At 35.6% G+C, this 72,089-nt stretch overlaps 1 protein-coding gene across 3 annotated transcripts; it reads right to left on the bottom strand.

The window, feature by feature from the left end:
* Nucleotides 1-22,104: 22,104 nt before the first annotated feature.
* Nucleotides 22,105-69,575, bottom strand: LOC149542344 (uncharacterized). Of its 3 annotated transcripts, none has more exons than XM_089797313.1 (3): nt 69,340-69,575; nt 63,965-64,276; nt 22,105-22,443 (listed from the first exon to the last, which is right to left on the bottom strand). In XM_089797313.1, the coding sequence occupies exons 1-3, from the start codon at nt 69,435-69,437 to the stop codon at nt 22,353-22,355; spliced, it is 501 nt and encodes a 166-aa protein (XP_089653439.1). In that variant the 5' UTR covers nt 69,438-69,575; the 3' UTR covers nt 22,105-22,352. The 3 variants fall into 3 exon arrangements, with proteins under 3 accessions (XP_089653439.1, XP_089653441.1, XP_089653440.1); XM_089797315.1 differs by having other exon boundaries at nt 63,969-64,276; XM_089797314.1 differs by lacking the exon at nt 22,105-22,443 and adding an exon at nt 63,076-63,413.
* Between the last annotated feature and the right edge of the window lie 2,514 nt (nt 69,576-72,089).

Raw genomic sequence — 72,089 nt, 5'->3', positions numbered from 1 at the left:
CTAATTGCCATAAATTTATTTTGTTCATAAAGTTTCCCATGTCAGAGTTACTAAGTTTGGTTTCCTAAAGAACTATCTCAGAGTCTATATTTTTAAGACTTCTTTTGAGAAGTCTTCCATTGATAGGGACATTAATGCCCCTACATTCCATGAAGTTATTCTCATTGGCCCGTGGGAGGGAACTTCTCGCTCTCTAAATGTAAAATGTCAATTAATTTGGTTTGGTTTTATGTTGATCCATCTATATTCCTAAGTTTACTAATAGATATTCTTCCTTTTTTCTTTTTATGTCTTTTTGATATTATTGGATTTTCCAAAACATTTACATTTTTGCTATTCCAAATTTTCCTATTGTTGATTTAAGAATACCATTATCAAGTGAATTGTTAATATTATCAAATTCTTGTTCTATTTCTTTGTCTAAAATTGAGTAAACTATGTTTAAAAATATTTTTTAATCTTGTTTTTCTCTTAATGGTTCATTTGTTCTACTATTTGTTTTCCTATCAAGGAGCAAATTTTGAATGCTTGTCCATCCATGTTTTCATAAATAATATTGCCTAAAAGTTATATTTTATTAGAGGATTGATTTGGGATATTATCAATTTCTAGAATGGGGTAAAATACTCTTTCTCCAAAGTCTTCTATTATTTCTTTTATATTTTTAGGTCTAGAGACTTCAATTGTGTTATATACTTCAATTTAGTTGTGATGTTATTTTCTTTATCATCTCTTCCAAATGTTGATAGATTTTTTTTGAATTCATGCCAAATTAGTAATTGATTGCATACTTTATTGTGGACTGGTGTTAAATCAATCATTAAGAATCTTAGCAATTCCTTGTTATATTCAACTTTTCCCATAAATTTAGTATGTTTTTTTTAAATTCATAGAATTTGTGTTGTCTTCTATTGTCTTATTTAGGATGTTTATATCTTCTTTTCTGAGATTTTGATATGGTTATTTTGATTTAGTTTTTTCATTGATAAGAGTGTTCCTTTCTATAGCTTTATCCTTTAATTGAACGAGAATTTGGGGGGAGTTGTAGATATTTTAATTGTTGCTAAGATCTATAATTTCACCATCCTCAATTCTTCGCTATAATTTTCCTTATGATTTTTGTTTGATTGTTTGGGGGAATTTTTTAAACTAATCTAGATTTCCAGTTTCTGAGTTTTTAATATTTATGGTTGTCTTGTAAATAAGATTATATGTTCTCAAGATTGATGAGAAAGGTTCAACATCTGAATCCCATATAGAATCAGGGTCAAAATTTGCAATATCATGAATGTAATCATTGTAGATTTCTATTTTTAAATTATATAGAAAGTTGTTAGCAATAATCTTTAAAGGTTTAGGGTTACTTGATTTTTACCTATAATTAATAAGGATTTTAACTAAATTAGTTTTGAAAGAACTCATTTCGAACCCTATTATTTTCCCTTATAAATTACCTGTGCTCTTAAGTATACTGCTATGCATTAATTCTAATGGGTGGTCTTTTATGGACATCCATATGGACAAGGAATCATGTTCAAAAATTTCAGAGCTAAAATGTGGAGGCATTTATAGAATTTGACACAAAAACCTTCCCAAAAAAAAAAACATGGAGTGTTTAAAATTGCCTCCTTAATTTCCTTATTAACACATTCAAGAGAGAAAATAATGTGGACAGGTTAGTGATACTTGTTGGTTCAAAGTCTTGTAAAGTTCTTTGACAAATTTGTGATGGGTCATTGGCGAACCACACTATATTGCATATGGTCCCAAGTTGTGACATTGATGTCATTTATCTTCTATAAAGAATCGCTAATGATATATCGGATAAAGGCATCTTGCAAGTTGCTAGGATTTTGGTTTCCCTTGTTTTTATCCTACTCTATTGGGGTTTTCTCTTCTTCTTTTTTTTGAAATTTTGTTATTCTGATTATGTGGATTTCATGTTTGCGATTTCAAACTACTAGTTTCACTTTTGTTTCTTTTTTACACTTTCTTCCAACTCTTGCCCATCCTTCATCATATGAATGTTGATTGAATATATTTCCTAAATGATGTTGATGTAAGAAGGGTTTTCCCTTCAATCTTAGAAATTGTTGTTGAAGAAGTTTGTATTTTTCTTCATGAAGAAAAACCATAATTTTAAAATTGTTCAAATATCTAGTCATGGTATGAATTCCCTATGAGCGAGTTCCAGAGGTAATAGGATTTCATGAAGTTATCTAAGTCTTTCCAAAGCAATAAAAATAATTTTCTTCTATCTTATTTATGTTGATACTAAGTGAATTATGCTTTTCATTTCGAGTCATAGTTGTGCCCACAATCTTTAAATCCCTTGTATATTATAATTATTAAATATATATTATATTAAACATAATATAAATTCAATCACTAGATTAATTTATACATGACACAATTAATTACATGATTAGATGTCATATAACATGATTACAGATATTGGATGCGGCTATAACCACACATGAGGTTATTCATTCTATGGAGAAAAATAGAAAACCGAGGATGGCATTTAAATTGGATATATCCAAAGCTTATGACAAGGTCAATTGGGACTTCCTTCAGGATGTGCTTGAAAGAATGGGATTTAACAATAAGATTATAAACTTGATCATGATGATGGTTGGTTCAGTGCAATATGTTGTTCTACTTAATGGTTCCCCCTGGGGCAACTTTGCTACGGAGAAAGGTCTAAGATAGGGTGATCCACTTTCCCCCTAACCCTTTATAATGGTCGCTGAAGTCTTGGGGAGGTCATTCTATAAACTAGTCAGTACGGGCCGTATCAAAGGGGTTAAACCCGCTACTACTGCTGAAACTGAGGTCATTCAACAATTTGTTGATGACACTTTCCTATTTGGAGAATCTTCAGTTAGGGAGGCAAAAGCTTGGAAGATGATTTTACATAATTATGAAGAAAGTTCAAGGCAAAGAGTGAATTACCACAAGAGTAAGATCTATTTCTTTAATACTGAAGCCTCACTACAAAGGAGGATAAGGAACATTTTGGAATGCCAATCTGCTAGCCTCCCAGATACTTATCTCAGATTACCACTTACTACTAAGGAAGTGAGTAATGATTTCTGGATTACGATAGTGGAGAGAATTCAGAGGAAGCTTGCAGGGTGGAAAGGGAGGATATTAAGTAATGCTGGAAAATTACAATTGCTCTTTGCTGCTCTTCAGGGTATCCCTATTTACTTCTTATCCATTTTCAAAATCAATCAAACCATGGCAGAGAAAATTATTACAAGGTAATTGGTAAATACTTGCTTATTAATAACAGAGACCGAAAGGTCAATTTATACAAAAGGAAGAGACGATGTTTCCTTAGGAAACGATCGTAAAGAATAGAAACATTCTATTCCAGAGAAAGAAAAAAACGAAAGCAAACTAAAGCTAAAGATATTTACAAGATAACAATTAACTAATAATAGACGTCTTATCTATTATTGTAATACCCTCCCTTAATGGTTAATCTATCTAACACACCAAGCTGTCCTCTGAATTTGACAAACTTATCAGGACCAAGAGGCTTGGTGAGAATGTCTGCAGTCTGATCTGAGGTAGGAACATACTGCAGATCTATAGTCCTGTCTTCAACCAGCTGTCGTATGTAATGACAATGAACATCCACATGCTTGGTTCGTTCATGGAAGACTGGATTCCCTGCTAACTTGATAACGCCTTCGTTATCAACAAACAGAGTAGTCGGTCCTGCTGGTGACATTTGCATATCCCCAAGCATCCGACGAAGCCAGACAACTTCACATCCTGCCTTAACAGTCCCTCTATATTCAGCCTCTGTAGAAGAGAGAGAAACTGCCTGCTGCTTCTTGCTGGTCCATGTGACTGCACCGGATCCCAAACTGAACACATATCCAGATGTTGACTTTTTATCATCAACAGAGCCTGCCCAATCTGAATCTGTGAACCCACTGAGTTTAGGATTAGAACTCCGAGAATACAGAAGTCCATAATCAGAAGTGCCCTTCACATAACGAAGCACACGCTTTGCTGCCATCCAATGATCAGCCTTAGGAGCTGTCATAAAGCGTGAAATATAGCTGACTGCGAAGCTGATATCAGGCCTAGTAGCAGATAGGTAGATGAGGCTGCCTACTAGTTGCCTATACGTAGTATCATCAATAGAAGGAGAATCAGACTTGGCTGATAACTTGAGACCTTTCTCCATAGGTGTAGATGCAGGTTTGCAATCCTGCATTCGGAATTTGTCTAACAAGGCTCTGGCATATCTGGACTGAGAGATGAATATACCAGAAGACTGTTGCCAAACTTCAACACCTAAGCAATAATGCATGAGCCCAAGGTCAGTCATATCAAAAGACTGGCATAAGTGTTGTTTGATTCCCTGAATCAAAGATGCCGAACTGCTAGTGATGATCAGATCATCCACATAGATAACCAGAAGGATGATGTCACTGTCAGTAGTCTTGATGTACAGATTTGAGTCTGAAGAACTCCTCTTGAAGCCTTGATCACTGAGGTACGTATCAATCTTGATGTACCATGCCCGAGGGGCCTGCTTCAAACCATAGAGAGCTTTTACCAATCTGAGAACCAGCAACCTTGAAACCAGGAGGTTGCATCATGTAGACCTCTTCATGGAGATCACCATTCAGGAAAGCACTCTTTACGTCCATCTGATGGACCTTCCAGCCAAACTGTGCTACCATGGCTAAGACTAATCTGATGGTGCTCATCTTTGCAGTAGGAGCAAAGGTCTCCTCATAATCAATGCCCTGACGCTGAGAAAAGCCCTTTGCCACTAAACGAGCTTTGCACTTATCCAAAGTACCATCTGATTTGTATTTGATTTTGTAGACCCATTTGTAGCTAATGGGTTTCTTCCCTGGGGGAAGATCAGAAAGGACCCAAGTGTTGTTCTTCAGCAGGCTCTGGTGTTCAGATTGCATGGCCTGTTCCCACTCTGGAATTCCTTTAGCCTCGGAATATGTTTGAGGTTCAAACACACTGTGAATGTTGGCCATAAGAGCAAAGTTAACAGAACCTATAGTTTTGCTCTTTTTTCGAGTAGTTCTCCCATCAATGAGCTCATCATCATGAAGATCAGCAAGTGTCTTAGCCCACCACTTAGGCCGGAGAGGAGAATGACCAATAGTAGTACTAGGAGATGCTTGATCAGCAAGATCCTGATCAGAAGAATCTGGATCAAACTCAAGTGAAGCATCTTCAAAACGAGGTGATCCTGCAGGAGAAGCCGGAGGTGGCTGTACAGGTATCACTGGCAGGACTGGAGCTGTAGGAGCTACTGGAACCCTCCCATCAGGTGGACCTAATGGAAGCCGAACTCCCAAATCATGAACCTGCATAGGCTGGTCTGCTGGATTAGGAACAGGAGAAACAGGCATGAATGGTCCTCGCTGCTCATCAAAGACTACATCGCGGTTGTATATGAGACGAGATGTCTCAACATCAATAAGGCGGTAGGCTTTGTGAAGACTGCTATATCCAGCAAGCATCAGTTTCTGACTCTTGGCATCCAACTTGGTGCGTGAAGCATCAGGGATCCAAACAAAAGCAAGAGAGCCAAAAACCTTCAGGTGACTGATTTTGGGCTTGTGACCTGACCAGGCCTCTTCCGGAGTTTTTCTTTTGACCGCCACTGTGGGTGACCGGTTCAACAGATAAACTGCAGTGTTAACTGCTTCTGCCCAAAAATGCTTCAGAACATGTGTGTGTTTGAGCATGGAACAAGCCATCTCGGTGATTGTCCTGTTTCGACGTTCAACTACACTGTTCTGTTGTGGCGTGTGGGGTGTGGTGAACTGGCATTGGATGCCATGTGTATCCAAGAAGCTGGAGAAAACATTAGAACAAAATTCCCCCCCATTGTCTGATCTAAGAGTAATAATAGATTTCCCAGACTCTTTTTCAACTAAGGGTTTAAACTTCTGAAATACAATAAATGCATCGGATTTCTTTTTAAGGAAATACACCCACATTTTTCTACTGAAATCATCTACAAACAACAGAAAATACCTGTACCCAAGAACAAAAGGAGTGGCCATAGGGCCGCAGATATCAGCATGAACAAGCTGAAGTACTTGAGAAGTTCACCAAGAATCGCCATTGGGGAAAGGTGTGCGATGTTGCTTCCCAGCCTGACATGCGTCACAAACTCCAAGGTGTTGGGTTTGAATCTCTGGCAAACCAAGAACAAGCTCATCCCGAGCAAGTTGTGAGAGATAATGCACATTTAAGTGCCCATATCGCTGATGCCAAAGTGAGCTGATGGAAGATCGCCGAGCAGCCATAGCTAAGTCCTGAGAATCACCAGAATCAGTAAGTCTGAAAAGACCATGATCCTCAAGACCAACTGCAATAGTAGACTTAGTCGCCCGATCAGTGATGGTGCACTGATGTGAACTGAAGGTGACTGCCAATTGTGGAGAATGTCGCGGCAACTGACTGACCGAGAGTAGATTTAGTTCCATCCCTGGAACGTAGTACACATCAAGGAATATGAGCTTCCTCCCAACAGATTGAATTTGAATGTTGCCTTTACCAACAACCGTGTACTCTTCTCCACCACCAAAGATAACAGAATCTGAATAAGGCTGGTAGTCAGTAAACCAGTCTCTGCGGTGAGTGAAATGTCGAGAGGCACCTGAATCAATGTACCAGGCAGATGACTGTACATGATCTGCGGGTCTTTTAGCCATGAAGGCATAAAAGGCAGATTCCACCTGCTCAGTGTGCTCTGCACTATTCGCTTTGGGTTGCGAACCTGATTGCTTAGACTGGGCAGCTAAGCGTTTCCGACATGCAACCTTCATGTGACCATACTTGTGGAAATAGTTGCATTGAATGTTCTTCTTTTTGGTACCATCGGATGCTGGAGCAGAAGACTTCTGCTGAGATGGTTGCTGAAACTTGCCCTTATCCTTCTGAAAGGATTTCGCAGCAAAGGCTTGCTCAGTGGAGGTGGAACTGGAGCTGCTACCGAACTGTTGTTTCCACCGATCTTGCTAAAGTAGCAGGGTGCAGAGATCAGTGAACTTTAGATCAACACCAGTAGATGTGATGTTGAGAGTCTCGATAAAATGCTCATAGGAATTTGGTAAACTCCGAAGAGTGATTACCACAATATCCTCTTCCTCCATCTTGCGACCGATGGCAAGTAATTGATCACGAATTTCCTGAATCCGATTCAGGTGTGCCTGGAGCGAGGTGCGCTCATCCATGACAATAGAAAACAGAGTGTTTTTCAGAAAGAAGGCTCTGCTCTTGTCGGAAGTCTCATGAAGACCTTTTAAATGTGCCCAGATTTCGGCCGCTGTCTTGCCGGATGGAATCTGAGAAACCTGGTCATCAGCTACGGATAGTTTGAGAAGCATTACTGCCTCTCGATTATTTAGATCCCATGTATCTTGATCAGGACCCGGAGAAGTCGGACACTGCGTAACACCCATAACAAGTTGATCAGTGTTTCGATATTCGAAGATTGCAATGATGCGTTGCTTCCAGGTTCCATAATTGTGACCATTGAATTTGGAATTATGCTCGAGCAGAATATTTGTCAGAGATGCCATGGCACGTTTTTCAATGAAAACTGTGAAAATTTGTGAAGGCACATTCTTCGAGGCAAAAATACGGAAGACCCAGAAGAATCAGAGAATGACCCAGAAGAGAGCTCGAAAAACCCAGAAGGAATCTTCTATCATTTTTTGAATCTGTTGGCTCAAAAATTGAGGCACAAAAATCGAAGCACCCAAAAAAATGAACAACAACCCAATTAAGCTCTCGAAAAACCCACCAAGAATCTGCAAACAAAATTTTTTTTCGACCCCAAAAATTAGGGTTTCGAAAAAAAACGGCCCTAGCTGAAAAAAACTTGAAAAAACTTCAGATTTCTTGATGAAAAATGGTCGAATCTGCTTCCCAGAGCACGATGACAGACTGAGACGGCTAAGAGCATGAAGATTTGATACAGAAACATGTAGATTTTCACCCCAAAAATGCGAGTCTTCAAAAAATGGCCACGATTTCCACGCGATTTGCAGACCCGTAATTCGGGAATTTCTCCAAGCAGAAAAACCCTAGGTGGGTTTTGGAGAAATTAGCTGAAATAATTTTGGAAAAATTTAAACAAATAATTTCAAGAAGAAATTATAAATTTTTTCGAAAAAATTTAAGTATTTAGCTCTGATACCATATTACAAGGTAATTGGTAAATACTTGCTTATTAATAACAGAGACCGAAAGGTCAATTTATACAAAAGGAAGAGACGATGTTTCCTTAGGAAACGATTGTAAAGAATAGAAACATTCTATTCCAGAGAAAGCAAAAAACGAAAGCAAACTAAAGCTAAAGATATTTACAAGATAACCATTAACTAATAATAGACGTCTTATCTATTATTGTAATAAAAATTGAGAGAATACAAAGGAATTTCCTTGGTCAGGGACAGAGGAGAAAAATAAATTGAATTTAGTAAATTGGGAGGAGGTGTGCAAGCCAAAGATTAAGAGGGGGGGTTGGGTGTAAGAAGGCTTCGAGACCTTAACAAAGCTCTCCTTACGAAAATTGGATGGAGACTGGCTGAAGAGAATATGGATTGGGGCAATATCATGAAAGCTAAGTATTTGTCTAATACCTCCTTTGAGTGGAATCTATTTAGTAACGACCTCCCAAGAGGTTCAAAAATATGGCAGAATGTTATTAGGAATAGGGGTTTATTAAAGAAGGTTTAAGGTGGATTGTGGGGAATGGTTTCAATATCAAATTTTGGGAAGATAAGTGGATGGGTGGGAAACCGCTGGTCTTCAGTAAATTCAGAAGATTGATGGAATTACTTAAAGAAGATGTGGGGGGAAAAGTCAAAGACTATATTGATCAGGGGAGGAGGTGGAAGAAGCTTTACAAGGAAGACTACTCCCAGGAGGATATTCTTCTCATCAAGGAGCTAGAAGAGTTGATAAAGGAACAGAGACTCCCCTTACTACCTTAGGAGGACACTATGGCTTGGGACTTAACTCCAACTGGTAACTCCACAATCAAATCTGCATACACACTCATGTTTATTAAGGACCCCTGCCCAAAATTGTGGCAAAAGGTATGGATTATTGACCTTATTCCTAAAATTAATTTCTTTTGGTGGATGGTTCAGCATGGTAAAATCTTGACTTTGGACAACTTGAAAAGAAGGGGTTTTTATATTACAAATTGTTGTTGCCTTTGTAAAGAAAAGGAAGAAAGTATCTCCCACCTTTTCTTAGAATGCCAATATGCTTTAGGGATTTGGGCTAAGGTCTGGGAAAGATTTGGCTTGGAATGGTTTATGAAAGATAATCTGGGGCAGTTTGTGGAGAATTGGTGCTACCCCTTTTATCACCCTAGATTAGTTTTTCTATGGAAAATTGTTCCTCCATATGTTTGCTGGCACATATGGAAAGAAAGAAATAATAGATTATTTAGGGAGGAGAACCGAAGGAAGTGGTTTTTGGAATTATGGACAAATTGTTGAAGGAAAATTTAAGAGTGGCTAAATGTAAAATGTCAAAGGAAGAACCAGTTAGACATGAAGGCCTAGTTGCTGAAAAATGGGGTTGTCATGAGGATTTCTACCTGTTTGATAACTCAAATATGATGATGAGATAGTAGACGAGATGGAGACCCCCCACCCTAATGCAGTATAAACAAAACTTTGATGGTGCTGCTAGTGGAGGATTAGGAGCGGCGGGAGGTGTGCTGCGGGATAAGAATGGTGATGTGCTACTGGTATATACTAGAAAGGTGGGAATTGGAAGCAATAACTTGGTTGAGGCCATGACATTGTTATGGGGACTTCAGTCGGCTAGGGAAATGCAAATTAAGGAGCTAACAATTGAGGGGAACTCCAAATTAATCATTGACTTGGTTAAGGGAGTGGCTAGACCAGGCAGGGAGTGGCTAGACCAGGCTGGAATATTCGAAATACCATTATGGATATCAAGCAAGTCTTGAATGAAATTGGGTTGATCTCAACGAAGATATTAAGTCGTTGATAATCAAGGAAAGAGGCAGGAATAGTATATGATGTCGACTATAAATTCTAAAAGTAGGGCCAAATTTGGCAACATGGTAATTATGTTTGCTACAATGGCTTTTTGGAAATAATGGAAAGACGTAGCCGTACAAACGGTAATAGGAGTGATTACGAATCAAGAAAGATGTCATTTCATAATTATGGTAACCCAAGGCGAGTTTTAGATTACTTCCCAATTGGAAGTACCAAAGATATCATTAATCAAGTTATTAGAAAAAGTCGGGGGGGGGGGGTGAAAATTATGATTTTATACATTCACGAATCCCATCATAATCTCGCATGGGATTTGACAGCACATCAAGCACGAGTTTGCAAATTATATTTTGTTGTTAAAGGGTTTAAGGCAGCGAGTAGTTGCAGAAAAATTGCAATTGAGAAAGTTCAGATGCGTATTACTGAAGAAGGGGAACCGAAAACTGGTGAAATTGAGATGGGGGGGACTTGAATACGCTGGAACCCACGAAAATTGAGAATTTTAAAGATAGGATGGCCACCTAGTTTCTTCTGAAGGAAGGGGGTTTTTTCCCTACATGCAGTCGATCGTGGGGTACGAAAAGAACTATGTGCTCCAGTTTGTTAATGGTTGGAATGATAAAAAGGTCACCATTAATGGAATCACATTCCAAGTCACTGAGGAAGTGATTGCCATGGTGATTGGCCTCTCAATGAAGGGGAAAAAATGGAGAAAGGTAACCAAAGTCACTGATGAGGCCAGTATGAAAAGCTTCTTTGCGAATGATGAGGAGCCAATTCGTTACAAAGGAGGGTTTAAAAGAGACAAGCTGCCCGCCCCATGGGATGATGTGTGCCTGGTCCTTATGAGGTATCTGATGCTGGAGGGCAAGTTCGGTGTCTGCTATTACTATCATTTCCCTTTGTTAAATCATTTTAGGAATAAGGATTTCATTTCTATCCCTTTTTACCTCCTACATTCTCTTGAGGATATGGTAGCTGATGTTAGGGAAAAAAGGAGTAAAGGTTTAAATTTTACCATAATTCATCAAGGTTTAATTTTCCGCCTCTATCAGTTTCACCTTACCCTGTGCCCCCTGAGGATGATGGTGGTTGATAACCAGCGCCATTGCTAGAATCACCCCCAAGCTCCAATATGTGTACCAAAATCCACACCCCCCGACCCTCCCCTGGTAGGGAAATCAATAAAAAGAAAAAACCTGATATAACAGTGGAAAAAAAGGAAACAAGAAGTTAAAATTTGAAAAACCAGTTGAGGTTGATGGAGAGGTTTCGGAGGAGGAGACAGGGCGTAAGGCTAGGAGGAGATCTGGTAGGCTTCCACAATCTTAGGCTAGGTGCAAACAGAAATTCATCAGAGTCCCAGTTGAGGAGGTTGAGGAAGATAGTTCAAAAAATAATAATGAAGGGAGGGAGGAGGAAGATATTTCCAACTCCAAGAAGGAGGATGGCAAGGATGAGGGGGAGAAAAGTTTTAACTCGGGGGACAACTCGGTGGATAATGCCTAGACCCAGGTGTTTGATGGTAATGCTGTGAATATGGAGATCACCCATGTGACTGCTAGCTTCTCCCTTAAACCAATTACCTTTTGTGAAGAGAGTAGCAGAATGGACACCTCCCCCATAACTATTTCCTCCCCCGTTAAAGATAATTATAAGGTTTCCTCTAACCTAAGGGTTTTGCAGGAGGATTTCCAGGAGCAAAATGCTAAGGTGGAAGCTGTAAAGGTGGAAGCAAAGAGTAAAGAAGGGATTGAGAGGCTGCAGGAACGATATACCAAACTGGAAAGGAGAGTTAAAACTTTGGAGGAAGGGTTTTTTACCTTCTCCAAATTCGGCCTCAAAGTTACACATGTTGCTGCCACCATCCTCCAGTTGCTGGCATAGGAAAAGGAGGACACAAGTATGGACATGGAAGACCACAAGTTGCTCTTCAAGTTCCTTGTGGATGACTGGGCACGAATCCTACTGGATGCGAAGGGGAAGGGGAAAAAAGAAAATTAAGTTGTTTAAGTTTATTGGGATCCTTGGATCCAAGACTTTTTATGTTTTACTGTTGGCTAAGGTTTTGCTGGTTTACAGTTGTTATTAGGACTCAGGTTGGCCGATGTTGCCAATTTTGGTTATGATAAACTTTCGTAGTTTTCTAGTTTTCTCTGGTTGGTGTTAGATTAGTTGTTCTATTTCATTGTTGGTTCTTGCAGACTACTGGTTCTTGATGTTTAGTTAGTCTTTTGTCTACTGGTGGTTTTGCTGGTAATGCACTGGTTACCAGCGTTTTGCTTGTATGGGCCGACCCCCTTGTTTTGGTCACTTTTAATTTCAAAAACATGATTACATACCGTATTTTATTTTTGGAACACTTAAATGACAATATTAATTTTATAAAAAATAAATAACAATTCTAAATAATATATAAATACATTTAGAGTTTTATACAAAATCTATAAATATTAAATAATATAATGCTAAAACATATATTTAATATAAGCATATAAAATAATTTCAAGAAATTATTTTATATGGTTAAACAAATCAAAAGAAAGTAATGAAATACTCAAGAAATTTCAAACATGTATCGTCTATGGTTAAATAATATTCAAATTGTTTAATTATTTGAATAATTTCAAATTATTCTTGTCCATAGTTAAATATTTAAATCTTTAGTTAAATCAATTGCAAAACACTAGTTACAAAATGACTTGAAAAGGTGTTGCCATTAGCAAATATGCCTCGGAATGAGACTTGCCATAGTTCTCGCACCACCTTCCAAATGCTATGTAAAGTTATTCAATTGACAAAAAGAGATGAGGATTTGAAAGACACCAGATTTTCCTTGGGATTTCCATCGAAAACCTAAATTTCTCTGTGTGGATGGTCATATTTCCCCTATTCACATCTACCCTTCTTCTCGACCGTAAGCCTCAAATCTCAAGGCTCTAAATTTACAAATATTTAATACTAGACACTGTCAATTTCCTCATTAACCCACCATGATCATCAAAGTAGAAAAGATAAGCACTACAATATGTAAGTACTTTCGAAGATGATCAATAATTTTGTTGTTCTATAAGGCTTAATCATTAAGGACATTTGTAGTCATATATATGTCAAAGATGACAGTGCAAAAAAAAAAAAGAATGTGACAAAAAAGACCAAAAGTAGTGAATGTAGCCTATCTAACCAAAATATGAACAAATAAATGTGATGACTGCAAAATCAAATAGTGTGTGGGGTTTCAATTGTCTTGCTTGTCCCTTCTACTTTGTGAACTGTTGATTTGAAAGATCAAGTTGGCCTTTTCAAACTTAGTGTGAATGACTTCACATGGAAATAGGTAGATAATTATTTCTTTAGAATTTAATTATTATATGCTCATAAACATATTTTGAAAATTTATATACCATAAGATAAGATAATATTATTAATGTCCAACAAAAGACCACAATGAGGGTCTATGGAACTGGAAGGTTACATCAAGAAAATAGCAGACAAACGGAGCACCAAACGGTGACCACAAAAGAACAAGTACAACAAAAGAAGAAGAAGAAGAATAAAGCAAGAGACAACACATAAAAGATTAAGTATTCGTCCTCACAGGGAAAAAAATCCAACAGTGACTGACAGTGTGGTTACCAAAGGCCCTGTGATGAAGCTAAGTGCAACGAGAGGAGTGTCACTAGCGAAGAGGTCCCCTGCAGGGTCTCATAGATCTGGAATGGCCCGTATTAGGGAAACTGTACTAACGCTTCACACCCTGAACTAAAGTTAAGGGCGAGAAGAAGGTTGTAATAAGTTGTGTCTAGGCTTGACTCCTGGGAAATGAAAGATGCAAAGTATGATCATGAAGTTGTAAGGACTCGCAGAGATATAGTGTAATGCAATGCTAATTGATGTACCTAAAAAAATCTGAGAGGGATCTACAATCTCTAAACAAATAGTTAAATCTCCCTCTAATCTCGTAGTATATGGGACATATGAAAAGAAAATGAGTCTCAAATTTTGCCTCAACTAAGGTACATAGTGTGCACACCCGATCCTCTCTAGCAATATGGTGATCGACCTAGATCTGGAGTCTGTGTGAGCCCACCCTAAAGGAGCCAAGGGAGATACACAGGGCATGTGTCCAATATTTGTGTAAGTACTTAGGGCGAACAATAATCCCATCTCGAATATCTAAGAAGTGCTCGGCGTAGAAAGCCATCCTCAGACGTAGTCCCCCTGGAGGATCCACCCAAGTCCGTATGATATACTACCTGTAGATGTCAAGTCTGACATGCCTGTTCAACTCCTACCGAGAGGGGAGTAGATGAAAAGTAGCGTCTAATGAGAACTAGTATGGAGGGAGATGGTCAATGTCAATCCCAACTGAACTCAGCAGGATAGTAGCCTGAGCATACCAACAACAAGCTCTAGTAGTTGGATCGGAGTCAACAATAGAAATTGAGGAGTAGTAGGCTAAGTAAGGGTATCTGTGTTGGCCTTCCACCAAGTCTACGAAACCACGAAGACGGTGGAGAAACTAGATCAGGTCAAAAATGGTTGGAAGCCTGAATGGGTGAGCTCCAACCTCAGCCAAAATAATACTATGGGGGGTAGATCTGTGACATCTGATAATCCAACAGAGGAGCAGAGTTTGGGTATGCTCGATCATGGCCCAATCCGAGTCTAAAAGGGAAGGACCCCAAACCACTGCATCATAGAACACTGTGGGTCTTACTAAGGAATCCAAGAGGGATAGCTTAGATGATGTGTCCTGAAAGTGGTGTTTGAAGCACTGTCTCTCGAGCATGGCAAGGGAACCCAACCCTTTACTGATCCGAGCCTAAATGGCTAATCTCAAGCTGAAATGAGATCCGAAAAACTTAACCCCAAGGTATGTGTAAGATGATGTAATCTCAACTTCTCGACCCTGGAAGTGAAAATAGAGATGTGAGGTCTTCAAACCATTGAAGACCATAACACGAGTCTTCTCAAAGTTTACGACCAACTATCTCAAGTCATAAAAAGATGCAAGTCTATCCAAAATCCTCTAAAAACCCTCAGGAGAAGAAGCAAGAAGAACCACATCATCAACAAAGAGAAGGATGGAGATCAATACCTAGTGTAGATGACAACCATCACTTGGAAGCGAGGAGTCACTAAGAAAAGCCTCAAGCTCATCAATGTAGATCCCGAACAAGGTGGGCGGGAGAGGGCAGCCCTGCATCACCCCAATGGTGCTCTGGATAGGGTCGGAGAGGCCCTCTGTGGTCCTGAGTCTACCAATCACTGTCTCATATAACCTCATGATAGCCGTCAATAAGATCTCAGAAATAGCAATATCTCTCAATCTCTGAAAAAGGGTCACTCTAGGGATGGAATCAAAAGCCTTATGAAAATCTACAAAACAACAATAGAGTTTCTTCGAGTGGTGTCAAGCCTCCTCAATAATAGCCCTTAGTGTAAAGATATGATCCATGGTCTGGTAGTTTGCCCTGAATCCTGCTTGACCCTTAGCCCTGCAATTCCTCCTGTCGAGCTCACTAGATAAAATAGTATTCAATGTTGTAGCATAAAGCTTGGCAAATGTATGCCCAATCATGATGGTCCTATAGTTTCCGAGATCAGAGGTCAACCCAGACTTATGGATTGGGTGAATACCGTGTCTCGACCAAGAGTCCGGAAAACCAAAGCAAACCACTCCTTCAAAGAGTGTAGAGAGATAAGGGTCCAGGATCGTAGTGCCGAGACTGAAGAGCTCAGCCTGAAAACCCTCCTCATCAGCCGCCCTACTGCATCTCATAACTCTGATGGCCTTGTAAATGTTGGAGGTGGAGAATAAGTGACAATAGGGGAGTGAGCTAGGAAGGGGAGCAAGCTGACCTGAGATACCATACAATGTGGAGACATGAGAGGTAAGGAGGCAAGGTCGAGGGTGGACTGGGGTTGGCTACGTCAGGGGAACATGATGCACCAAAACAACTCGAGATACTAAATAAGTGTTTCACGGAGGGATCTACCTTGTGAAGCAATAAATAATCGTTTCTTATGGCGAAGACAGTGTTTGTAGGAGAGTTGTAAATTAGTGAAAGCAGGGGAATGAGTATCAAAATCCAAGTGTAAGGAGTGGTGGAAGGTTTTACAGGCCTCATCAAACCACTGGTTCATAGGACAAGTATTCCATCAAACAGATCTGGGAGTGCTGGAAATATTGCGGTGAGTGATAGAGAGGAGAGTCAACTCCCAAATCGCAATAGCTAGTGAGTGAAACATGTTGGACACCTGACTATGATCCTTGAAGCTAGCGGGGTGGAGAAATCTTCTCAAATGGAAAATGAAGAGGTCTTGATCACTATCCTCAAAACCGAAATGAGTAAGGGGGTAGTTATGGGTTCTTGATCACTATCCTTAAAATAGAAGGTATTGCTAGATATGGGTGACATTAATCGTGTAAGAATCTCATTTTTATGTGTATTCATGTTCTTTGTAATGGGTTGGACACTTCTAGACATTAGAGGTTAAATTATTTAATGTTTAAGATACTATTTTAGAATCATAAATGATAAGTACTTTGCTAAGGTGTACAATTTATGCTATTTAACATTCATTTTAGGGTATGTTCATTCATCCATGCATTATATAACTTTTTTATACACTTAATAAATAAAAATTTAAATATAAGCCTTTTCTTAGTTTAATAATGATTTTGCCAAATAAAAACTTTTATCCAAACAATTTCCTCAACAACTTTATATAGTGAAATAAACAATTAAGCACATGAACATCATTTTGCCACAAAGTATAGCATCTTCCCATAAAATATATTCATTCTGCCGCAAGGTATGGACTGGCTTCAATCCTCTTCAATAACCGTTTACATTAGAAACCTTAAACCTTCATCGCTGCACAAAAATACATCATCTCCAATTATTTATATCTGAATGTGTATTATCATTGTTGTATTTTAGAATTTCAAATTTTATCGTTGTTGACTCACATCCTTGACGACATCTTTAGAAATGATCAAACTTTGTTTCAATATTGAAGGGCACTTATCCTATCCAATCTGTCGTTTAATTAACCGTACCTTAGATGTATCGTCCTTTAGGTATCGATTTAATATTGTCTTTGAATCATACTCTGTGTATATATCTGCTGACTTATGTTAGAGTTCTCCATGTTGATATTGTTACTTGTATAAATACATCCTCTGCTTGTTTAGGTATATCTATCAAAAAAAGTGCCCTTTGCTGTGTTAGTGAATATTTTCTTGTTCTCAGTCCAATTAACTCATGATAAATTGCTCCATCACACATAATTTATCTTGCCACATCAAAACTCTTACTCCAATATAACACTGGTCAACCTGCTACTTTCATAGTATTAGTTTATGTGCACTCACAAGTATCTTGCATTCAAAATATTACTACAACCCGACTTGCCATTTACTCATGCTGTGGTCAGTTACGTATTTTCACCTGTGCTGGTCAAATATCATTATATTTAAGTGAAGAATCAAATCAAACACTTATGTCCATAAAACAATAACTATACATTATTGTGATGTGGTCTTATGCTGGCAATTTGTTGACTATTAGTTTCACTTCCTTATTATCTACAATTGCTGGCTGACTTTCAAACTTCATAATATATTGTAACTATACTCACTATTTGTTGAATAGATATCCAATCACTTGCTTATTTAATATCTCTCTTCCATTTTGCAATTTATGTGTTTGAGTTAAAGGAATAATTATACTTTCTATATTGATCTAAGATTCATTCAAATGTGGCTTTATGTTTTCGTCCATTTGACATTGATATCTTTTGACATCAATGACAATAGTTCCACCAAATAATTGAGGGCCCTTAATTGTGAGTGTTCATGTTTAATTATTTCCCCTCATTTATGTCGTCTTGTGTACATATGCCCCATTTTGTAATGGGTGGCCATTGGAATTTATCTTAATTATAAACCTTGACTTCGCTTATATTCCTAGAATCCCAATATACTGATGGAGTCCTGGTTTAAATTTGAGTCTGAATTACCAATACAATATACTAAGTGAAGAGTTGAGAAAAGAGTGTTATTTTTCGTTTTATATTTCTTGTTTAATTGTGTTATAGTCATTTGAATTTCATTTCTAGATTGAAGTAGATTCTTTCTATTTCATTTCTAAATTCTCGTTGCTTAAATTATGACTTAAATTTTTGTTGTTTTTAAAAAAGGGCATCATTTGTTGAAAGACAATGTCAAAATGAGCTATTGAAATGATGAAAGAAGTCACAATATTAATGAGATGAAATTGGAAACTCCTTATCATAATAGTGAAGAAAATGAACCTAAGCATGACGATGGGAGCAATGAGGGGGTCGAGCAAATGAAATCTCAGTCCGCAGTATAATTGGAAACCTGGTCCACCATCTACTGATTGCCTCCACACTTTGGACAAAGTGGACTAGGAGTAAATATGATCCTAAATTGCCTTTAAACAATTTGCAACAAGGATAGGTGCCTCAACATAAATAGGCAATGGCACAAGGAAGTGGAAATGCAACATAAGTGGTACAAAATGACTTGGTAGAATCATTAAAGTGAATGCACACTTCCTCTTTTGGATAGAAAAGAAGTGTGGTAGCATGTGAGTTTTTGAAGCTCATTAAAAATTTGCATTATAAAATTAAATGGAACAAGCTTTAGGGTATTCTAGATGACTTGGAAACTTCCTGCTACCTTATCTGGTAGGCAACATATTCAATGTATTCAACAATCACATGAGCAACAATTATAGGGGAAAACACATATTCATACTCCCCGATCAAAATCGAGAACATCATTGACATAGGCAACCTTGAGACCACCTTCCACTTTTAGTGCTATGGTTGAAGCAAAATCGAGCAAGAGGAAATAAAAGGTGACAACTGAAAGTAACCACATAGAAGATTTATTTAATGTGCGCTTGAAATAGGAAATAAAGAAATCCAAATTGGCAAATTCTTTTTTCGAATGGCATACCACTTCATGTAGGTCGATCTCTTTATTATGAGGAGATAATGTTGATGGTTGGAAAGGGGGGAGGATGGTCATTTGAGCACAAATTGAGGATCACAATCTTGGATAATGAGTATGCCAAAATTGGTAAAACGATGGAGATCACGAGGGAAGTTTAGGAGGATTCAAGATACAAAATTATCATGGATGGTTGAATGGACATTATGAATTGTCCACTCATCAATATCATAGTTACTCGCTCAGATGATCCATTCTTTCTTAGGGTGATTGACTCGTTAGGGCATAAAAATGATGTTGATTTTCAGTTTGACATCCTTCGAGCAATAATAGGGGCGATTGGACCGCAAAATGTGGTCCAAGTGGTGACTAATACAATGCATATATGTAAAGTTGCAGGGAGCCTTATTGGGGCAATAAATAGACATATTTGGCAAAATCCATGTTGTGTGCATGTCATGAACAATACACTCAAGGACATGGGGAGGATTGGCTAGATTAAGGGAGTGATTAGTGGTGCTAGAGATGTGTAGATGTATATTTGCATCAACCACACTTCACATGCTCTCTTTAAGAGCTTCACAAGGAGTTTTGAAATCAGTTGAGACTAGATATGCGTCCTACTTCATTCTTTTGGAGTAAATGATTGAGTTGCAAGAGCCACTACAACTCATGTTTACAAAATGAGTGGAATAGGTTGGGTGGGCCCAAGAAAGAGTCGGGAGGAGGGTGAAGGAGATAGTGAAGAATGATGGATTTTGGTTTGATGCAAAAAACACCTCTCTATCATCACTCTCATTTTTCAAGTCATCACGTGTATGGGAATTTGTCTAGCCTTAGAGAGGTGTACAAGTGCATTGATTTTATGCTTGGCTAGATGAGGGGGGTTGTGCAAGACAAGCCCTAATTTAGCATTCTATAAATGAGCGCATTCAACCTACTATTCAACACAAATGGGACAATCTAAACACTCCCCTACACATGGTTGCATGTGCATTGAATCTGAAGTGGCATATGTCTAGGCCTGATAGAGTTACACTTATTCAAGATAAAGAGATGATTTATATCGTGCTACTTATTTTAATCATCTTTATGTCTTATACATCTTGATTCTTGAATCTTTTCATAACTAGCATCTTCTACTTGCCAATAATTTGAATTTTTTTCTTTTATAGGTGAAGGAAGGGTTCTTCAAATGCATTGATAGGATGGATGACTGAGATTGTTGGGAAGGTTTGCACTGAGTGGACCAAATTTGTTACTCTTAGGGGTTATAGAACTATGATAAAGGCGAACCTAAAAACTAAGGCACGAGAGGATTCAATTTTACTTGTCATGGATCGAAATCAATGACTACCACACTAGCCATTTGTTTGTTGTCTAAGGTATCTAGTGCCTCAACTTTAGAAGCTATTTATTATGTATTCAAGAAATCTTTTAGCTTTTAAAATGTTAACTATAAAAAAAATTAAAAGAACTTAAGAGTTTTCAACTTTACACAAACTCGTCATTTGATTGTTATCTCAAGTATCGAGTTCTTCATCTTGTAAGAGGAACTAGTCTACTTATAGTTTCACGTACTCTCTTAAGAGGAACATGCTTACCTCTCATAGAGAAGAGAAGCTAGTGGTTGTACATAGATTCTTGTGTATCATTGATCACAGAACACGTGTACAAGGAGAGCCTCACAACATGATGGAATGTAGAGCCGAAGGATCCATCACGGATTGATGGTGATGAGGATACTTCAGATGCAAGGTTGGTTGGTGTTCCTTTTGCATCTCTTGACCTTGGAGAGTCTGATAGCTCTGATTATGATGTGTTTGTTGACCTCCCAAAGGATGATTAGAGGCCTCCTTCACTAATTTTGGGCCTCGGCATTTTCATTTTGTACTTTGTACTTGTTTTGATATTTGAACATTGAATATCATATCATGTTGCTCAATGCAATCATCTTTATGATGAGATACTCGTACTTTTTATATATACATGACTATTATTATTTAATATTTTTTATAATAGAAGATCGAACTCTTCCATTTGCTGATTCAAGTATTTAAAATTTTAATCTTTAGTATTCAATGTTCAATGTTCCACTTTCATAATCAATGTTTAAGTATTTAAATTTTAGTATTTTACATCTTAATGTCTTATATTGTTATACATCTTTTTCATTACGAGCATTCTAAGTACCATATGTACAGTATATGGTATATACAGCTCCATCCCCTACCGTTGTCCCCAAATTGAGGGCCCTCTGTCCCCCCCCTGCCCCAAGGTGGTGCAACTATGGTACAAAGCCAAATTCGAGGTTATAGACTACTCCCAAAGAAACAAAGTTTATTTCAGTGAAGATTTCTCTCTTGTTGCTAAATTAGCTTCTAATGGATTTCTAATATATATTGTTGACTACTTTCTTCCATGCGGATTTAGAGGAGGATATTTATGTGACAGCTTGACGTGAAAAAAATATCACTTATTTAAAGATTAAAATGGTCTTTATATTATTTGAAACAATCACCAAGGATGGACTTAAATTGAGCTGATTCAGTTGTACAAAAAAAAAGACTATTTTTGTGGGTGGACAAATTCCACAACTTGATCAAGTCATTGTTTTCCATCTTAAAGCTATAAATATGTCTGTACACAAGGAGACCCTAATTAATATGTAAAACAAAACAACAGTATAACAGTTTTTTTTGAAGAAATATGTCTCATATTATGTCAACACACAAGAAATTACAATAGAAGGGCAATATGGGGCACAATGAAACTCTCTCCTATAAGTGCCAGAAAGATGAGCATCTGGTCTTGGGTCCCAAAAAATAACCATAGCATTTATAGAAATTGCTTTTAAAGAATGGAATTACACTGGAACCAAAGTTATTATAGAGAAAAATCAAAATAGAACATAAGCATTATCTTACTTACCCTAAAACAGAAAGAAAATGTAAAACACAGCTGATTTGCAACAGCCCTTAGTATTTAGGGTCTCACGTAAACAATAATCTCTACAGTCAAGATCTAGATAAAAACACAACAAATGACAATTGCTGCATGGAAAGCAAAAGCTGTTTCTTATTTGGTATACACAGTGTACATACATTAATCTATGCATTGTTAGCACATTAAGTGTGATACCCATTCTATGGCTATCGGGTATTACCTTGGCTCAAGGAACAAAACTAGGAAGAGTTCAACTTCAAATTAAAAGGTAATGTAGTTCAGATCAGAAACTACCAATACAATTTCTTCTTGTTACAAGGAAAACATTCCATGAAAGAAGCTTTTATCTCCATTTACTAAATCACAACTGAGGGAGCACTCCTATCATCCTCGGTTCTTTTTTTCCTCACAAACAGCTTGTCAATGTCTTCTGTTACTACATTGCTCCTGCAGATAGGCAAACTTTCACATTAATAAGTACAGACATGAATCTTCCAACATGGATAAGTTTCAATTTCAAAATCATACAAAACAACAATTGATATTCATCTTATCTATTTATCAACAAAAGTGATAAGCATATTGGATACTATATCTCAATCACTCCAATGGCTGATAAAGAAAATATTTCTTTGGCTCTCAGAAAACCATATTGGATACAAGCATTCATCACAGAATAATAAAAACTATATCCAATTATGTCTACAAACTACTACTAAAATCTTTGTGTATGAGTTCACGATAAACACAAACCCACTGAACAGGGCAAATCCAAACAGAAATAATTAGAATTTACATTAAAATTTAAAAACTTATTTTCCCTGACAAACGAGTTAGATTTTAGAGCCATGATATATTCATATTGCAAACTTTTCATTGAATTTCCCAAAGGTAAAAACTAGGAGAAATCTTTTTGCGCCACCATTTGGTACTTCCACATACTTGAGCATGAAAAAAGTCCATTAAGACCTATGAGTCCTTAAATGTATTCTCCAGTAGAATTGAAAATCAAATCAAGGCTACAGGATTGATTTATCAACAGCTACAAAAAGCAAATAGGTTCACATCCATTAAAACCACTACTAAAAGATAAATCATTGTCACAAAAGGACATAAAGATGAGCACCTGCTTTGTGAAACATTCATCTTTATGTCTGTAGCAAAATGCATAGAAATAGGGAATTGTAGTAAGAAATATACATGGTTTCACATATGGGTCAGCTCATACTCCTGGATCCATATAGAATATTTTGTGAATAGGCAGCAGATCTCACAGGCAAATTAGTGTCTTCATGGTCTATTTTACTGTCAAATCACATACAATATTAAAGCTTGTATTTTCTTCGACAGCGTGTCTTTTCAACATCTTTTCAACCTTCATATCATTCAAAACTTCAAAGTGATTCATTTTCTTTTCAAATCTCAGGCTGTGGGATTTCTTCTAGATGGCAAAGAGTCCTTGTGTTCACTGTTGTCGGTTTCTCTTCACAAGTGATCTTTCCATTTTAGAAGAGCACACTAGTACAAATGGCCTTGCTTATTATATTACCTTAGTAGACCATTCTCTAGCACCCATTTGAAGGACACAAACATGGCTACTGCATTTCTAGACTGTACTATTATTAATTTGCCTCCTCATGTTTCTTAAGACAAGTTATTATTATTAATTGGCCTCTGTATGCTTAGGACTTCCATATTTTAATTAAAATGGAGTTTATTTCATACAGGCAGGGATGCTAAGAAATGGTATGACTTATAGACATTATTCACATATCAAATATTACGTATGCTACATTTATCGTGATATCATATTTTATCAATTGAATTTATTGAATAATTTAATGACTTGTGGTAAGTTAATCTTCCGATGTCTTGAATTTGGGATAAAAATTTATTGTATTATATATAGGATACCATGACGACATCTAGTTTATGTACAGATCATGGGATCCATGCTAAGACTATCTATAGGATTGAATGGGGGTGCATGTCTCCATTTGAATAATGGAGACCAGGGCAAATAGATAGACAAAACTTTTACTGCATTTCATCCTCATCCTAAAATCATAAAATATGGAAGTATGTTGAGAGAGAGACATGGAGGCCACGCAGACATCAACACCAATTTAAAATAAATTTTGCTCTCCGGGGCATGGAAAAGAAAGAGAACTAATACATTTGTTCATTCAAATAGACAGAGCAGATGTGAGAGTTTTATGGGGGCATAAGGCACCACTTTATTAGCAGCTACTACAGAGGAAAGTAATGGACCAGTTTGGAAAATTAAATGAAGAAAAGGCGGCCTGTGGCCCACCCCTCTACTGGTCCCAGCTATTCAGTATCGTACTTGTAATGCAAACTCTGCATTCTTGTATTGGAAATTTTACAAGTTGAACATATAAATTTTGATTCAAGGCCTTGCTGGATGTGGGAGCCGTCTCAAACAATGGATCATTCTTTGAGTAAATATTGTGGTGTTTTAATGTACTAAACTTCTTTTGAACTTACACTGATAAAACTAGTAATGGTTGGAGAAAGTGGAGTTGGTTTAAATTTAATGTCAACTTGTATCAGGATAAAGAAAAGGTGAAAATATCTTATAATCCTTACTTCTTGAATTACTCAACATTCCTAAGTTCAAACATAGTTACACAGCTAATTTGGTTCAGGTATGCTCAAGGTTCTGGTTTTCTGATACAGATTTTATTTCAAAGATTCATTAAGGCTGCTTCAGCCGCACTATATGTACAGTTGCATATATATATACTCATAATTTGCCAAATATATATATAATTGAAAACACAGCTGTTAGCGATAAAGATGATAATTCCATTCAGCATATTTAAACTCATTGCATTATCTGTTTTGAGTCACATGATTTGCTTTTAATAGCCTCCTCTCTGGTTAGGCAAAACAACTCAAATCAAATTGTTTGTGAATTCTGTGATTACAGGCACAATATCGAAAGTCAAGATAGGGCCGGTAGGGCCTCTGTCATTTGTCAAGTCCATCATTCACCATATTTTATTGTAGTCATAACCTATGTCACAAGGTTCGCCGAATTTCTGGCTTGAAGTTCGAAATTCAGTGAACATCTTAAAGCGGTAGAAAATTCGTCAAAAATGCGTATCAAATTCGCATGGCAGTCGGGTAGTTTTTTCATCAAATATTTTTCTGAAGCGTTTCCTTAGGTTTTTCAATCTGCTTGTTCAGTCACTGAAACTAGCAACTAGGGCAAAAAAAAAATTGCAGCGATTGTTCTTTTTTCAAGACGTTTTCCCTTCTGCGTTGTGAAAGGAGCGAGTTCAAGCATCAAATTCATCAACCCGTTGGTAACGTTTCACACAAAATTGACCGTCACTTCATCCCACACAGTAGCATCGATTATGTTCAAGTCTTCTTTAAGAGATTTAATCGAAGTCTATAAAAACTAAGTAATTTTAAGTTTTACGATAGTGAATTAAAAATCAATAAAAAACTCAGTAATTTTAAGTTTAACAATAGTGAATTAAAAATCAAATATTATTAATTTTTAGTTTTACGATAATGAATTAAGAGTATATAAAATTTAAAAATATAAATATTTTATTAGTTTTGTTTGACTCATAAAATTTATGAATATTTTTAAGTTTATTACAAATCATTTAAATTAAATAAATTATTTATAAAGTTTTAAGAGTTATGAATTGTGGTTCTTTATATAGAATGATTTTTTATGGTTTATATTTTATAAATGTTAATCTATTTTGATATTTTTATAGATATATTATTTATATTTTTAAAATATTAAATTTATATAAGGCAAATTTAATGTCGAATTTTTTTCGAATTTTTGTCCTCGTCAAACTTCATCCGAATTTTATAGTTGACAAACTCGAACTCAAACTCGAACCTTGTGACTTAGGTCATAACTCACACCCAATATTTTCTTTCCTCTCACACACAAATTCCATCAGCTTTGATTCTCTCAAATGTTGTTTACATTTTGCCCTTTGATTTCTGAGCCGGAAACTATTCAACACCCTGCCAGTCTCGTATCCAGTCCAAAGATATTTATTTGGAATACATTGTTTCAATGGTTCAGCTGGTGGTCACTCAAGTATAAAAAATGCATCCTTAAAAATCTTTGGCATGCAGGTTTGGGAGTTATGATGTCCACGCTGTTAGATTTGTAAAGCTTCATTTACAGTCCAGTTGGGGAGGATTTTCGGCATATTATTAATAGTTGCAAGACTGCAACCCATCTTACCAAATCCAAGCTGAAAATCAACAGCTGCAGATAAATGTCACAGGGTTAGATCAGCAGGAGGATGGATGGCCAATGGGATGAACGATTAGAATCTCTGATATATTAATAATTGTGTAAACTAGCCATAAAGTGAATTGCACAGGACCCATGGATTCGCCCAGAGCACTGCCTAGATGACCCAGGTACCCCTCGTACCCAAGGTCCTCTGAGATGGACCCATGGTGGATTCTCAGGGACCCTGGACCTGGACCTGAAACTGTTCTGGCAGGTTATGTGGACCGCAAGAGGTGAACCTAGTAACATTGTTATTAGATTGTGAAAGCCTGAAAGGTTTGGGATCTAGACTTACTCAAGTAATCGAGGTTCCTTAGAAATGGTTTCACGCATATGATGGTAGCAGAAAGCATAACTATCATGTGCAACATACTTTGGAGGCCCAGGATCATATGACTCAGCTTGACACAATACACTCAGTAGAATTAGGTTACTTCACCCATAGGAATTTGTCTGACAAGATTCATCATTCTTAAGACATTTAATCTCTTAAAATGGCTGTTTACCAAGCCAAATAAACACAAACATACTCTAAAGAAATACACCCTTTGGTTGCCATCTGATGCACAAATATCTATGGCACAGTAAAAAATTCCCACTTCTCTCATGCATGAAAATAATGGAGCTGCTATTGGATTTTTTCCTCTCTTTGCACCCATTTATCTTTAACTTTAGTTTAGCCATGTGATAGAGAATTAGGGTTGCTCGCGATGGTTTATTCCCCTCTTATGTTGAACAAACATCAAAGCATAGAATGGACTTCCCCATGATGAAAAAATAAAGGAGAAGAAACAATGTTTTATGTCTTTTCAAAAAAAGCTATGGAAATTGGTGTTGATAACCAAGCTAAATGTTTGCCAACGTAAGAAAATGCCCACAATAAGAGGAAAGACAGCAATATGTAAGGAATACAGAAAGGAGGATCTGAGAGAGGCAAACATAAAGCTGTGATTTCTTTTTGAAGCTCAAATACTCTGATAAGTTCCTTTTACCAAAGTACAATTGTGAACATCTATTGACTATACCACAAATTAAATAATGGAAACAATGAAATGGTATTTTGAACCATAGTTTGACTGCTTGGGTATTGCGGTATCAAGAAAGATTCAATCCCCTGTTCCAACAAAATTAAATGACCATGTTTTGGATTTATTTACATTATATATAAGGTTTCTGATTGGGCATCCATTTGAAATGTGAAATACCAATATTCTTGTCTTTGGGATACCTCAATTATGAGGACAATATTCCAACCATATATAGTTAGTGTAGCACTGCAGTTTTGATACTCCAAATTGTCTTTATTTTAGTGTCCATTTGTATAATATGTTTGAAGAACCATTAAGCCCTCTTTCCTAGCCTGGTTTCTAAGCCAAGATGCCAAGTTCTAGTTTTGTCTTTTTTTACCAAGGTCTTTTTTCGCCCATTTGTATAGTATGTTTGAAGAACCATTTAGCCCTCTTTCCTAACCTGGTTTCTATTCCAGATGTCAAGTTCTTGTTTAATGTTGTTTTGCCTGTTTATATTCTTGTTATGATTTTTTGTGTCCAATATGACCATTTTGTAATGTTTCCCATTTGTTTCTTGGGCATTAGCGTAGTCGCACAAACATCTGTGTAGGCATGCTAGTATCCAACAACAGTATTAGCTTTTGTTTGGCATCCAAAATCCATATCTTGTTGACTTCCATTTTGTTCATAATACCCTAACGTTACAAATTTCCAACAATATTTTTCCAATTCCTTCATCAAATATAGTCTCATTATTAATTTGAAATTTAAATTGGGATTCTTCCTCAATGCTTTGAAACTGGTTTTTGGCTTGTAGCCTTCTTCTGTGATGATTCCTTTTTAACTCTTTGACCTAAAATCCAAATTTTAGGCATAAGTTAGGGAATCATCCAATATTTAACAACATATAACCATCATTATTATTAAGGTGTTGAGGAGATGAGTGTTAATCTAATGGACATAATCATTTGGAAGATTTCTTCATATAGGGCATAGGAATCTTTCTCTCTCCTTATTACGATCATCATAAGATGGAAGACTTACAGTGCCAAAGGGCGCGTAAAATAGACTACAAGCGGTTCCCTAGAGGATATCCGTCATGTGCCCGAAATTACTCCGCCTCTCCCTCCACAAACTCCCTACCTGAAGATATCATAATGTGGATGAGAAATAGACCCTTATGTACTATAATTAGAATATGTTCCTAATGTCATCATGATCCTTATGAATGTATCTTTATATATATATTGTACATGTATCTACTTAATTCAATGTTTATTCCTCTATGTAAGAAACTAATATTAATTGCTTTTTATTTAATTTCATTAGTTACCTTTATTTAACTTTATCTATTCCCTTAAATATTGAATTAGATGGATATATATATCTTAATGGGCAATAGTTATACACTATACCTTAAATGTATATGGGCGACGTTCTCTAATGTACTAGTGCAGGGACGGTGGGTACTTGGCTGTACCGTTGGCGCAGTGACAATGGTATATGACTGTACCTCAGGCGCAGATCTTTATGCAATCCAAAAGACTCACTTTTACTTCATTTCTTGTTTTTTCCAGAACTTTATTTTTATCCTTCGAAATTTACCCTAACCCTAATAAATATCGCTTGATCTGGCTGGAACAGTCGTGAGTGAAGAAAAGTGTCCCAATATATGTTTTATCATTGTTTTTAATAAATGTTATGTTGCTTAGTTATGTACATTAATTGGATTCTTGTTCATGATGTGATTCTGGCTGCAGGTGAGAGTGAGCGTATTTGAAACGTATTTCTCTCATTTCAAGTGAGAAGTTGCATTGGGCGGAGGGTTTCAAATAGAGAGGCTACTTCTCAGCTTAGCAAAGAACAATCAACCTATGAAATCATGCAGTCAAGAAGAGATCAGCAATAAGCAGAGATTGGCCCGCATCAGCTATAACAACTTGGCGGGATGATAAAAATCTAAATTTTCTGTTAACCATTAATGCTCGATCAATATATCTCATCTTCTACACAAAAACGTTTGTACAACGTGATCAATCTCATGCTTTATCTATCCGTGACTAAAAAGGAAGAAGATGAATGAAGACACATATGACTCTGCCCAAGGGATTCACATCTCTATAAAAATATTAAAATTCGATATTTTGTTTACTGTTGATCCTGTGGTTAACTTCAATTTCAATGTTTAGAAAATTAATTGACTCTCTCCTTCGTGACTTATTTCTATAATTATAATTTTAGTAGAAAGTACTCTAACAACAAATAATTAATAAATAATTGGAATTGAATTATTGATTGATATATAAACAAATGCTCTCACGACATTCATTTGGCGTTTAAGAAACACTGGGAATCTTATCTAAGAATATGTTGATATGTTTATGTTATCAAACAAATGTCATGTAGTGGCATCTTATAGTCTTTATGTGATGGTAAGGATATTTGTAATATAATTTATAAGAGTGATAGTATATTTAATTGACAATAGTGTTATCACAATAATGTATTTAAGATATTAACTCAAATAATAAAACAAATATCAGCATATGTTTTTTTATAAAGAAATAATACATTAGTCATGGCTCATGACAGTCCACCCTTCCTCAATTTGCTTGTCCTCAAGCAATGTTGAGTGAAAAATGACTTCCTCTCCTACCCAAGTAGCATCTTCTGTGGGTAGATTTTTCCACTTCACTAAGTATTCAGGAATAGTCTTGTTCCTCAGTTTCTTGTCACACCTATCAAGAATAACCTCAGGTTCCAAGATGAGTTTCCCTTCATTGTCTAGTGGCGGCAAATCAACACAAGGGCTTATATGTTTCCCAAGGACTTTCTTTAGTCTAGATACATGAAAGATACTGTGAATCCTGCTGTTCTCGGGTAATTCTATCTTGTAGGCTACTTCACCTACCCTTCTTAAGATCTGATATGGTCCATAGAAACGTGGCTTTAGTTTCTCTGCTCCACTGGCCTTAAGTGAAGATTGTTTGTAGGGCTGTAGTCTTAAGAATACCAAATCTCCAACTTCAAACGTCCTTTCGACTCACTTCCGATCAGCATAGATCTTTTGTTGGTTTTGAGCATGGTGAAGATTATCTTTTAGAGTTTTCATAATATCAATGTTTTGTTGGATGAAATCCTTGGCTCCTAGTACCTTTCTTTCTTGAATGATCAAATCTCCGAATGTGGTGGCCTCATACCCATATAATGCTTTAAACGGACTCATCACAATAGACATGTAATGGGTATTGTTATAGCAGTATTCTCCTAAGTATAACCATTTAGTCCATGCATTTTGCTGCCCTGTCACATAGTTTTTGAGATATCCTTCTATCCATTTATTAACAATTTTGGTTTGTTCGTCCATCTGGGGGTGGTAACTGGTGCTGGGAGTCAACTCAGTTCCTGCTAACCGGAAAAGTTCTTTTCAAAATAGGCTGAGAAACTTGCTATCTCTGTCACTAATAATATTCTTTGGTAACCCGTGTAGCCTAAAAATTTCTTTGAAAAATATCTCTGCTATCTGTGGTGCCTTATAATGTATGGATATTGGAAAGAAATGTGCATATTTGGTCAACCTATCCACCACTACAAAGATGGAATCTCTTTTTCGCACTTTTGGTAACCCTGTAATGAAATCCATGGAAACGCTTTCCCACTTTTGATTTGGAATGGGTAATGGTTGTAATAAACCAGCTGGGTGGTTCTATTCGGACTTTTCTTCTGGCATGTGATACATTCTTGGACATACTTCATAATGTCCTTCTAGCCTTTCCAAGAGTACCTCTCCCTTATTTTCTTGTAAGTCTTGTAGAACCCTATGTGTCCAGATAGAGGGTTGTCATAGTATTCTTTCATAATTTTTCCTTTAACCTTGGAGTTTGCCGCAAGCAGTATCCTTCCCCTGTATAGAATGAGTTCTTCAATTATTTTGAATTCATCATTGGGTATATTTCCCTCCATGATCTCATTAGTTCTTAGGTACTTAGCATATTCTGCAACAATATCATTTTTCCAATCGCTTGTGATACTAGTAAGAGTGTTCAAATGGCCTTGCCGAGATAAAGCATCTGCTATCACATTATTGGTTCCTTTGACGTACTCAATATCAAAATTATAGGCTTGGATCTTGCTTACCCATTTTTGTTGACGATCGTTAAGGTCTTTTTGATTCATAAAGAACCTTAAGCTGTTATGGTCCATCTTAATATTGAACCTTCCACATACTAGGTATTGTCTAAATTTTGCCAATGCGTGCATAATAGCCAACATTTCCTTATCATAGATTGAGTAGTGCCTTTCTATCTTTGAAAGTTTTAGGCCCTTGAAAGCAATAGGGTGTTTGTTTTGCATGAGTACTGCCCCAATTCCTTCACTTGAACCATCACACTGTAATTCAAAAGGTAGTGCAAAATTTGGAATAGCTAAAACTGGGCAAGAGCTCATTTTTTCCTTTAACTCTTCAAAAGCTTCCTATGCTGCCCCATTCCATCCAAAAATTCCTTTTTTTGTTAAGTCTATCAAAGGGGATGCTATCTTGGAAAAATTCTTCACAAATTGTCTGTAGTAGCTGCATAAGTCCAAAAATCCCCTAAGTTGAGTTAGGGTCTTGGGTTTTGGCCATTCCCTTATTGCTTTAACTTTTTCTCTATCCATGCGCGCACCCTGAGCACTGATTTTATGACCCAGGTAGAGAATTTCTTCTAACCCAAATTCACACTTTGATGCTTTTGCAAATAAGGATTTAGATTCTAATATGTTTAGGACTTCTTCAATGTGTTGGAGGTGCTCCGACCATGACTTACTATAGATAAGAAGGTCGTCAAAGAATATAAGTAGAAATTTCCTGAGTTGTTTCCGAAAGATATGATTCATGCATGATTGGAAAGTGGTCGGGGCATTAGTGAGGCCAAAAGGTAGAACTAGAAATTCAAAATGTCCATAATGACATCTAAATGTCGTCTTGGGAACAGCCTCCCTCATTCTGATTTGGTGGTGTCCTGATCGCAAATCAATCTTAGAAAAATACATTGCTCCATGAAGTTCGTCTATGAGTTCATCCACCCTAGGAATGGGATAGCAATTTTTAATAGTTCTCTTATTTAGTGCTCGATAATCTATACACATCCTCATTGTCCCATCCTTCTTTTTCACAAGTACCATCGATGATGCAAAAGGATTTGAGCTAGGTTGAATATGTCCCATTGCTAGGAGTTCTTAAATGGCTTTTTCAATTTCATCTTTATATTTTTGAGGATGTCGATAAGGGGTGGTAATCGCTGGTGGAATTTCTTCAAACACCCTTTGATGCTTCTTAATAATGGGCTCAATATCTATATGAATGGCTGATACTTGTGGAGTAGATTTGTTTAATACTAAACATTGTGCAACCCACTCTCCTTGACCATGCCGTAATATTCTTTCTATTCTTTTACATGAGACTAGTTTCACAGAACTATCAGGTATTCCTTCCAATGTTATTTCTTCCCCTTCGTGCTCAAAATGGATCTTCATGTTTGGAAGGTCAAACTTAAAACATCCCAAAGAAAATATCCATAGAGCCCCCAAAATTATATCTGAATCTAGTGGAACCACATGCAAGTCCTCTCTGATGGTGTGTTTTCTTCCCAATGTGATTTCTTGTTGTGGAATCACCTTTGTACACCATACCAATGATCCTGTGGCTTGAACAGTAGTAAATCCCTTGAACTTTTCAGTTTTTAACTTCATTTTATTAACTAGTTTTTCATCAATGTAGTTATGCGATCCTCCACTATCAACTAGTGCAATGACTTTCTATCCATTAAGAGTGCTCCTAATTCTTAAGATTCGATGCTTAGAAGGTTGAGTAATAGTGGCTATCACTCCATATTCTTCTCCTTCTTCTTCATCGCTTTTTTCATATTTTGCCTTTTTTTGGATATTTTCTTCCTCAAGATCTTCTTCCATTCTTTGGAGGCAGCCCCTCTTTTTACATTTATATCCTGGTACCCAGTCTTCACTACAATTGCGACAAGTGTTTCTCTTCTGGTTGCAACTATGGCCTGGTCCCCATGGTTCTTGGCATTTGAAGCATAAATTCTTTTTCTTTAACTCCTCTCATTCTTTTGTAGGCACAAACTTTTTGTATAACTTATCCTTTTTGTGAGATTTTGTATTGGGCTTATTTCATGACTTGTTATTCGTGGTTGAGACCTCCAGTCTTAGTGCTATTTCGAAAGCATCATCTAAGGATGAAGGCTTTAGGGCACTTACTAGACCCTTTAATGAGTCTTTTAATCCTTCTATGAACAAGTAGGTGGAGCGGTCGTCATCTACTCCCGTGACTTGGACTAAAATCTTTTGGAACTCTTTTATATAATCTTCCACTATTCCTTGCTGCCTTATCTGAGTCAATTTCTTAAAATTCTCTTAGGGATGCCTTCTATCAAATCTCTTAATGAGTTTTTGAGAGAATTCTTTGTAAGAAGTGATATTTTGGTGCCCTTGAGTAACAATGCCATGGTGCCACTAATCGTGTGCCATTCCCCCCAAGTGAAGAATCACGAATTGAAGTGCATCTTCTTCTGTCATAGGGCTAGGGGTGAGATAAGTGTTCAATTTTTGTAGCCAAGCATGTGCCGTGGATTTTTCTGATCCATAAAAATTTGGAAGTGTTACTTTATTTACTTTGCTTTTAAAATCTTGATTTTGAGGTCTTCTTCCCCTCCTAGGAGTTTCTTGTCTGTTGGCTTCACAAAATTCTCTAAATGTTACTAGCTCTCTGATTACTGGTTCAAGGCTAGCATAAGCTCTTGCGTTCTCAATAGCATTATTGGTTGCTTGTCCCTCCCCTTCCATCGAGGGGTCCTCCCTAGGTAAGAAAGGGGATTTGTGCACCCGAGATAATGAAGCTCCATTATTTTTTGAGTGATTTGAACTTATGTCTCTCCCACCAGAATTATTGTTTTTTAGACTGTTTATGGAATTTCCCATGTTTTGCAATGCTTGGAGAAGTGCTTGGTTTGATCTCTCTACCTGCTTTGCTAGAGTTTGGTTTGTTTGTTCCATAATATTCCTAAGTTCATTAGATAATTGTTCGCTCATTTTTGCTCCCTTTCTCATTTACTATTTTTATAGGATGGCAGGATCATGCTCTGATACCACTTGTGATGATCCCCTTTTAACTCTTTGACCTAAAATCCAAATTTTAGGCATAAGTTAGGGAATCATCCAATATTTAACAACATATAACCATCATTATTATTAAGGTGTTGAGGAGATGAGTGTTAATCTAATGGACATTATCATTTGGAAGTTTTCTTCATATAGGGCACAGGAATCTTTCTCTCTCCTTATTACGATCATCATAAGATGGAAGACTTACAATGCTAAAGAGCGCATGAAACAAACTACAAGCGGTTCCCTAGAGGATATCTGTCATGTGCCCGAAATTACTCTGCCTCTCCTTCCACAAACTCCTTACCTTAAGATATCATAATGTGGACGAGAAATAGACCCTTATGTACTATAATTAGAATATGTTCCTAATGTCATCATGATCCTTATAAATGTATCTTTATCTTCATATATATATATATATATATATAGTACATGTATCTACTTAATTCAATGTTTATTCCTCTATGTAAGAAACTAATATTAATTGCTTTTTATTTAATTTCATTAATTACCTTTATTTAACTTTATCTATTCCCTTAAATATTGAATTAGATGGATATATATATCTTAACGGGCAATAGTTATACACTATACCTTAAATGTATATGGGCGGTGTTCTCTGTTGTACTAGCACACGGACGGTGGGTACTTGGCTGTACCGTTGGTGCAGTGACAGTGGTATATGACTGTACCTCTGGCACAGATCTTTATGCAATCCAAAAGGCTTGCTTTTACTTTGTTTCTTGTTTTTTCCAGAACTTTATTTTTATACTTCAAAATTTACCCTAACCCTAATAGATACCGCTTGATCTGGCTGGAACAGTCGTGAGTGAAGGAACGTGTCCCAATATATGTTTTATCATTTTTTTTATTAAATGCTATGTTGCTTAGTTATGTACATTAATTGGATTCTTGTTCATGATGCGATTCCGGCTGCAGGTGAGAGTGAGCGTATTTGAAACCTATTTCTCTCATTTCAAGCGAGAAGTTGCATCAGGCGGAGGGTTTCAAATAGAGAGGCTACTTCTCAGCTTAGCAAAGAACAATCAACCTATGAAATCATGCAGTCAAGAAGAGATCAGCAATAAGCAGAGATTGGCCCGCATCAGCTATAACAACTTTGCGGGATGATAAAAATCTAAATTTTCTGTTAACCGTTAATGCTCAATCAATATATTTCATCTTCTACACAAAAACGTTTGTACAATGTGATCAGTCTCATGCTTTGTCTATCCGTGACTGAAAAGGCAGAAGATGAATGAAGACACATATGACTCTGCCCAAGGGATTCACATCTCTATAAAAATATTAAAATTCGATATTTTGTTTGCTGTTGATCCTGTGGTTAACTTCAATTTCAATGTTTAGAAAATTAATTGACTCTCTCCTTCGTGACTTATTTCTATAATTATAATTTTAGTAGAAAGTACTCTAACAACACATAATTAATAAATAATTGGAATTGAATTATTGATTGATATATAAACAAATGCTCTCGCAACATTCATTTGGCGTTTAAGAAACACTGGGAATCTTATCTAAGAATATGTTGATATGTTTATGTTATCAAACAAATGTCATGTAGTGGCATCTTATAGTCTTTATGTGATGGTAAGGATATTTGTAATATAATTTATAAGAGTGATAGTATATTTAATTGACAATAGTGTTATCACAATAATGTATTTAAGATATTAACTCAAATAACAAAACAAATATCAGCATATGTTTTTTTATAAAGAAATAATACATTAGTCATGGCTCATGACATCTTCTCCTCAAATCTTCTACAAGACTCTATAGCATTCCAACTCTCTATAGCAAGTCTTTGGTTTTATGAGCATCCTTCACCACCACTGTGAAACCTTTTATAAACCATTAGCATTGGGACAGTTTTTTGTTCTTTTTCTGTTTCCTTGTAATTGATATATTGTATTATTCATTTGGTATTTTTGGATTCTACATCTCCCAACTCTCTTCCATATATGGCTCTATGAGCATCGTCCACTAACATTGTGAAGTATTTTACACACCAGTGGTCCTTCTTTTCTTGGAAAAGTTTGTGTTTAAATTTTCAAACCAGAAATATAAGATTGCATCAAATGAAATACAAAAATTCAAAGCAACAGATAACACGAGAAGTTATCCTGGGAAAAAGCCCTCCTCTCCTAGGGAAACAATCCAGCCACCAAAAATAATGCCTAATTCATATTATAATTCAGATACACATTATGTTCCTCTTTGTGATTGACGCCAACTTACTGTCAATCAAACAAGACAAATCACAGAGAATCTAAGAAATAGACTGCATTCAAAATTCTGAAAATCTCATACAACAGAGCTGATTATATACAGCTTGAATTACACTTTCCTATACACCATAATGTAAGAGAACAAAGCCCATGAATTGCAGAATGAGATAAGATACTTCAATCTCTGCAAATAGACATAATGAAAAATAATGACTCGCGGCACAACAAGATCTTCATTGTTTGCAAGGAGGAGGTAAATACGTGCTCAGAAGAATTCTTCTGCAGAAACACGTCCAAACATGCTATCACACATGAATAGTATAATTACAACAACAAGACAAAGATAGGAAAGAACGAAGTTGAAGAGTCATGCACGATACACCAGCAGCGAAGGTTACTAAAGGTGACATCACAGCATCATAAAAGAATCAAAGAGACAAAGAGGAAACCAACGATTGAGGAGAACCAATGCCATTCAATAACAGCCCAACACATGAAAACAATAAATGTTTCTATAAAATTGTCAGCACAGTTGAATCTACATCCACTATGCCATATTATCATCAGGAATATACACTCTGCTTTCAAATCAACATCAATATAGAACATATGAAATACTTCAGCCATGAACAACCTTTGAGCACAATGAAACCAAAAACAAAGCAGGTCCAAAATACAGCAACCACAAAATAAATATGAAGAAGAGGAACAGAAACTCTATAATGAGCTCTCACAGAGACGAAGATCACAACAGGATCAAAATGAAGAGTCAACTCTGAATAGGCATCGTTGGCAATTATCAGAGTTTACAAGATCTATCTCGCAGCTACAAAATTCAACAGTTTGTTGTTGTATTTATCATTTATTTTATTTCTGTACTCTATTGTTCACTTAGTATTTTTGGATCCTATATCTGTATTCTATTTTTCACTTGGTATTTGTGGATTCTATAACTGTATTTGATTTTCATGTTTTAAAAGCAAAAGGCCAAAGGCCTATAATATATTAATATGAATATGTGAAAAATAAAGGATATACAATGAAAATTTGGAGGAATCAAGGATCATTCCTACAGAAAAGCCAAAGAAAACGATCTCACTACAAAGTACCAATCCAGGGTATTGAGGAGCTCAACGTAATAAAATCAGATACAAGATAAGCTACTGGAGCTCCAACATAATAATCGGATACAGAATAATCTACTGCTGTTTTTGGCAAGAACAGGATATACTACAGCTAAGCCCAAACAAAAGGCTGCCCATAATTTCTCATAATTAGATTTTCCAAAGCTTACAGAAGCATAAAGAATTATAATGTTGGCAGTGAAAAATACTAAAAGAAAGAATCTGGAGTCTTACGAGTGGCTTCAGGAACACTTTTATGGATAGTAGGGTCAAAATGAGGGAAAACATATTTCATCATAACACTGGTCTCACAGATTGCAGCCACGGTGAGAGAAACAATTTGGAACACTGAATACTGATACCAAATACTTAACCAGTTGAGAACCTCCATAGCTAACTGGTGATTCCTTGCAACCAAAAATAAGACCATTAGAATGAATAAATTGTGGCCTGATCAAATGTGTATCCAGCAACTCTTGGAGAACTACACCAGCCACAACAATTATATCTATATTATATTATTTCCTTGGTATTTTTGGATTCTATATACCCCAATTTTCTTCCATATACATAGTGATAGTAAAAGACACAGTTATCATTGTTCCTTAGTCCTTTACATCAATGGCCTGCCATTCCACAATCTTTACCTTTGACTGTTTGTGGAGCTCAAAGGACCACACTAGGGGCTTCACCATATTGACAAGCTCCCAAGAAGTCACTCCTTTCTCCTGTGTCCTGAATACGTGTTGGAATGTGATGTTGATTGTTGTTGTCATTAATGTCAACACATCTTGGTTGATTGGATGAGGTTCTGTTTAGGTGCCTTGATGATCAGGATTGGCATGCTTCGGATGCTGTGTTATTATGATCTATCTTTGGTCGGGTTTGTCCTAGTCCCATTCATAGTGCAACATAATGTGGTACACTCCTTTGGGTCTGGAGCAATCTAAAAATTGCTTAACAAGCTCCAGAAACATAGCATGCATTGTAACACGTAAGTCCTATTCTTTGACTCTAGATATGATGGTAAATGGGTAGCGCATTGCTTTGAGCTTGGAGGTGTTGCGTAGTCCATGTTCGATTCCTTTCCCCGCAGAATGTTTTGTGGTTGACCTAATTCAAATTGCGTTTGACCGACATAGAAGATTATATAGGCATGGAATGGTATTAGTAACGATGATTTTGTTCAATGTATGAGTGAATGCGTGTGACAAATGCGAATCTGAAAAAGAAAAACCTAGATATTGTGAAGTACACCAAAGTGTGCGACCAGAGGCAAACAATATGGTTGTTCCATTGTTATAGTTGGTGACAATTATTTCAATGGTGGATTCCTTTCATCCTTTTCTAATTAACAATGAGCATTTTACTATTGGTTGTGTAATAGTTGTGCAATCAGTCCACCGGCAATGAGCCTACCTACAATGAGCAACTTGGTAGTGAGCCACCATTTACAAAATTCACCTTAGGTGTTTCATACTTGAAAATTAGCATTCTTCATGGTTTTTCCCATCTTGAGTTTTCCACATAAAATTTTGGAGATGTATTTGAAGACACAAGAAGAGGAAGATAAAATGTCCAAGGTACCTTATGCTTCAGCAATTGATAGTTCTAAGTTTAATGATGTCATGGTATGCACTAGACTAGATATTGCACATGTTTGTCGTTAGTAGGTATATGAGTCATCTTGGAATTGAGCATTGGAATGCAATCAAATATATTCTCAGATACTTGAGAGGTACATCCAAAAAATGTTCACATTTTAGGGGTTCTACTACTAACTTACAAGGCTATGTTGACTCAGATTTGCCATGAGATTTGGATACCAAGAGTAGTACTACAGGATATGTATTTATTGTTGGTGGGACAATGGTGAGTCCAGTTTCTCGACTACAGAAGCTGAATGCTTTATCCACTATAGGGGCAGAGTATGTTGCTGCTACAGAAGCAGCCAAGGAGATGATATGGCTACAATCTTTCATGGAAGAGTTGGGAAACTCATAGACTAGAAATTATCTGTATACAAATAGCCAAACTGCCATTCATCTTGTCAAATATTCTACTTTACATTGAAAGACAAAACGCATACAGTTGTAGTACTATTTCATTCGGTTAGTTTTGGATGATGGATATTTAAAGCTGGAAAAGTTACATACATATGACAATCCAACAAATATGTTTACAAAGACGGTGCCAAGGGAGAAGATGAACTCCTTTTCAGCTTTGGTTGGTCTTCTAGACTGAACATAATAAAAGAATAGCCGATTTCAAAGTGCATCAATCCAATAAGAGCTTCAAGGGTAGTTGTGTGGCTACAGAATCAGTCTCCAAGTGGGAGGTGGCTTAATGTGGACCTTAATCAGTCCCCAAGTGGAAGATTGTTGGTTTGTGGTGACCGAATAGAAAAGTATTGTACATTTTTCATAAGGCATAGGGTATAGGGCAACAACCTGAAAAAAATTGGTTAACTCATCAAGCATTTTCAAGTTGACTCATCAAGCATTTCCCAAGGTTGACTCGTCAAATATATTTAGGGTTAACTTGTTAAGCTAACATAAGTCATGTAATATTGGCCTAGGGTTAGGGTATTCTAAAGAGAATATATAGCTTCTTGCAACGGCATTGAGTTGTAAGGGAGAACGCAAATCGTAACAGGTTGAAATTAGAGGATAATAAATTGGACTCCCTATTTGGTGGATGTAGCCCAAGATTTGGTGAACCACGTTAAATCTTTGTATCTTTTGTTCTATTTATGTGTGCTTTATTCCTTTGTGTTATTGGTTATACTTTAATGTAACTATTAATTTATGCCTAAATAATCCTAACAAGTGATACCAGAGCCAAATTGTTTCAATTATCTTCTACAAGAAGGTCTCATAGTTAAGTGGGAGTAATGGCAGACGAAGCTAAGTTGAAAGTTGAGAAGTTTAATGGGCAGAAATTTCAGTTATGAAAAATGCAAATGAAAGACTAACCTTCACCAGAAGGATTTATGGCAGCCATTGGGAGGAAAATCCAAGAAAGATTCAAATATGTCCAATGAGGATTGGGATATTTTGGATGGATAGGCACTTAGAACTATTTGATTATGCTAAGCACAATTAGTGGCATTTAATATTACAAAAGCGACGACAATGAAAGATTTAATGGAAACTGTAAGAAAGTTGTATGAAAAGCCTTCCGCTTTGAATAAAGGATTTCTCATGAAGCGTTTATATAATACGAAGATGGTAAAAGGTAGGTATGTTGCTAATCATTTAAATGAGTTTAATACAATTACCAGTCAATTATCTTCTCCAAATGTCAATTTTGATGAAGAAATTAGAGCTCTTTTAATTCTGTGTTTTTTGCCTGAAAGCTGGAATGGCTTGGTAATGGTTGTTAGTAACTCTATTTCTAGTTCAAATACCCTAAAATTTGATGTTGTTAGTGTTATTCTAAGTGAGGAAATTCATAGGAAAAGCTCAAGTTGATCTACATTAGGCAATGTTTTGAATACAAAAAGTAAGGGTTGAACGACAAAGAGATAAATAAATTTTGATAATCGTGGAAAATTAGGAGGAAAATCAAAGAGAAAGAGGAGTAAGAGATTGTTTTTTTATTGCTAATATTTGTTTGTATTGATATTGATATAGAGAGTACATTATGGCAATATGGCTTCGAGACTTACATTTTAAGCTACCCTTGCCCTTACATATACCATTAGATAAACAAAAAATAGAGTATTAACACTCTGATAGTACAAACACCCACCCATACATTATTCGACCTTTATAACAAAAAGAAGTGTCGCCACCTCCGTTGTCAGCTACTCCTTGAACCAGCTTGCCACTTCCTCGCGAGTAAAAGTTGGGGTTGCGTGATCATCCTTCATCGATAATCCCTGATCCACCCTGCGGCGCTTTCCACTGCCTTTTCCCTCATCCAGAAGCAAAGAAGCATCGACCTGCATTCCCTCTGTTGTGGACACCCCCTCATTCAACTGAAGTTTCTTCACAATCTAATGGCGAAGTTGTTGTCCTGGGGCCAACGTGCTCTTCCTTGGCGTGGCCTTCATAAAACCTCGCCCCTCCTCCTTCGTCACCCAAATGTTGTCAGCCAAATATTCCATTATCATTTTCCATCCCTATTCTGCTTTGGGGACATGAACACCTTGCGAATTTGACGACAACCACACCACCAATGGTTGAATGGAGAAGTCCCGACCGCCAATCAGCCACCAGGGTTCAATACCCATTTCAATTCCAACACCCAGAACAACTTGCACAATAATTTCATCCAGTCCCAAAAGCCATTGCCTATCGACGCTTGCAACCACAACCCGGTGAATCTCTTCTTTCGATCCCCCCACCATCAAAGCCAGCGCTACAAACAGCGATGCCACATCCAAATTTGACCTCCTCTTCCAGAAATCATCCAAATACTCTAGCCCGAATAACTGCTAAATGCCTTTTAGAAAGCTCGCGTCATCGATAACGAAGATGTGTTTCAAGCGCCGCGTAGATATCCAGCCTTCACAGGTTTGTATCTGCGAATCCGAACCAAGAGCAAAATTTGCCTCCTTTTTTGTCTCAAGGAAAACAATGACCTTTCCCTACCTTCTGCCTGAATTTAACATCCTCGGAACTCTCTGGAACAAGGTATCAAAGCAAACCAAACACTCCTTTGTCACGCGCGATGGATACATTTGTAACATGGAAATCTCTACTTAACCTGGGATGATTAATGTCCTCGTGAGTCAAAATCATGATGTCATTCCTTTCAAACTCCAAATTGAGGTACCATGAGTGGATTATTAAATCTAATGGCCATCAAATTTTTTCTCTTTATTTACTCTCCAAGGTGACGGAAGTTCTCAAAAATTTCATATTGAGGACCCAATGTTGAATTGGCACCTAAGTTGGCTAGCCAATCCGCCACTCTTTCCGCTTCCCTGAAGCAGTGTGAAACTTTAAAATCCTCAAAGTCCAGAAGCAACTCCTTGATTTGCTATATACTTTGATCCAGATGCCATGCCTCCATCTTTCCTTTCTTAATGCCATTGATAATGATTTCTGAGTCTCCTTCCAAATGTATACATTGACATCCAATTTTTACTCCTAACCCCAAAGATTCCTTGGCAGCAAAACATTTTGCAATGTTATTTATACCATCCAGCAATCGTTTGGCTGTAAACGCAATTATGTTGCCTTTATGATCTCTTTCCACACATCCACACCTTGATACGCCTAGGTTACCCCTTGCCGCCTCGTCAAAGTTAATTTTGACCCATCCCTCCTATGGAGGTATTCATAACGCCTTCTCCCTTTTCAAGATTGGATTAACCCCAATACACCCATGAACGGGTAGGACTAAGATATTGTTGGTACTATGGTAAACCAGGTCAAAAAAAGAAAGATTCTTGGTTTCAAAAGAAGAATGGACACAAAAAAGAAGGAAATAAGGAGGCAAATGTGGTAAATATTAAGTTTGTAGCTTCATTCGGATTGATTCGATCATGAGATTCATTATTAATGGTAAATCATCATTTAGACAAATATTCTTGTATCTATATTATAATATAATACGTATTATATTATATATATTATATGTATATATGGTTATTTATATTATTGTTAATATATTATTATTATTATCTAATGATGATTAACCGTAGAGACAAATCTCTCCATGAGACATGTCTCCTCTCATATTTATAAGGCTTCATTTCTACATTTGGAACACACCAATAAAAATGGCAATGTTATTACATATGCGAAAAAACAATCTTTAATACCTCAACATGGTATCAGAGCAAGGATGCAAGTGTAAACAAAGAGATTGAACATTTGAATCTACATCCACATTCGATTTGAATTTAATCTATCTGTTGAGTAACATGGATTGTTTTCTGCAAATGTACTAACATTGCCAATGTAATTGATGATGTCCCAAATGCAGATTTGGATCTCATATAAATATGAGAGGAAGAGACATGTCTCTAAGGTTTAATCATCATTTAATTAATATATTTGATAATAATAATAATTTGTATAATATATATGTGTGTGTATTATATATATATATATATATATATATGTGTGTGTGTGTGTGTGTGTGTGTGTGTGTATTATATATAATATAATATATGTTTATATTATATACTATAATATATATATAATTATTGTTACATGAATGAATATATATAGGAAATGATGATTTACCAGTAACAACAATGTATCTCAGATCAAATTAATCCAACTGAAGCTACAATTTTAACACTCCCTCTTAGCTAGGGAGGATTTATAGAACACATTATGCTCTTAAGAATATGGCAAGATATCATCTCACTATGATATTCCCGAAATGGCATGTTTAAGGATATCAACATAAATCCATCAACATAGATGTTATATTTCAATATAATCCGAAGTATGATTCAACAAGAAATATCAATTATATGATATTCATCATATGTATATTATTTTCGTATGTGCACTGGCATCAAATCCTTGATGCCTACCAAAAGAATATGTTATATCCGAGAAGGATACGAGTTATCTGATTTCCAACACTCCAGGACAACAATTTAATATAGTCTATCAGACAACAAGAAATCACAATGTCATGGTCTCTATCATGACAAGTATCGTGATCTCCAACACTCCAGGACAACAACTTAATGAAGTTTGATCATGATATGTTCGTTATCATGGCTTCCAGCACTCAGGGACAACAACTTAATGATGTTTGTCATGATAATACGTCTACCATTTATAAGATTGTCACCTTACAATGGTTACCTTCTGTCTAATCATGATACTTTTGTTATCATGACTTCCAGCACTCTGGAACAACTTAATGAAGTCTATCATGATAACAGGTTTACCATTTATAAGATAGTCACCTTATAATCGTTAACTTTTGTTTATCTATGTCAATGAAAGATCATCACCTTTCATTACATATCATATGCGAAATAGTAACCACCATGAACCAAGTCAGAGGGTGGTACAAAGGATTTCACCTCAGTTCTCTCTCATAGAGAAGACTGCATTACAAGGAATTTCAATTAAAACTTTCCTCGTAGAGAAGATATCATTCACAAAGGATTGCACCTCAAATTCTCCCTCTGAACAATGATCCTGGGAAGTCAGGTCCTCTAGTTACTCCATTAGAAGTTCTCTTCTCCCAAGGATGCCTTTCGAACTCCCTCTAAATCTGATATCAATCTTTTGACTCCCTGGTGATAAGCTATTACTTCCTCATGATATACATAGGAGTAGGCCCATCAAAATCATGCAGTCACACACATGTATTTCTAGACCCCCTCTAAGTATATCTCTTCTAAGCTCCTGCGTTGCCTTAGAAGAAGTGTCATACACCCTCTTAATGTAGAAGGATCTCATAATATCAATCATCAAAAATATTTGCTTCAACGGCCTCACTTTATCCATCTTGATCATCAACATCTTTTGAGCTACTATCATAAGATTGAGTCTGCACAATATTTGGTAGCATGTGTAAAGTATCAACCTTCTTTTCCTGCAAGAACATCCTTAGACATAAAGGAAAAAATCAAGGCAAATAACTCTTATAGTACGTATAGGATTATAAATAAATGAATAGATAAATGTAAAAGATACGAGTACATATCTGCCCATGAGAGTCATGGAATATCTCTTTTCTAAAAATGGTTCAAGTGGGAATGAAACATTGGTTATTATTCCCCCCACAAGAATTCTCACTCTTATATCATTGAACACTTTTGCATCACATCAAATATGACAACTTCTTTCAAAGTTCCAACTTGCTCTTTTCATCCATTGAAGGTCCAAACATTCATTAAGCTTAACAATAGAAGCAAACATGTCCTTCCATTTTCTTAAACTCATCCACGATACGCCAATATCTTGATTGAGTATAATTGTGCCACATGGATGACTCTGCAACTCATACATCGAGTTTCATTCATCAAAGAGAGACTCGTAGACGGTTCAAATAAATTCTTAAAAGCTTTATTAACGTCTCACAACAACTCAAATTTCCTTTGTTCATGCAAAGGTATCTGTTTGTTCTTTTGATTAAACTTATATTATGCACATCTTGCAGTCTGTGTATTCCAAATTTATATCATTGGTGAATCCATCACAACGTAGTTTACTCCCTTTGAATCAATATGATCGAAATCATTAAAGGTTGACTAAATCATATCCTCTATCTACTCTCTCTTTCAAGATTGTATGAAATGTCAGTCTCCCTCTGAATCTCAACCTCCCTCTTTTTCCTGCAATAGCATTCTCAGAGGAAAAGATCAAGGCATCTCTTATAGTATATATTAAAATAAAATAAAAGAGAGAAACTACTATAATAATAAAAGACAATAATAATAATAGTACTAGGAATAATCAAATATTTGTAATAATCAAAATAGTGTAAATATTATTCCTTTAGAATAACATAATTCACTCGATGACATTCTTATTCATTACTAGTTATTTTCCTTGTTTATAATAATATTTCATATTTCATTCCAGATAATAATATTAGTAACTCACAACAATAATACTAGCAAGTCACTAATTATTAGCCACTCACATCTAAATCATATATTAGTTAAAGATAGATGATGTTCATTATTTTATTTATATATATATATATATATATATATATATTCATTCATTTCTACGTACCTCCAATACTCTACCTACGCTGTGGGTATCGAAGTCCTAATGGTAAATTGTTTGAATTGCACATGGTCCCTCCTTGGTATTTACCTTGAAAGAGCTCTCCTCCGCTTGATTTCTCCATATTACCATTGTTTTCCCTCCTTATCACTCCTTCCATGTCAGCTCCTTTAAACTACTTGTAATGTCAAGAAATGACTGTTATTATAGGCAACAAGGGTTCGATTTCATGATTAATTTACATTGTACTATCCTCTCTCATTGGCCTTCCACCATGGGTGGTGTGTGTGGCAGAACAAACTCCCTTTTATTTCGTCTTGGTATCCTCTTGCGAACTCAACTTGTGAACAATATCGAACCTCAAAACTACATCGACTATTTCTGGTCTCTCGGTATTGACATAGAGAAACAAATTGCTTGACTCCTAATTGCGTTGTATATGTGCAGCACTCTCAATGTTGCATACAAGTTGGTTGTGTGAAACCCTCCTAGTGTGAAAATAAGCATTGAGATTTGTCTGACGTTGTTCAAGATATGAAAACAACAGGCCAAGTATAATGTGACATTTGAAAATGTAGCACCAAACACAGATTCTAAACGCATACATGGATAAATAATTATTGCTTTAAATGTCTCAAGATTACATCATTGTTTTTAATGCATACAAATTGTAAGTTATAGTGATGGACCGCAGATGACTTATAGATTAACTAGTCCTTCCATTGTTTAAATCTCCCCTCACAAACAATGTTTGATTGTCTCCTTTTAATAGCCATGTACTCCCTTACGTGGCGGATATACACCATTCAATATCAGTGATCACATTGCAGGTTTGGTATGACATATTATCAAATACTCAATTGTTTCCTATCCATGGATTACATGCACTCGATTTCACCATCAGCGTGACATGCTTGATGAATTTGTCTCAATGCTGATCTCCACCAACATTCAATCCTTGCGTAAGCAAGACTCTAAGCTTCACCATTTTCTCCAAACACATATAATTTGATTCCTGTACACTTTGCACCAGGTAGGTGGTGATTTGATGCATGTTGTGCCAAACAGTTCTTATGCATGTCTATGATATTCCCATAAGACGTCGTCAAAACAATCCCCATGATCTTTCATGTTTACCAAGCCAAGATTCTCATCATTCAACAAGTTCATTGGTTCTCAACACTACAAAGTGCACTATCATGTTTCAAAATCTGACACGACTAATGAATTCAAATTCGTTCCTTCCAGCGGGATTTCGTCAAACACATCAGGTTACTTTTCATAAAATTGTATTCTCTACAGCGGTATTCCTCATGCTACATGAATCTTAAAGAATTGTCTTCCTCAAGTACCCCACTTCATTCCTATGGTATCATACCAGTTTGATAATAGTAGTTTATAATAGAGAAGGATATTGTTCTACAAATCTTATGGTACTTCTTTCTCCCTATCTCTTCTTTATTAGTACATTTGCAGTTGGCTCTAATATCATGTTGAGTAACATGGATTGTTTTCTCCAAATGCACTAACATTGTTAATGTAATTGATGATGTTAAGGTTTAATCATCGTTTAATTAATATATTTAATAATAATAATTTGTATGTATATATATGTACATATATGTATACATGTATATATATAATTATTATCACATAGATAAGTCTATATAGGAAATGATGATTTACCAATAACAACAATCTCAAATCAAATTAGTCTAACTGAAGCTACAACGTTAACACTATCCATGAAACTAACATGGAAATCCTACACCACCACCGAGATACGGAGAACAATAGATACCTTTAAGAAGGAAGATAAACCACACTACAACAAGAAAGTTCGCTATATACCTGATAAGATAGGGGTGTTATTCACTTACCTTAAGTAGCTGACGGGAAGGACAAAAGGACCCGGTGGCATCAGGCAAGGACACAAGACAGAAAGAAATCGCAGACCTTACATCTAAAAAAGAAAATACAAGTACCGTTGGTATGAAAAGAACCATTTGCATATTCTGGGCAAAAATTGTTTGGCCAAATCGGCCTATTTTCATTAAAGAGGTTGTAAGTAGTATTTATAGGTTATTAACTAAACAGTCAGAGCAGTCGGACATGGAAGGTTTTAGATTGTGGATAATCAACAACTTTCAAACTAAATATAGAGGTTGTAAGTAGTATTTATAGGTTATTAACTAAACAGTCAGAGCAGTCGGACATGGAAGGTTTTAGATTGTGGATAATCAACAACTTTCAAACTAACTTTATATATTTCTACAGGAAATTATACAGAGTGCAAAACTTGTTGTTCCCTTGAATACGATATAATAATCCCATACCTCCGCAGGGCCTCTAAGTCTTCCACGGTCAGCACTCTCCTCCAAAGTCTGATCCACATTAGTTGATAGTTGAGATCTATTTTTGGAATTACACCAAGGTCAATCCGACTTCATTGCAGATCACCCTCTGCAAGTAGTCCGTCCGCACACGAGCTCAACCAAACACCCCAGAATCAAGTTTCCTATCCACGTAACATTTTGTACAAGGTAATTGCAACTTAAAAGTGTGTGAATCAACTGCCACAACGTGAAAAGGATATTGTTCCATGTGGCCACAAATGTCGCAGAACCATTATTAACGTTACCAAGAGCGAAGGCCTTATGTATGTTGCCGCAAATATAAATAATATTAATAGTATTATAGTCCAGGGAACTTGTATAATAAAGTGTGAATATATTAAGAATGAAGGCAGCAAGTAATTAGAGACCAAAAAGATATGAGCCGATAACATTGAATGAAGTCTTAGTGAACCAAGGACACAAGGACTGTAACAGGGGCTTTTAATGTATCTGTAGCCGATAAAGGTATAACAGAAATGGAGAGTATTGTAAATAACCAGAAACAAGAAAAATTATTGTGAACTTGTACAGTACAAATAACAGCAAGACAGGTGAGAGAAGGAAAAGCAGAACTCGATATGAGGAGAAAAAGAACGGAAAAATCATATCTTGCCTATTACATGGAAAGAGAGTACACCCGTCAAGCATAAATTAAATTGGGGATGTTGACTGGTATTAAGAGTCAAGACAGAATTTATAGCGAATGAACTGAGGAGACAGATATGACTCGAAAAAGTGGATACAGGGAAGAGACTAATATTATTAACAGTTTGAAACAAACTTAACATAAAATTCTTTTCTCTAGAAAATTTGCATAGCTGGTCATTAACAATGCTTCAGGCATTGGCCCTACAACTATTAAGGGGAGATTCATATTTAAATTGTAGACCAATCACACCATATGATGAAGGGGCAGCAACAATATCATGAGGAGGCTATAACCACTCACCGACTCCATATTATCTGCAGATTGGATAGATTATATAGATCAAAAATGAATATCATGGTTACACAAAATGATGGTAACCAAAGAACAAGATAAGTACCATCATTTAGATGGGAACATTGGCGACTGGTTGTTAAACTATATTAGCTAAGAAAGATTACTAGGAGGGACCAGCACCGAATAAGGAAGTCCCAAATCAGAAAATATATTATTATTCCAACCCAGCCATGACAAATAATGAAGACATCAAATTTTTTAGCTTGTGGCTAGTATGTTGTTGATACTTTTAGTGCTTTATCTATGTTAATCTTTTAGTTATGTAGGGTTTGAGGGCCCCATTAAAACCTATTTTTCTAAATAAAAAACGAAGACATCAAATTGAAAATCATTCTGCATCAACTTCACATAAACTCATTTCCTGGCATATCAAATTTACACCCTACACAAACACAAATCAACACTTGAAAGAACAGTCAGATATGGTAAGATTAAAATAGACAACAAATGGAGAAAACAAATACTCGATCAAACCTATGCAGGGATAAAATTACATAAAAGGATTATGATTGACTATTATCTCAAAGTTTGAATTCCTTTACTAGTTGTGTATGTCGATTCCCATGTTGGCTTAAGAAACCATAAACCATTTTTTTGAGTTAATGTAACCTCTTAAGTAGTTCATCCGTGAAGGAAATTATGGAGGAATACTGAGTAACAAACAATGTCAATAAATAAATAAAAGATGTCCCCTCGATTTTAAGGTACATATTCTTGAAACATGGAGAGCAAACAAACCATCTATGTGAGATGAACATAGGAGTGTACCCCATAAGGGACAATTTCTCATATGATTATCACTTTCAATAACTAAAGATATACTCCATTAAGTCAGCTATAAAGTTTTACCCATCTAATTCATATGGGTTTGGAATTTGAGGGGATTGCCTTGAAGAATTTAAACCTTTCTCCCAATATAGTTGAAGATACATTAGGAACTATAAAACTAGAAAAATCACATCATATGTGGAGTTCACTTTGGAAATATAGAGGTTGATGACTTGATAGTGGCTGAATTTTTTATGAATGGAATAAGTGGGAGTTTTACATTGTGTAGGGGAAACGTTAAACAATGTTTCATTCCCACTTGAACCATCTTTAGATTTTCCATTATCTAATAGTAATGTCTATGGACCCTCATATGCAGATAAGTATTCTTATTTTTCACATTTATCTACTCATTGTAGTCTCTCTCTTAATTGTAATTCTAGACATACTATAAGAGTTATTTGTCTTAATCTTTTCCTTTATTTCTAAGGATTTTCTTGCAGAAAAAAAAGATTGGTACCTTACACATGCCACCAAATATTGTGCAGACCCAATCTTATGATAGTAGTTCCAAAAGAAGCTATGATCTAGAATTCATTACTCATCTAAAGTTCATGCTAGATAAAGTGAGCCATTTGATGCAAATATCCTTGATGATTATGAGCATTCTTCCATTAAGAGGGTGTATGATAGTTCTTCAAAGGCAACATGGAGCTCTGAAGATTGATACTTGGAGGGAGTCTAAAAATACATGTGTGTGACTGCATGATTTTGATGGACCTAACCTTGTGTACATCGTGAGGAAATAACAACTTATAACCAAAAAGTTGGAAGTTTGATATCAGATTCAGGGGGAGTTCGACAGGGATCCTTAGGCGAAGAGAGCTCTAAGGGAGTAACTAGAGGACCTGACTTCCCAAGATCGTTGTTCAGAGAGAGAATTTTGAAGTGTGATCTCTTCTCTATAAAGGAAAAGTTTGAAGTGAAATTCCTTGTAATGCATTATTCTCTGTGAGAGAGAATTTGAGGTGAAAGCATTTGTTCCACCCTTTGACTTGGTTCATGGCGGTTACTATTTTGCATACGTGAATTATGTCATGAAAGGTGATGATCTTTCATATATATATATATATATATATATATATATATATATATATATATATATATATATATATATATATATATATATATATATATATATATATATATAAAAGGTAGCTATTGTAAGGTGACAATATTATCAATAGTTTAACCTGTTGTCATGACAAACTTCATTAATTTGTTGTCCCTGAGTGTTGGTAGTCATGATAACGAACATATCATGATCAGACCTCATTAAATTGTTATCCCGGAGTGCCAAAGATCATGATAGAGACCATGACATTGTGATTTCTTGTTATCTGATAAACTACATTAAGTTGTCGTCTTGGAGTGCTAGAAATCAAATAACTCATATCTTACTAGGATATAACATATTCTATAAGGAAGGATAGTTTATGTTATACAACATTAGGTTGGAAGTTTTGTGTTGACTCTAGTTACCAGTTTTGTAGATTCTGGAATGGTTAGTGGTCTTGAAGATTATAGTTGTGATAGAGATTGTTACCTCTAATTTCACCATATGATTGGCTTCTATTGAAATTGAGATAATGCCTTCGTATTGCGTCAACAGCTAGAGAACATAATTATGGCGCTATTTCCATCATATTCATTAGTATCTTTCTTATAACCAAGTGAGCACGATGTGGTATCCAAGATGTGCTAGGTGTCTCACCCTAAATATCTGACATTTTATTATATGAAGAGACATGGGACACGCAAAGAGACATGTTTGGAGATATGAAGAGACTCATATTTGGAAAATGAAGAGACTTCCGATTATGATATGAAGAGTCTCTCAATTCAAGATATATATGATTCCTATGTGATGAGTTGTGTTCAGTTGAAAGCATTGTAATTGGACTTCTATTATTTAATAAAAGAGATTTTTGGTGAGGTTGGGTTTTTTCCCTCATGTTGGAGGGTTTTCCCAAGATAAATTGTTGTGCCTTTATGTATCTTATTGTTCTTCATTTAGTTTATTATTGTTTATCATTATTTTTGGGCATAACACTAACATGATATTAGAGCGAATTAGATAATAGCAAATAAGGGAGTTGCTCTTGTCCTTTAGTTCATGTGTCGATTGCAGATTGCACTGAGTATTTTGTAGGCAATTTGTATGTGTTGAATGTTAATAGCTGTGATAAAGATCTTAATACCTAAATTTGTCTAAACAAGCCTCTCAAAAGTCTATGTGATTATGGATGGTTTTGTTCCTATTGTCCTCTATTTTTCTATGGAGTTGCAAAGACGTGCTGATCATATTATTGATCTTCTTTGAGTAGAGGTTCTTCCTTATTCCTGGTTCAGATGTTCCCAATTTGCAGTGTTTTCATATTATCTCTCTATCCCGAGCAGCAGCAGTTCCTTTTTCTACGTATTTTGCTATGTTCTATTGTGCGAAGTTCTATCTATATTCTATTACATTCGTTGCTCATGCTTCTTCATTTTTGCATCTGTTGGTGCCATGTAACCGCTGACTTGGATCCAGGCATATGTCTTTGTCCTTGTTGGCAGTCTTGCATCAAGTATTTACCGTTATGGCATCATGTGTATGCTCGGTTAATGTTGATTGTTTGAAGTTGATGGTTTCTTCATGTCATCATCGGTTCATATACTACCATTGACTATTCTCTTAATGGTTGTGACGATTCATTTATTGAAGATTTTGTTTGATCATGTAATCGCCATTTTTTGTTTAGACTTCATGGAGACATCTTTGTGTATCGGATATTACTCTCTTGCAGTATTGGTTGAGAGACAATTAGCATATCATATTCTGTTCTGTTTTTTTTGTTATTATGAAGTAAAGTGTGGATGCCGTGGTTCATGTTTTCTGTTCTGTATATCTTGAACAATCTGTTCTTGATCGTCTAGCAATTTGTGGAAGACATTTTATAAGAATTTCGTATGGTAGTTTGGATATATATCAGAAGTGTAGAGATCTAAATATAAGTATTATCAGGCTTATTGATTGATGGGTTCTCAAGGATTCAATCATAAGCAGCAATCTTGTAATTGATTTTGAGATTTTCGCAGCGCTAAAGTTTGGAATCTACAAAATCGTTTGATCATTAAAAATCTTTCATTCATTCATTCACAAGAGGTAAGATTGGCATATATAATCAAATCATGGAACAGATTTTCAAGCGTGCAGTTGGGTCATATCATTCATTGTTATGGCCGCATTCATTTTAGCAAGTGCTATGATCATCATATGAATGCTGGTCTACAATTATTGTTCAATATTGTTAAAAGAGATCATTGTGTAGACTACAAAGCAATAAGTATTGTATGATTATATCTTTGATTATTGATCATGAATTTTTCTTATATCACTAGGTTAATTTTATGAATTCTTATTAAAATCTCTTGGTTGTAGGATGGATCAAGAAGGAATGGGATGATGAGAGACTATGTGCGAAGTCATGCAGACCGTAGAAATGAACATGGGGACACCACTTACTGTCACGAGACTGAATTTATGATACATATCTTCATTAAAGAGGAAGATCATATACAGGTTGTTATTATGATTAGTTTCCTTTAAGAGCAAGAAATGATATTGGGAGGAAGATTATTCAGCTTCAAAGGGAGTTTGTGCGAAAGAGGGAGAATGCCTAATTCTTTAAAAGCTTGTATGGCAGTGTGACTCTAAAAGCTCCCTGTTTAATCAGCTTCAAAACAACTCTCTTATTGTGATGATCAAAACAGTGAGAATGCTGCCCCTGCTGAGAGGGAGTCTTTGTTGAGAGAGAATCTTAGCCATTTTTATACATGTTATTAATGAGTTTTTGAATTCTCTATGAGAGGAGTTTGAGGTGAAATCTCTTGTTCCACCCTCTACGAATAGGTATGGTGGAAATGCATTCTTCTCTAGGAGAAGTCTGAGGTAAAAGCCCCCATTCCACCCTCTGTGAGTGGGTATGGTAGATCTACACTCTGTGAGTAGGCATGGTGGAAATGCATTCTTCTTTGGGAGAAGTCTGGAGTGAAAGCCCTTGTTCCACCCTCGGCATGTAAGCATGGTGGAAGTCCTGTGTGACTCCATAACTATAATCTTATGCTTTTATGGTTCACCCTCTAGAAGTAGCTATGGTGAATAGTGCTATGCTAAGATAACAATGTTCTATTGAGAAATTGTTACTGACATTTTTTGTTGCAGCTATATGTCCCTGCTATACTAAGGATCTCTCTCGTGCTAAGAGGGAGTCTTGAAGATTATCGTTGCAATAGAGATCTTTACCTCTAACATTGTCACATGATTTATTTAATATGTCTTCATTTTGGTTTCTATTGAAATTGAGATAATGCCTCTGGATTGCGTCAGCAGCTCAAGAAGAGATTTATGATGATATTTCCGTCATATTCATTTGTATCTTTCTATAACTATGCGAGCACAATGTGGTATCCAGGATGTGTTAGGTGTCTCACCCTAAATATCTGACATTTTATTATGTAAGAGACATGTGACATGCAAAGAGACGTGCATTTGGAAATATAAAGAGACTCACAATTGAAAAGTGACAACACTTTCAACTTTGATATGAAAAGTCTCTCAATTAATAATATATATGATTGCTTTGTGTGATGAATTGTGCTCAAATAAAAGCATCGTACTCAGACCTCTATTATTTAATAAAAGACATTTTTTGGTGTGGTTGGGCTTTTCCCCTCAAGTTGAAGGGTTTTCCCATAATAAATTGTTGTCTTTTATGTGTCTTATTGATCTTCATTTTGTTTATTGCTGTTTATCTTTATTTCTGGGCATAACTTTGACAAGTGGCAAACTCATCTCAGTGGCAGGCTCATGTCTCCTGTTGGAGTGCATTTTAAAGAAAGGGGACGCCTTCTCTATTTTTCTAGACATATTTTCACTACTCTTGGTCATTAACATTCTACAGATACAAGGAGGGTCTTAACAACAATAGAATATTTTGAAGAATTTAGGACCACAAGACATGTAAACTTTTGCACACTAGTTAGAGGATGACTATTAAGGGAGGGTAATAGAATATTGTAATGTTTTTTTGATGGTCCTCTTAGTTAGTCTTTAGTTTAATAAGTAGTTTTTAGTTTTGTCTTTAGTTCACGATTATTTTTTTTAGAAACATTGTCTTTGTAAATCTATATAAAGAGATTTCATCTCCTCTGTTTAAAACAACATCAATTTAGCTTAACAGGATAAAGGTAAATTTGGTTTGCAAAGGTTACGATCAGATTGAAAGTATTGATTTTGAAGAAACATATGCCACTGTTTCCCAAATGGAAGCGATCAAGATATTCTTAGCTTTTGTAGCCTCTAAAAATTTCAAAGTTTATCAAATGGATGTAAAATCAGCATTCCTAAATGGAGAATTGAAGTAAGAAGTTTACATTGAGCAACCAGTAGGACTTATGTCAGGTTGTGATCTGGATGTTATTTGCAAATTGAAGAAAGCATTGTACAAATTGAAGCAAGCACCTAGACCCTGGTATAGTAGATTAGATAATTATATGTTTGGACAAGGATTTCAAAAGGGATCTACTGATAGTAACTTATACTAGAGAGTTTACTCAGATCAAATTTTGGTTGTTGTGATTTATGTTATTGACATAATTTTTGAAGGAAATAATAATATGTGCAGAAGATTTATAGCTGAGATGAAAAAGGAATTTAAAATGTCTATGATTGGTGAGTTAAACTTCTTCCTTGGATTACAAGTAAATCAAAACAGAAAAGGAATTTTCATTTATCAATCCAAGTATACCAAAGAATTATTGAAGAAGTTTGGATAGGAATATTCCAAACCAGTTTGTACACCTATTGTTACCCGATGTAAGATGACAAAAGATGATGATTTGCTTAAAGTTTATGCAAGTAACAATCAATGATTGGAGGATTCTTATATCTGACTGCTACTAGAACGGACATTATGTATGTTGTTTTCTTAGCAACTAAATTTCAGCAAGAACCAAAAGAATCACATGTTGTAGTGAAAAGGATCTTTAGATATTTGAAGGGTACAAAAGATTTCAAATTATAGTATCCCATGGACTCAAATTTCACTTTGACAGCTTATACTGGTGCTTATTACAATATTTTTTATATTTTTAGTATTGCTATATTTAGCTATTTCTGGTTAATGGTCAGTAGGGCTTTCTTTTTAATTTGCTCATTAGATTCTATTTATAGACATTGCCTTTATTAAGACAGTCTTGTTTCCTTGTTCACGCTATTATTAGTGTCTTTCATTTCTATTTAAGAATTCATTGTTAATGCAATATTATTTTGTTTACTCTGTTCATTCAGTTTTTATTATTTAACAATTTCATGGTATCTGAGTAGGTGGAGGTCTGGGTATGCCTCTCTCACAGGAGGGCCCAGGATTACGAGATTTTTGAAGGAATTCTTGTGGTGGAAATTCAAAATTTATTTTCACCTTTCTCAGTCTCTTAGAAACCCAGCTAGAGTTTACTGTGACTTCATGGGTGCTTAGGGTTTCTAAAAAATCGAAATTAGTTTTTGAGAATTTGCAGCATGTCTGAAAACCCAACTAGGGTAGTATTTCAAATCTTCGCAGGTCAAATTTGGGTCAAAGTTGCAGGCTTCTGATTTTTTGTTTGTTCGTTGCGTTACAGAACAAATTTTCATTAATAAACATAAATCACAAAAGAGAACACTTCTGTTTGTACATCAAACCATGTCACATTTTTGTGATCTGTTTAGCCCAAGCTATTGTCATTTTCTTTGCTCATTTTAGCATCCAAATAAGATAAAACACAGATCCACATTATTTGCAAGGAATGGATCACTGGTAAAAACAAAACAAAAACTGCCAACACAACTTTTTTTTTGCTCTTGACCCAGTGTGGCTCCCTTCTGACTTTTTCCAGTGACCACCTGGCAGGAGTTTTCGCACTTTTTGTATTGGATTTTTTTTGGCATCCAAGCCCATGAAATTTTTGTTTTAGGCCCCCCCGATTTTCGATACTGAAAACTTTGTCTCCTTGAAGTTTGCGCTTTTTTCGAACAACTCCTGTTAATATTTTTGTCCCATGTGCCAATTTTGTCCCGTTAGTTTCAGAAGACATCCCCAGACACATACATGCCAGCATGTGCACATCCGCATTAGGGAGTCCAACTCAGCAAAAGTTTTTGGGTGGTATTTCCAGTTGTTTTCCTGCATCATTAGCAATCATCCAATGTCTTATGTTTTTCTTGTTCAACATTCGTCGTTTTTCTGGCACAATTATTTTTTGGGATTTTCTATTGCAAAACCTAATCTGAAAATTTTCAAAAACTGCTTTCTGGATGTTTCTGAAAAAAATTCCAACCCTAATATCTAAATCATTTGGTATTCCAACCTAGAATTTCTTGAAAAAAATTCTGATCAGTTTACTAATTTTTTTCCTTAAAAAATTCTAGGAGGGTTTTAATAATTTTTTCCTTAAAAATTAACTAGTGGATTTTCATAATTTTTTCCCCTAGAAAAATTTCAGTTGGGTTTTCATAATTTTTCCCTTAAGAAATTCAATTGGGTTGTACTGCTTTTTTTGGGAGTTTTGTATTCTCTGATCCGTATGTTTTTGGTATTAGTTGATATGTATCTTCCATCTTTTGGTTGGTTCTGATTGATTCTTCACCTCAAGAATCATGTTTGCTTTTTTCTTTCTAGTTTCTGTAATATGCAAAGTTCACATGAGATGTTATTTTAGGGTTTTTAACGTTTTTCTCTTAAAAAACAATGCTTTCCACTCTTCAAATCATGGTTTTTTTCAGTCTGTTTTGGGGCATTCTGTTCATATGCAATAGTTCGCAGTTGTTCTCAGTGTATCATTGCTAGATTTGTTATCCAACATCATGTTGGATGATCCTGTGATAATTTCTGGTTGCAGGTTTTGATTCCGGGAGGGTCATAAAAGAGGCTTAGCAAGCTCTAATCTCACATCAGCAAACCATTCTAAAGAAGGGGACCACCTTCTCCATTTTTTCTAGCTACACTTGATCATTAGAGTGTATCCAAAACAGCAAAATGTTTTGTCATATTTGTAACTACAAAACATGTATTCTCTTTTGCAGGGTAGTTCATAGAACGACCATTAAGGAGGGTACTAGAATATTTTTAGTATCTCGCTATATTTAGCTAGTTCTAATTAATGCTCATTTAGGCTTTCTTTTTACTTTGCTCATTCAGTTCTACTTATAGAAATGGTCTTCATTAAGACAATCTTGCTTTTTTGTTCACACTATTATTAAAATCTGTGAACTCTATTTAAGATTTCATTGTTAATGCTCCGATCATTCAGTTTTTAACAGTTTCAATGCCGATTGGGCTAGGAGTGTTGGTAACAAGCAAATTTCAAGTGATGGAGCTTATTTCCTTGCTTCCCGATTGCTTGTATGGTCAAGTAAGAAATTGGATTTTGTATGATTATTTACTGTTGAAACTGAAAACATTGCAGCATCCTCATATTTGCACTCAGGTAATGTAGATGAAACAAACGTTGAAGGATATTGGTATATCATTTGATGAACCGATCTCAATCATGTGTGATGATACCAATGCAATAAACATTTCCAAAAATCCAATACAACCCTGCAAAACAAAGCATATATCCATTGGATATCATTTCCTGAGAGAGAAAGTATTGGACAGCAAGGTAAAAATTGATATGTAGCTACAAAAGCGCAGATTGTAGATATCTTCACAAAACCATTATGCAAAATTGCAAAGATACTTTCGAGTATCTTCAGCAAAAGTTTGGGGCTTTGCTCCTTCCTAGTCTGCACTAATATGCACTAGGGTGTGCATTGGTCCAAGTTATTATATGTTCATTTTTATCTAGATCAATGCTTGGCAGTTTTCTCTTTGGAAGCGGAGTAAATTTTTCAAGGAAAACTTTGCCTAGTCTATGATGTCAAAGGGAGATAAGACAAGAGGTCTTGATATTGATATTGAATTGTTTGGTTTGTCGTTAATGAATGATGCCATTGATGATCAAGGGGGAGATTGTTGGACTGCGATGTTATTGATTATTGTTGTCATTTATGGTTGTCATTAATGTCAACAAATCTTGGTTAATTGGATGGAGTTCTATTTTGGTGCCTTGGTGATCCAGATTGACATGCTTTGAATGTTGTGTTGTGATGATCTATCTTTGGTCGTGTTTGTCCTGGTCACATTCATATTGCAAGATAATGTGGTACACTTCTTTGGGTCTGGACTGATCTGGAAATTGGTTAACGTGCTCTGGAAACATAGGATGCATTGTAACATATAAATCCTATCTTTTGGCTCCAATGTGATGGTAAATGGGTAGCATGTTGCTTTGAGAGATCAGATTCTATCTGGTCCATGTTTCATTCCTTTCCACTGTGAGAATGTTTTGCAGTAACCTATTCAAATCGTGTTTGGCCAATTTAGAAGATTATGGAGGAATGAAATGGTATAAGTAAAAGATGATTACGTTCATGTATGAATGTGTGTGTGTAGTGAATGTGAATCTGAGAAAGAAAGAAATAGATATTGTTAAGTATGCAAAAGTGTGTGACCGGAGACAGCAGACAGTAAGGTTCTTCTGATGTTGCAGTTGGTGACAGTTATTTCAGTGGTTGAATCCCTTCCATCCTTTTTCCTATTGGCAGTGAGCCTTTTATTAATGGTTGTAGTAGTCAAGCAATGAACCCATCAACAGTAAGCCTACCCACAATGAGCAACTTGGCAATGAGCCACCCTTCGTAAAAATCACCTTAACCGGTGTTTCATATTTGAGAATCAGAAAATCACCTTAGCCAATGTCACCTTAACCAGTATTTCATATTTGAGAATTAGCATTCTCCATGGTTTCCCCCATCTTGGGTTTTACACAAAAAAAATTGGTGTTCATTGTGTATGGTGTTTTTATGTGCTTTCATGTTCATATCTGTTTAATTTAAGATTTTTCCGGATCAATTAAGATTAAGAAAATGTTTTGTAATCTTGCATGCTATCTATACTTGACTCTGGCAGTAATTTATTGCAGGTTTCTAAATCAGGTACCACAATATATGATTATGGACTCTATAGCACAAAAGGAAGCAAGTGGTTCAAGAAATGTGCTTCACAATTCCAGTTTAAGTAGCACTTTGGGCAGCCAAAAAGTTATGGCACTGTGACTTATCAACTGAGCTTGAAAACAAATCATCCTTGCGATTAGCCAATAACATTAGTAAATGAATATGCTCAAGCCTTCCCACTAACAAAGCCATTTGTCTTGTATGATATTGTAAATTTGGAAAAACAATTCAAACTTTGTCTAGTAAGCTATACCACGACAGAGACAAGGGAACATTTATGTAAAATTAACTTGACCTGCATTTGTGAGTAGAGAATGTACTTGTTAAAATATGTGAACAGAAGTTCATTTACGTAAATGTTATTCAAATGACACCCTGCAAAATATCTAGTTTTGTCATACATAGGAAAAATGTCATCTTTCAGTTGTGGTATTGACTAGCATTTACAAATCTACTGAACATTGGTAGTGCATGCTCATTCAACGAGGTATGAAATCCTTCTTTTCAAAAAGCACAAGTGACTAAAGTAGATGTTACTAATACTTATATAAATGCTTGTCATTCAAAGATATTATTAATACTTATATAAATGCTTAATTTTCAAAATTCTTCATCTAAATAAATATTGAATGGGTTTGTATGGAAGCTTCCTAGAGGGATGCTATACCAAAATAAAGGTCTAAAAAATCAACTTTATATGATTCTTCCAAAGGTCAGGTAATTTTAGATATACATATAAACTATGACTACTTCCATTTTGAGCAATAAAGAATGGTCCGATACCCTTCTGTCCACCCATCTACTTGTACTCCTGGTTAGAAATAAATGTTCTTGTACAATCTTATGGATTACTGTGGTAATTTAAGTGTATGGCTCTGCTTTCTCCATGCTGCTGATTATCCTTTAGAGGACTGAATTAGCATTTATAACAATAATATCCCAGAAATGGGTGTTTGTTTATCTATTGCACTAAGTAAATTTGTGAGTGGGCAAAAAGGTCATGAAACCTGCAATTATTATCAACAGTTGACAGAAAACCTGTTTGAATCTACAACGAATGCAGACCTCTAATCATTGGCTTGCCTCAGATTACCTTGCGTGATTTCTGTAGGCAATGAATTGGCACTTGTAATGACTTTAGTGTCCGTTAGGTTGAAATAGAATTAAGAGGAGATGAGTTAGTTAAGATTGATGAACAATTAGTCTATTGGAACAACATAAATGTTGAGTTGAAAGAGTTAAGATATAAATGTAGGTTGATTAACACCTCACAAGGATATTAAGTTCTGTGGCATTTATTTGTAAAATATGGTCATGTTTTTGAAATGCGAACTCGATTGCCACAGCCCTCAACTTGGTAGGCCTTTACCTCTTATGAAACAATTTTTTTCTAATTATCATTTTGACCTTTATCAAGGATTGACTAAGGATAGACAAACCATGGGTAATATCATATACTATATACTATATACTATATACTATATACTATCCAATTCTGAAAATTTGAAAATTGAAAATTAGCTCTGGAATGATATTTGGAATTTTGAACAAATCACTCCTACGAGGTACCTTTAGTCCACTGAAGGTCTAGTTAAGAATTGTCACAAAGATGATTTAGTTTTACTTCATGGAGTGGGGTTAACATATAGTCTTTATCTTAGAGACTAATTGTCCTAATCTTAGCTTAAGAATTGGCATGCAATGATTCAAAGGAAGAGTATGCAATCTTACATGCAAAAAATGCCAAAGAGTGAGACTCATTAAACAGCCCTTACAGATAATTTTGGAAAGCTTTTTACAACTCTACCCTGCTTTACAAATGATACAAGAGCATTGAGTCAAACCTTCCATCAACTTTATTATTACTTGGAATGGAAAATTTGTAAGTTGCCATTTGTTATTCTCTCCATAAGTTTCTGTGTCTTGCTTCATTTAATGCTGTTGATAGCCACATGAAGTTTGTTATTGTGATATACTATATTTAGTTGTTTCCTAGTAGGGACTATCATTCTCTTGAATTATACATTGAAGTTCCTCAAATTTATAGCTTACGGTTTATGTAAAATTAAGATACTCATAAAACAACAATACTTGATTTCAAAGATGACAGCAATTATTGATTTTGATGATGCTACCTTATGTCAGAGACAAAAATGTTTTCACCTGAATTTAGAATATACACTAGGTGTGCTCCATTTTCTATAAATTTATATAAAATATTTTTATTCTTTTGAATTGAGGTATACTCATGCACAAAACATAACTTAGTAATCACTTTCATTAGTCACTTAAAAATTATAAAATAATGTCCCTCCAAGCCAACTTAGTCAATACAATGTTGTGAACAATGCAGTGTATTGAGTTAAGACTTTGAGGACATGACAACAAAATTGGGACATCACCCAGCATCCTTTCCTCTGAATTTTTTAAGCAGATCCTGAAACCCTTCCAGAATTTTTTTCAGCATTCTCGGTGTGTCTCCTCTTTCAAGCAACTAATCGGCGATGTCCAAGCTTCACAAAGATGTCAAGAGATATATTCAATCTATTTGTGGCTTACCTGGAACATCCTGCCACCCCAACACAGCTGTTGTCTAAAAGAAGGATAAAAAATGTTATAAAACATAAGAGAAGGGAAAAAAGAGGGGCATTTACATATATTTATTTTTGTGACAAGTAATAAATAACCAATCAAGTATTCATATTTCAATGTCATTTAATTTTGGATTTCAATTTCCAAGGATATATGTTCAATGCCATAGATGTTATTGTATTCAAATTCAGCTTTTCAGAATGTTTAGAGATGTTTTAACAGTTTAATCATATAATTACAAAGCTATGATTGGATTACATTGTATGCACAAGATTACATCAGTTTCTTTGAACAATATGTTATATTAACAAGATTGTCTTGTTTTACAAGTTTCTCATCTCCAGATGATGGATAATGGAGTGTGATCCAAAATGTTGATTCAAGAACAAGCCTGTGAGCTGATTCACTGTTCCTAAGCAGTAAACACTATTGTACTTAATGAAAAAAATGTACCTTGAGAAAGCTAATGATCATTTACCACTTCACTACCGCCCAAATTCACAATAGAAAGAATAATTAGCCATAAGAAGAATATGTGGGCAGAAAACTAACCTGCCTCTCAGTTGAGGTGGCATCAAAACACCTCCTGATGCATCAGAGGGAAGCCTTGAAGATGAAATGCTCTGCCTTGGGAGCTTTCTGTATGGAGATGGTCCACCAGAACCATTTGTCTCTGACCTCTTCCTCGATGTACTTGCTGCCATAGCTGCAGCAACTCTAGAAGAATGGTCATTACCTATCAAATTAGCAGGCCCAGCTACTGACCCTAGCAATACTGAAGCATCTGGAAGTTCTATTATGGGCCCCATGGAAGAATTCTCTGGTGCTTCCAATAGTTGACCTTGTAATGAGCCTGTTGGATCACTAAATGATAAATATACAAAACACCATTGGTCAGTCAGAACAGCTATATATTGAATTTAAAAACCATATGAGTCGGTATTCATTAAATGGAGAGGCAAGCATGTTGAGGTAGTCATTCTTGCATTTTCTCAATGCAAAAAATATTACAATAACATCATAGTAATCAATAAAGGGCTCAGGAAAAAATAACAAAGGAACAAGCCAAAATTTCTTGCATCAAGATAAATTTAGGAATTAGAACATTACTGTGCCATAAAAAATAATTACTACAAAATATTTTATAAGTAAAAGTCCATAAGCCATGGAATACAATCCGAAATATGGGGCAGTAAAGATCTACAAGCTGTTTTTACAGTGTTGAGCCCGAAATATTCAATATCATATGTACCTGAACATCTTTATAATCAGGGATATTCCAGGGTAAAATTAACTCTTACTTTGAAGCCACAAAAACTAATAACCATAGGCAGACAAATACATAACAGAAACTAGTATGGCAACTCTATAGATAAGCATATTTCTAATAATGTTAAGTTTCATAAGACTTGCACAAAAAGAATTTTAACAGGCTACAGGTGGCAACTAGCACTGACCAAGTAATGAACAAGTCATCTGGTTTGCTAGGAATATAGGCTCTGACCAATCACAACAGTGTGGCTCTGTGCAAAGGATGCCCAAAACTCTTATGTTGATTCAGACAATAAGATTCTAACTGAAAACTCCCTCCATTCAGACAGTTCCTTTTATGTAGGATATCAGAACTGTTAAGGCCTATAACATTTAACTTTTAGTTTTGAGTTATAACTTTTGTCTATTTGGATGAATTAGTTAACTTATTGCAAACATAGACATAGCAAGATTTTTCTGATGTTTTAGTTTGAAACAAATGAGCTCATTTGTTGCTATCCATTGAATATCTTTCCATTTGCAGATTTGCACTTGTCTACATAGACAAAGACTTCACAATTGTATATTCTATTTTCTAGGAACAAAATATGTATTTATGTATATGTGTGTGTGTGTGTGTGTGCATGTGTGTGAGTGCATGGGTATATCTGTGGAATTTATCAATATCTATGTATGTATGTATGCATGCATGCATGTAGAACTTAACCAATATCTATGTATGTGTGAGTGTGTGTGCATGCGATTGTGCACGTGTTTGGATGAGTTTGTACATACATATTGGCCTGACTACTTACTGAATGAATTACCAAGATTTTCTCAAATGCTAAAGTTTAATATATTGCTATTCATCATACTTTATAGGCATTTACTATATAGGACCTTACATGGCATTTTTTTGGAGTATCAATTTACCAAACAACCTGATGCTTAAATCAATAATCATCTAGAGTCTTGACATCCCTTGCACATTTAACTGACCTACACCCAATGAGATAGTGATGATGCAACATAGCAAAACATAATGATCTAGAATTGCCTTTCCAAATAGTGGATCAAAAGAATAAACAACTTTGCATGTGAATACACAAATTGTTATTACTCAGCACATGCTGGCAATCAAAACTTGAATTGAAAAACCCACAATCTCCATTATATAACCTAACATGGCAAATCAAAACCTGAGTGAGCATCATTGTCACCATTTACCTCTGGCAACCCCAACCAGTGGTAGACTTGCTTGACAAAAGTCAACATGTACTTCCCTTCTTATATTCTCAATTTCAATGTATTAACTCTTTAAATACATGTTACTTCTTAAAACAATGATAACTCATTAACCTATAATTAATCCTTCAAGCACCTCTTGTTGGGTAGACCAGGTTCCTTGACTAGTTTTGCGAAGGACACCACTTTGACATGCAGAAAGATGTGCTTCAAATTGTGTCTATTTTTTTGAAGTTGTTTGATGAATTTACCTAGCTTAGGTTTATGACTTTGGGAGACACTTTATACGCTACCTCACTTGTTATACCCTGTATTTTATATCATTACTTCCTACAAAATCCATTTACTATTTAGGACTTCCGACAGTTCAACCCTTTCAAGATAATTTATAGTAGTCAGAACTAACATAGAAAAAATATTGTACTATCAATAAAAAATACCCATCTGAAGATCAAAGTCAATAATTCTTTGGATGGCAAAGAACATGAAATAGTTATTAAGACATCAGAATCAAAATAGGTCTAATACATATATTACAACCCCAATTTTCAGGTTACATGAGCCTGAAATGACACCTAGAGACTCTCAATGTGTCATAAACTTATATATTTGGATCCATAACGCAAAAACCTAAACAAGAAAAGAGAGGGTCAAATAACACCGCACGTGGGGATCAAAAAAAAGTGTATAAACATAAAGACGACTGATAAGGAAAGCATCACTCTTAATCCCACAAACAGAAAATGAGGAAAGTTAACATGTAAGAGAAAGTTCTCCCCTTTAAAGTCAACAAAAGTCAAAGAGGATATTTAAAAGTATGCTGTGGTTATAAAGAAGATCTATAGGCATAAACCTTAGGTATTCTTGAAGGACTGTATATTCTTAATTATCATTATTAATAGAACCCGCTACATGATTTCTGTGTGAATTTCATGCACAATTAATGCAAGGATTCAAGTGTGTTCAGAAAATTATAAGGTTTGGAAGACCAGCACTTAACAGAACCTTATTTTGATTTGGCAGAATAAATTTTAATTCTCTTACCTCAAAGTATCACTCCTACCAAAAAACTCTTATCCAATAGATGAAAACTGAAATAATCCTCAGTACTTTTGCATAAAGAATTTCCTGTGGCATATATCAAGTATTTGGGCAATGGCTCTGGTGATATGTACAAGATCCCCACTACCATTCAGAAAAAAATATTTTGTTTCAGTCTTTAAAAATGTGATGAAGGGGTTGCAATTATATAACATGTCAATAGCATCTCCTTTTTCCTGGGTTACATTCATTTTCAAAAAGACATTCCTGGGGTCTTTACCTAGAGAACCATGAAATGTGCCGCAGCACTAGAAATACATGTCCAGTATTAGATTGTAGATGGTTATGTACAATAAAACCAAACAAGGTCAGGTTGCCCAACTGCCCTGGATGGGTAAATAGAAAAATTGATTGAAGTGGAGGTCGTAAGACCTAAGTATTTTAAAGTGGAGTTCTTCAAGATGATATAAAGCAGGCTAGACCATTCAACATAGTATAGGTGATAATTAATGGAACCATTCACAGTTTCATGCCTAATTCAAATGGTCTGCAGTAGGAAGAAAGATATTTTGACATATTGGACCCCATGTTGTGAGCATGTGCTCAAAAAACACATCACAGGACATTTTGGAGGATCTCGTTAAAATTTGATTTGATTTTTGCTGCTAGGAATCAGGATTTGAATTGTAAATATGGTTATCTTCAACCAGCTTATCTTTCTAACTAATTACTGAAATTCTTATAGTGCTGAGATTTGCATACCCAAAATCAACCAGATACAAAATTGTTTACATTATCTGGAAAAGCTTGATGAAGGTGGAAGAAGAGTCCTTTCCTTCTACAATCTGCTTAAAGTGGAGGGAGTTTAATATCATGTCAAGAAGGTGAAAAACACCAATCACTAAGGCATCTATCAATGAAAATCATAATCTTAGTCTCAAAGAAATATATGTACATCATCTAAAAGCATGCTTGGACATGTTACATCCATCATCTATTACTGAGTTCAATGACAAACTAGGAATCACTCTACGATGGAGATAGAAACAGAAATGGCAGTCTAGGATAGAAATGTTGATTTGATTTGAATATAAACTTGGAAATCCATCTACTACCAAGATTACTGACAAATTCAGAAACACTATATGACAGAGGTAGAAACAAGAATGTCAGTTTAGGGTAGAATGTCAATTTGATTTTAATACAAACTAGAAATTCCTTTTAAAAAGAAACACTCTTCCTTTGCAGCACTTTGAGGATGGTGACAATGAGAACGTCACATCCTATACATAAGGCATAAACATCAATAGTCTCTATTGCCTATTGATTCGCACTCTCTCAGGGAAAGAGCAATGTGTTTTTCACCCTGAAGGATGCATCCACATAATGCATGGTTTACAGGTAAGCAATAAAATCTTGCAAATGATTTTCTATTGTATTTTATGATGGCTCCTAATATCCCCATAAAGACTATAATGTTCAAATTATGATATAAGAAGAAAATGTCTACCAGAAAATGATAATTTGGGCACAAAAGACCTAAAGAGCAAACCAAGTGGCTCAAATCTTTAATCTACACAGAAAAACTAACACTTGTTGACATTGAGCAACCTTGGTTTATTTCAATAGCATTTCAAATACCAAAAAGCCTTAATTCCATGGAACGTAAGATGTGATTTAACCCCTCAGTACCTAGAAGAAGCATCCCCATCCCCGTACCTGTGTTATTCAACTTTTATATAACTAACTAGGACTCTGGTGGAACATCACTAATGCTCCACCAGAACCCATATGTCATTCAATGATTATAACGATGCCAAAAAGTTGAAAATTCAGAAGTTGTTTATGGGGAAATCCTTGAGCAGAAGACGCACACGCTAGCGGTCAAAGGAGGAAACTCAAATTATATGTACCATTGGACATTTCATCCAACTCCTACTCTCGGTTGCCTGTGTGCCTTGTGGATCCCTTGCCTCGCTCGTAAGTAATCAAGAAGCATTGGACGCTTTTTCCAAGCAAAGTAGCATAATCCAGTAGTTGAGGAATTGTTTCCACTAATATACCCTAACTTTCTTTCCACTACACTCTCTCATTTTATCTGGCTAGAAATAATCGCAATAAACACAGAGTTATTGTGACAAGTAAATAAAATTTCGAAATAATCCAAAGCATTTGTCACTTGGCGGAACAAATATATTCGAAGCAAAGACAGACCATCTACTTGACATTCAACCTAAAAAATTAAATACCGAAGAAAACATCAAAATATCAGATGCTTTTGCTCAATTTTAACACTTCAAACACATAGTAAATTAATGAGCATATACAGCAATTAAACAGAATGACCTTAATTTCAGCAACGGAAGATAATTCCTCGATAGAATACTTACTCGTTCAAAGATTGCTGCCGGTCTTTTTCTGTGACCTCTTCACGTTGGTGTTCTTCAATTTCCTCATCGGATGAAGATGCGTAATCCACGAGGGACATGGTTGGATTTATTGCCTTGACAAATGGAAGAGAAAACCCTTCAGATTTGAATGCTATATGGACTTTCTTTCAGATGATAAATATCATCTGTGGCTTTAGCAGGTCCTGCGTCTGAGAGATTTGATAAAATAAAAACTAGCAGTTCCAATTTGCTAGGAACTTTACTAATATTTTTTAAAACTATAATTTAATATACATAAATTAAATTAAAATTAATTTTTATTTAAGTAAAATAAAATTTAATTCTTTTAATAAATTAAATAAAGATTATTTATTTATTTAATTTATTATATATTAATGCCAATAGTGGCATGTTGTGATGGTTAAGTTGTGTTTTTATCCTTGTCATCAAGGTTCAAATCTCATGGGGATGAGGTCCCCCGTTTGTGGCCTCACTAGTTCATAGCTCCAAGTCAAAGCGTTTACCCCTCTTTTAAAAAAAAAAAAAAAAATTATTATATATTAATAAATTATCATTAACAATAGTCAAATGACAAGAATTACAGAAGCAGTGAAAAATGTGAATAGAGCAGCATTACCCATACTCGAAAATCGTGCTTATTTCAAACGAAACTTTAATCAACAATTTGTGACAAATAAGTTGTGTTCTAACAAGGGAACTACTTTCACCCGGCTCCCATTAAAGCAACAAGAAGAAAGGCTAAAAGGAAAATAGGCGATCCCCTGTATTCCGATCAGCAACAGATTTGCAACGTTAAAGATAATCCAAAGCCAAACACATTCAGTGCCTTGGTTAAACAGCATGAAGCCAGGGATAGGAAGATCTCAATATTGAATAAAAATCCATGCGAAAATGACAATGGGTGGCAAATTGTAATATCAAACAGGAAGCGAAGGAGAAATGCATCGCAACAAATCCAAAGAAAGAGGTCGATGGTGGAAGAAAACAAAAATAAACAGAAACAGTTCACCCAAAACATCGAACCTTTAGTGGAAGTAAGGCGACAGGCAAAGCTAGTAACAATTACAGCAAGAACCAATAAAGATTGTAATCAAGCAATATATAAACCTACTAAAATATCTACAGCTAACTATATATCATTAGGATAGAAACAACAACAAGCAGTCTCAAAAAAAAAAGTTAGGGTTTTCAAGCAAAATCGAAAAGTCTATATACCACCACATAAAAGAGAGAACGATATTTCAAACAATACAAAACTGCCAATACATAAAGAAATATTTGAAATTAAGGGCATGAAGATGACATCACCGTAAGACAAGGTAAGGAAAACCAATGATTATAATTTCTTTGATATATTAATCATCAGTGACAGGTACACAGAAGATAAGTGGAAGGAATGTTAAGAGCTAGGAGTGTATGTCTGCTAGAGTGGACCAAACAAGCATTTATCAAAATTGACAAAGAAATTAGAGAAGATCTGCAAACAACAGGTAAGTATTAGCATTTCCTCAAAGTCATCGATTTATCTACATTGCAAAAATAGAGAAATTAGGAACAAAATAGTTTCAATGTCAAATTGTTATTATAAAAGGACATGTAGTCAAATTTCAAACTTGGATGCCTAACTAGAATGAGGAAAAAGAGCATTTGATACCTACTTGGTATGAATGTAGTAATCTTTCAGTAGAAATTAAATATTTATATACATTAATTAGAATAGGTAAATTAATTGGTAAACTTATAGGTATAGACTCAGAGTATGACAAAACCAATAATGTTAAATTTCTAATAGATGAGGAACCAGATCAAAAGACATTGGGGGAAAAAAAATTATAACAAATAGATCCATTTATGAGCTTGAATTTGCGAAATATGAAGGGGAAATTAAAGGCATTATTAAACCAAATCTGGAGATTGATCATAATATTTCAAATATAGAGGAATCCTTTAGAAGCATCAAAATAAAGGAAATGGAGGAACAAAAGACTAAGGTAATTAATAAGGTCAAGAACAAGAAGGTAGAAAATTTAGCAAAAAGAAAAAGTATAGAGTACACAAACATTAAGTACACCTATAGTAAAAAAGAGTATAGATCAAAGATAGAAGGAATGCTCAGAAGTACTAGAACAGAGAACCAATGGAATATATAAGGAAATGAAAATAGTAGCACCTTTGAAAGAATGCAAAATTTGTCACAAGGAGAATGTCATCTTGAAAGAAATAGAAAGAAGCATTAAAAAGTGGTATAAAATGACACATGAGATCAAGCTACTACAGGCGGATATTGAAGATCAGACTATGTTAGGGGAACAATTTCATCAGGAACATGATTTAAGAGAACAACAAACATATCACAAAAAAGAGGAGGAGAGTAACAGTAAAATGACAGAAATTGGGATCAATATGGACAATAGTACGACAAATAGATCAAATATAAACAAATCAGAGGAAAGCAAAAATCAGAAATTTTGGGATGGAAAATGTATGATGAATAATGAAGATATGAATCAGCAAGTAAACTCAGCAATGGAAACATAGAAGAAGAAAATATAAAGCCAGTAGAGTGTGTAGAAGATTAGGAAGAAGAATATATAATTCCAATAGCAGATTTAGAAAAATGGAGTAATATAACCATCAGAAAGAAAGTAAAGAAGAAAAGTTAAAAAATTTGGCAAATCTCCATAGGATAAGGATAAAACAGAGGAATATATGGTTCCTCTAGAAGTAGA

Source organism: Cupressus sempervirens, chromosome 8 (genome assembly GCF_028749045.1).
Source record: "Cupressus sempervirens isolate cs-2001-9-10 chromosome 8, ASM2874904v1, whole genome shotgun sequence".
NCBI lineage: Eukaryota > Viridiplantae > Streptophyta > Pinopsida > Cupressales > Cupressaceae > Cupressus > Cupressus sempervirens.
This window is presented reverse-complemented; position numbering and strand designations above follow the sequence as displayed.

Bases quoted from the DNA above. Each gene is read 5' to 3' on its own strand.
- LOC149542344 (XM_089797313.1), bottom strand. From the start codon at position 69,437: ATGTCCCTCGTGGATTACGCATCTTCATCCGATGAGGAAATTGAAGAA. The intron at 64,277-69,339 runs GTAAGTATTCTA...TTTATCATTTAG, and splicing joins CGGCAGCAATCTTTGAACGA to TGATCCAACAGGCTCATTAC. The intron at 22,444-63,964 runs GTTAGTTTTCTG...GCCTATCTGCAG, and splicing joins CCACCTCAACTGAGAGGCAG to GAGCAATGTAGTAACAGAAG.